Below are 72089 nucleotides of genomic sequence, written 5' to 3' on the forward strand. Positions count from 1 at the left end.
TCTGATCACTGTCCACCTCGGCTGTCATTGCCAGTCCACGTTGCTCATTGGTGTTCTGGCTTTCTCTCTTCCCCTTTTCTCCTCCCCGCCCCACCAACAGGTTCATCCTCCCCTCAGTGGCCAGAGGAAGCCCAGAGGGTGGTCAGGTCCTGCCACTCCTCTGCTCAAAACTCTCCTATGGCTCCCTCTCCAGGCAAAAGCCAAAATTCTCACCACAACTAGTGGCAGATTTACAGCAAGACTGGCAAAGCTTAAGTGTCTGGGCCTCTCACTTGCACAAGCCCCTTCCAAGGCCCTGAATTGATTTATCTACCTTGAGGCTGTCCCCCTGGACTGTATAAGCTTCAAGTCCCCCCAAACCGGGATTTATCACTCACAGTGGCCTACAAGGCCCCAACCAATTGGGCTCCTGTGCTTCTCTGACCTCATCTCTCACGCCTTACCCGCTTGTTCATTTACCCTAGCCACACTTGCCTCTTGACCATTCCTTAACCTTACTGGGCAAGCTCACATCCAAGGGACTTTACACGTGCTGTTTCCTCTGCCTGGAAGGTCCTTCCCCTCAATATCGGCAAAGCCCACTCCCCGACCTCCTTAAGGGCTTTATTCAAATATCTCCTCCTCAGTGAAGCCTTTGTTGAACACCCTATTTAAAATGGCACCCCATCCCACCTCATTCCCTTTTCTCCTTTGCTGCCTTTTCTCTAATCACTAATCATGACCCAGCAGGCTGAGACTTGTACTTACACTGTCTTTCCCAACCACCGCCTCCCCTACTGGATTGCAAGCTCCATGAAAGCTGGAATTTTGGTCTAACTGGTACTTGCTGTACTCTCAGTGCTAGAAACATGTTTGGCACATAGTAGGTGCTCACTGTTGAATGAAGGGATGAATAAATGTAACAAAAGCTTCCTATACCTGCCAGTGCTGCAGAGCCATATGCAGGACCCAGGAGGGGCCCACGGTTCCTTCCCAAACTCCTGGAGCCCTTTCTAGGGGTGAGGATCAGTTGTGCAAAAGGATCGAATGCCTCGAAGGCGATGATTTTGTCACTGGGCCCTGCAGCTGGGAACTTGGGAACCCATTTGCCTTCCTCTCCCTGGGCCTTGGTAGGGCTTTATGTGGAAGGGTTAGAGGGGTCTCCCTTATGAAGACCCTTCTCCCCCAACCCTATTGGACATAGCCAGGGTCCATCTAGACCTGGGAGACATTTGCTGGGTGTTTAGGGGCCTGCGAGACACACCAATCTGACCTTAAGTGCCCAGGCCTGGCCCTTTGGAACCCCAGTATCCATGATCACATCTACTCACTTACCTCAGGTATCTCCCAGCCAAAAATGCCAGCTGCCCGAGATTCTACCACTATTGCTCCCTTCCTTGAGAATAAGCATTACTTTCCCTGGGATTCTCTTTAAAATGTCCTCTCTGCATGTACATATCTATACATATACACATGCACATGTGCATGCACACACACACACACACACACACCTCACAACTGCCTTTTGTCCGACCTAGCCCAGAAGCCAAGGACACTTATCTTATAAAGCAGCTCCAAGCCAGGGCATCCTCTGGATGACTGATGACGTTTTCTGTTTCTCCATCAGCCACAGGCCTTGCAGTTCCTAGGCCAACCTCACAGCAACAATCAAGTTTCTCCTCCACAGGCAAGGCTGGTGTCTCTGCATTCTTCCTGCTCCCCTTGCCCATAGCAGGAGGGGGAGAGATGCCCAGAAGCGTTTCTGTCCTGGCATTTCTGGAGGGGAATGTGTGGGCCTGGGCTGGGAACCAGGAGAGCTAGGTCCTGCTGGTCACCCCTTCTTGTGTGTGGGCCTTTGGGTAATTTACTCCACCTCTCTGGTCTTCCAGAGCAAAATTGGAAACCTTCCCACTCTGCCTTCTCTGAAAGCTGGGGGATCAGAGAACACAAGCAGAGGGCTTTCCAAAGTTGAGAGCCTCGTTCTCTGTCTGGAGAGCTTTGAAGGAGCAGGAGGAAGAGGGGAAGGGAGGCATTATGAAGAAGCCACAGGAGGTGGGGTTCTGTGTCAGGTTCTGTCAGGAGGCACTCACAAAGTGAGGGAGGCCCTCTATCTGGGCCTGTTGGTCTTTCCTGGAGAATGGACTCCTTTTGATGTTCCCGAGGAAGTACATTTCAGTTAGGGAAAGAGAAACTTGCTGAGATCTGGGCTGGAGTGGTAGGGAGCTTCTTGTCAGTGGAGGTATGTTAGCATCTACTGCTCAGGTGTTGGATATCTTAGGGATGGAGCAAAGTGGCGATGGGTAGGATTTAGCCAAGAGATTCCCCAAGCTTTCAAACCTCCCCTTTGAGGGGAGCCAATGTTCCAGTGGCCAGAGCCTGGCTAAAGACGGTAACAACCCTGGCCCTGTGGTATCTTCTTGTCTTTGGCCCAAAAACCCTCTTTGCCACATGATTCCTCTTCTAGATCAAGGAGACCTAAATGGTGCAGAGGGTTGCAGGATGACCACCTTCCTCCTCCCAGAGGGCCAAATGATTCTGAGCTTTCTGCCTACTTAAATCTAAAAGGGCCTGTCAGAGACAAGGTCCCTTACAGAGGGGGTCCACTGAGGATGGTCTGTCAGATGAGCATGTAAGTCAGATGAGAGTCCGACTGCCTGGATGCCTGGTTGTTGTTTAATGCCTCTTAGCCTCTGTTTCCTTATCTGTAAAAGGGTAGTGCTAGGAACAGTGCCTTCCCCATAGGGCTGTGGTGAGCAGAAAACAAAACGATACCTGGAAAGCACTTAGCACTGTGCCTGGCACTCCATAATCGCTGTCAGCTATTCGCGTTCATTTGTTCACTCATTCATTCATTCACACACAATCTGCATTCCTCCCTGAGCTAGGCGCTGTGGGGTACACACAGACCCTGTCCTTGAGTTGGTAACAGGCTGGGGAAACAGGACAGTGTAATTGCTGCTGTGATGGGCATGCACAGTGGGCTCTGTGTGCAGAGGAAAGATCTCATTGAACTGGGGTCAGAAAAGGCTTTCCTGGAAGAAGGGTGGGGTCTAATGGGAATCTTAAACAAGGAGGCAGTATCCAGTGTGAAGAGAGAGTAGAGAGAAGGAAAGGCACTCAGGGAAGAAGAACAGCATGAGCAGAGGCTCAGAGGCCTACAGAGCCCCACTGTGGCGATGGCGGGGGGTAGGGTGGGGGGTCTACATTCTGGGCTGGAGTGTGGAGATGAGGCATAATGAAGGGCATGCCTCAGTGTTTCAGCATCTGTAGAATGGGGTCAACCACAGTACTGAAGTTACAGGGCCATTATGAAGACTCAGTTCACACAGGGACAGTGTATAGCATGTGGAGAGAGGTCACTGTCAGCTGTGAAAATCACGTGCAGATGTGTGTGGCAAGAAGAATCTTCTGATGTCATGCACTGTAGAGGTGACACTGGCACTGGGGAGGCCTGTCTGTGGGACTGTGGACTCCAGTACCCCCAGCCCTTCTCTCAGGGATCCCACTGCAGCCAGAGGACATGACCTTAAGCTCCAGGCACCTCATCTCAGCAACCTGTCCCTACTTGGCCCTGGAGCCACCAACGTCAAGGTGGCAGCTGCTGCTCTCCTGGGCCAACGGGGAGGTTAGTGAGTGGAAGGAAAGCTGGTCCCAGGGGAGCAGGGAGGGCAGAGGAAGAAGGTGGCTTCCATACCAGTCTCTTCCCCGGGTGGCTCAGTGTCTGGGCCAGTACTGACTTAGTGCTAAGGTCATTCAGCAAAAGCCATTTCTCTCCCATCTCATCTTTCTTCCTTTCCTCCAATCTCTCCCTATTCTCCACGTTTTGATTCTTCTTTGCGTCCACATCTCATTTTATTGAAGCCACTCATAGGGGTTAGGCACCCACAGGAGAGTTGTTACTACTACTGACTCTCCTGCTAGCCACCTGACTCTGCTCCTGGGAGTCTCCACCCTTCCTCTTCAGATTAAAGCAGGGACCCAAGTGCAAATGCCTACAGGTTTCCACAGGTGACATTAACAAACTAAGCAGGTGGCCTGTGGCAGGTCTGTTTCAACTCTCACTGGCTGTTGCCCTGTGGTGGACGGGCTCAGGGTTACCAGAGCTCCTGATTTTTCAAGAGCAGCTGGACTGCTGGAACTTTGTGTGGGTAAGAGGATGCTGAAAGGGATTATCCCACTGCCTGAGAATGGTGGTTGAAGACAAGGATGTGTCTAATGAGATGCTACCTGCTGGGACCAGACCTCCACACTCTTCCCCCTGCCCATCTGTGGTCTGTGTGGCCTTGGGAAAGTCACTCAACAGCTGTGGACCTGCTTCTTTCATCTATCAATAGGGAAGATAGATCCTACTAAACTCAGAAGGCTGAGGTGAGTAGCACATGAAGCCAGATGACAGAACCCTGCACAGAGCCCGAGCCCATTGCTGTGGCCTAGGGAAGCCTCTTAGGAGCTCCCCCTCACATAAGGACTTCTTGGGCCTGTTTCCTCCTCTGTGGAATGGAGGCTGTGCAGGTGGTTTCAGATGCTCCTCCTAATCAGGTGCTCTGGGCACTGGGGCTGCAGGTGGAAGTACTCAGAAGCATGAGGCACACTGTGCAAACAGGACTGACTGAGGAGCCTTAAGACCATCACTTCTTTCTCACACAAGTCCTGATGTGGTTTCCCAGCTTCTGGAATGGGTTTTGCCCAGGGACCCATGCACCTTGCCTAGAGAGGGTATGAGGTCTGGGTACAGCAGTTCTACTGAAAAGAACAATGATCTGGGTTCCAGTCATGATTCTGCCACCCCTAGGGGTTATGTTCAGCATCTCAACTAATGCCACTAGCTGTGTTTACCTTTGGGTTTTCAGGGATACTACAAGTGATGATGATAAGCCTAGCACACTGTGTGTGCACCAGATAAATGCTTGTTTCCTGCACTGGGGGACATTCCAAGTTTCCTCTCCTCTTTTCCTTAAGTCCCACCCTTATCTACCCATACGACTTCAGTGACAATTGCAGCAAGCAACCATCGAGTCCCAACTATCTGTTAATAAGACACATTTGGTTGGATCTTGCAAGAATCCTGCAGGTAGGGGTGACGCTCATTTTGCAGATGAGGAAGGCCACACAATGACCAAGGGAGGGCTGTGAGTCACCCATGCTTGACTGAGTCTGAGACTCCTGCTTGACCTTCAGCAAATTACTGGATCTTTCCAATCCTTCCTTTTCTGATCTAGGAAATGGGGATAATACCTCATTTTGGTTATGATTTGAAGATATAATGTATGATATAAAGGTGCTGCATTTTTAAAGATACATGAAACACATTTGAGCGACCCATGGGGACAAAGGAATGTAGTGGATACTGAGGGTAAAATCAGGGAAAATGCCAAATCAGAGTTCTTGCATACATTAATCATAATGTGCCGTTAACCAAGAGGACTGACTGGCTCAATTCTTTGTACTTGATAATCATGTAAAGAACAAAACACATAGTACATGTGAGCTATCCACACATCAAGTATACACAAATCTCATGGAAAACTTGTTAAAATGCAGATTCTCATTCAACGTCTGGGGTGGGGCTTGAGATTCTGCATTTGTAACAAGTTCTCAGGTAATACTGCTGCTGCTGGTGGTGGTCTGAGTAACGAGGATGTAGGTCTTCCCCTCCCTTCTCAGTTCTCAAACTTGCATAATCATATGAATCACAAGAGGAACTTGTAAAAAATGGACTTGAAGGCTCTTCCCTTGAGACCTGGATTGGGGCCCAGCATGTACTAATGTGTACTTAGAGCAAGCATCTCAGGATATGGTTAGGCTCAGGCATGCAAGACTGTGGTACCCATTTATATCATGGTCCATGGCGTAGACAACACAGAAGATTGGCTTACCAGACCTCTGTCCCAGTGCACCTGCCTGGAAAGGTGGAAAGGGGGAATAAAGATATTTTCCCAAGATCCCATGCCAGTATCATTTGAGAGGCCATGTAGGTTCCAACAACCAGATGCATTCAATTGAGCCTTGAACTTGGATGAGCTAGCTGAGTGGTGTCCAGATGGCAGTGTGAAGGACATCCACTTTTTGGTGCAGACATAGGCAGCCGCTGTGTGGCTCTGGAGTGCCTAATCCCAAGAGCGTAGCAATGGTGATGTGATCCTGCTGCTCTCTGGACCCTAACCTTTTTGGTTATAAAAGGCAAATTTCTGTTTACTGCAGCTGAACCCCAGGACTAATGCGTCAGCAGCACCCTCTCACTACCTTGTCCCTCTGAACCCACTGTGACTCTCACAACACTCACCTTAGGTGGCTCATCTGGAATGCAGCTGTTCAAATGACCATCCAGTGTCCTCTATTGCACTGCACCATCACCTCATGTTCCACTAAGCAGGGGCTGGGCCTTCCACTTTGCACCTCCCACGGGCACTGCCACTCATGCGGTGTTCAAACCTCCTGTCATTGTTGCTAGGTGTGTCCTCAGTCAGCTAGGCCTTGCCACCCCTCACTGCCCACCATTCTGCCTGCCATCCTTGCCTTTTGACCCACCTTCCAGGACAGATTCAGGGCCAAGCATGGCTGAAGTGACTCAGGGTGTGCCTTGTGGTATCCCAAAGGCAATAAAGAGCTGGGGACTTGGATGTCTGCCTTTGAATATCTTTTTTGGTGCAAAAAGTCAATGGTGGGTTTACACGGATATAAGTTTTATGATAGAGACAGCTGGGGATATACATGTGGGGAATCTTCCCTCGCCATGGTGTCTTATTGGAAATGTACAGAAGTAGACAAATTTAGGTGAAAAAGAATAGGAACTGCTCCATAGATTCTAATTTTCCTCCTGTGAAGAGAGGCATAGATCATTAATAAAATGTTATTAGCGACAGTAGAAAGGCCACAGGAGAAGCTGAGTTCCAAAGAGTGAAGCTGTGTGGAACTTGCTATTTTCTAACTACATATAAACAACTACTGACCATCCAGCAAACGAACACCATGTCCAATGTGAGCACAATACATTCTTGGAGTTTTGGTCTCAAGAGACTCATGACTTCACAATGAAGGTTGACAGATGCTCATGACTGAGTAGATGAATGCAGTAAAAAACATAGCTAACTCAAAAAATTGGGGAAGAGACAAGCCAAGGTGAAGTAGGGGCTGCTGGTACATCATCGAAGTGGTTCGAATTGGTCTATTGTACTTCAGCACCAAAAGACGATTCAGAACCAGATCGTTATTCTACTTGTAATTCACTGGATAAACAAAGAAATTTCAAACCAAACCAAAGTGATGATGTGAATCTCATTAGATCTGAAAAGGTCACAGGAACTTCCCCAGAGACAGAACCTGCTCTGTATCACATCCTGCCTAGAACCATCCCCAAAAGTCAAACCAACTCCTCTGCAGCTCACCAGCCATCTTCATCCCAAGGTGGTGATTATCAAAGCCATAGACTGCTCCCCAAGGGGGGCTGACTCTGGTCTCTGCCTTGTAGGTCAAAATTCTCCTTTTTTAAAAAATGGAAGAGAAAAGCACGATGAGGTACCACTTCATACTAACTAGGATGGCCATAAGCATGAAGAATAACAAGTGTTGGTAAGGATGTAGAGACACTGGAACCCTCATAAATTACCAGTGGAAATGTAAAAAGGTACAGCTGCCGTGGAAAACAGCCTGGCAATTTCTCACAAAGTAGAATATAGAGCTACCATGTGAACCACCAGTTCCACTCCTTGGTATATACCCAAATGAACTGAAAACATCTGAAACTCCAACAACTGAAAACTCAAAAACTGGTACACAAATCTTCTTAGCAGCATTATGCATAATCGTCTTTTTGTAGAAACAACCCAACTGTCCATCAACTGACAGAAGGATAAGGAAAACATGATACATCCATGCCATGGACACATGCCACAGCATGAATGAATCTTGAAAACATCACATGAAATTAAAGAAGCCAGACACAAAAGGCCACATATTGAGTGATTCCATTTATAAGAACTGTCCAGAAAAAAAAAAGTCTTTAGAGATAGATGTTAGTGGTTGCCCGGGGCTGAGGGCAAGGGAATGGGAGTCATGCTAATGAGTTTGTGGTTTGTTTTTGAGGTGGTGAAAATGTTCAGGAATTAGAAATGGTGATGGATGTACAACACTGTGAACATACTAAACCCTCTGAATTGTATACTTTAAAAGGGTGAACCTTATGGGTATGTGAATTATATCTCAATAAAGCTGTTATTAAAAAAAAGGAGGAACAGGTCACTTAGTGCTGATGTTTATTGTTAGGGCTCCAATCTTTTGGGTTCTACAAAATATACACCTGAACATTCCACTTTGCTGCTTGATGATTACTCATGACTGGAAGGAGGGAAGTGGCCCAGGCCAAAATAAGCACCATCAGCTTGACCAGGAAGTTCCTAAAGGCTCCATTCACTTCCTCCCATAGAACGCCTAAGACAATGACTGCGTTTCTCAGTGTCCTTGATGCAAGGAAACTCACACAAAAAAATGGCTGATTCTGCAGGTGAATCACAATTTTCTGTTTTCAGAAAACAGAATTTTGTATATGACTATCGTTTTGACCTTTGCTACTAAAAAATCTAAGTGGCAAATTTATTGTTTAAATTTTATCTTTTCCTCACATCAAGGACCTAAAAGTTATCTACCTTCCCTGCTTCTGTCCGATGGTCTCTAGTCTGATGTTCCTTTAAATACTTCTTTTCATAATAAAGGATATTTTTATGAGCAAACTGCTCTAAGTCCTTTTGGTTGCAAGTATGGTCCAATTTCAAAACAAAAACTAACATTCCTCCCATTTGTCAGCTCTCAAAGAAGGTTATAAGTAATGATTGAATCTGCACCTCCACTTGATCTCTCGGTCTTTCTCCAAAGCACAGATGTTCTAAAGGTTTCAAGATGGTTGGCTTCCCTGTCTCTGGGATCTTTTACTAAATCACTGCTTGCCATGAGGACTGACAGAAATACCCAGGGAGCTGCTCATGCTAGCCTCCCACCCAGGCCCAGTTTCCACCTGAGACTGACCTTGGGCCTAGGCATCAGTTTAGTTTTCGTCTACCTGTTCTCAGGCTAAGCAGAAAGGCAATCTTAGGCTACAGAAAACAGCCTAGCAGATACCTCAGAAAAGGTACAGTAGCCTGCTTACCTACAGGTAAGTAATAGGTCCTAATTTAGGGAAAGGAATCCAAGGAGCTGAGAAGTGAAAGGACCTACATATGGTTGAAATGCTAGCTGCAGAGTGGAAGTGACTACCACCTTGATCTTGTGCCTCTTAGCCTGGTGCTCTATCGTGCTCTTTCCATTCCAGAACAGGGCTCATCACTGCCCTCGTCTGTCAGGCCTCAGGCTGAAAAGGATCCAGAGAACACAAAAGGTCAGGTGGGCCGGATCACAAGGCACAGGGCTCCCTGCTCCTCCCGAAGTTCAACACCACACTCAGATGTAGCCCATGCTCCTGTGCTCTGTCTGGCCCTCGTGGGGTCCAAAAAACACAGAGTTAGGCAAGAACTATATAAGGTTCAAGGCAGCTCTGTCTGGGCCCCGCAGGGTCCAAAAACCAGAGTTAGGCAAGAACTATAAAGGTTCAAGGCAAGTACCACCTTGAACCGTCATTCTTTGCCTCTGCCCCAGTTTCTAGGGTTACCAAACAGAATGAGACATCAAAATGCTTTAGAGCAGGAAAGCCACCTCCAATTTCATAGGCTTGGCACAAGGCCCAAGAGAAGGGACTTGCTTAGGGTCATTCACTAAGTTAGTGGCAAAAATAAGATTAGCCTTCAGGTCTGTTCTGTTTATTCCTCAACTTTTTGACTACTGCTGCCCATGCACAGATGGACCTACAAAACTGGCCCAGACAGGAATAGCTGGAGGATTTTGCCTCATCAGAATGATTCAGTCTTTCCACAATGTTCCTGCCCTTGTGAAAGTCATTCTTGTGGCCTATGGGATTTCCAGTCACTCATTTCCATCCATGCAGCCAGATGGGGACCCATCTTAGTGATGTCAGGAGCAATGGCAATTAATGAAAAGAAGGCGCCTGAATTAAGCAAGAATGGGCACAGGGTAGGAAAAAGCATCATTCAGCCCTACAGAAACTCAGACTCTAAAGTCTCATAAATGCAAGGAGCTATGCGTTAATGTAAAAAGAAAAGTGGGAAACCAGCAACATGAACTCTGTATTGACATTTGGTTCTTAATAATAACATCCAAAATGCGTTCTGTTCTTATAGCGCTGCAACTGGGACTGCATCTGGTCAAGGATATATGTCGCTGGAGGTTGCCGGAGTCTCCCTTGGGAAGTGGGGAGGAGCTGGTGGTGAAAGGGGAGGAGCTGGTGGTGAAAGACACACACTGATTTCTCTTTGGGACCTATCTGCAGCCAGGTGGAGAGGTGCAGCAGGTGCCTTGGCTCTGATAAGGGGTGGGGAGGCTATCCCAGCTGGCTTGCAAACACATGGGCAGAATCCCTTGCCCCAAGCCCACAAGAACACAGTTGCTGATGGGAACAGCAGTGGCAGCTCCAGGAGAGTGGAGGGAAGCCTGGGATGTTACATTCTTGAGGCCTTCACAGGTACATGTCATCGAAGCCCGGCGGGGGGAGATGGTCTGGGTTAGGTCTGGAATGGAAAGAGGGGCTGATGAGTTGGAGTGATGGAGAGACCAGGGTGCAGACATGAACCTGCACTGAGGGAGGCTGCCCTTCAAAACGATGTTGTAATGTGAGGAATTTAAAAACATGCACTCAAGAGCCAGACAGCCTGGGTTATAATCCTGACTCCCTTACTTGGTATAAGTTACCTAATCCTTCAGGGTCTCATTTTCTGCATCTATAAAATGTAGATAGCACCATCTACCCAAGACTACTGAAGAAAGGATCCACTGGGTTTCTGACATACGAACTTTCAAGAATTGTTAGTTCCTCCTCCTACTTCGAGTTCTCCCCAGAGGGGAGCTAGGGGAAGAGAGGCACTGAGGGATAGGGAGCTCCTAGAAGGCTCCAGGGAGGCATCATGCAGAGCCCTGGAGGAGGCTCCACTCTCCTGGAAGCAACAGGTGGAGGCAGTAGTAACTCTGTGCCTGGGGCTAGAAACCTCTGTTGCTGCCACACTAAGCCAAGCTGCCATCAAGTCCTACTTCTCAGCATACCTGAGTGACTACCTACCCAGATGGGCTGGTGCCAATGGGTCCAAAGGGGTCAAAGCGAGCTCCTGGGGGCACAGCGCCTGGAGGAAGCCGATTCGGGAGGCCTGACGATGGGTCAATAAGCGCTCTTGGGAAGCCAGATCTCAGGGGATCCACGATCATGCCACCTCTCTGACGCCTGAGGCAAGAAGAAAAGTTGGGTAAGTAGGTGTGGCAAGGACTGTCCTTGGAGAAAAGGCGAGGGAGGTGAGAATGGACCAAGAATGGCAGGGATATCTACTCTGGATGGCCCAAGCAGACATGTGGATGGCTGCCTGAGAGCCAGCAGGAAGTGGGCAAAGGCAAGAACACAAAGCCTACACAAAGAGCAGACCTCACAGCTGAGTGAGTGCTTTCGGCTCTGCAAAGGTTGGTTCTTCTGCACAGTGCTTTTGGTTCTGTAGGGCTCCTCAAAATTGAGATCTCTGCTATATCCAAGAGGGACAACTTGATCGAGAGGGACAACTTGATCAAGACCAAGAGCCAGAACTTGCCAAGGTCAACTACAGTGCCCTCACAAGGTTCTGCAGGGTGAAACTTTAGGTTTAAGGACTCATAATAGCATTGAGATAATTCGTGATGTTGGTTTTTTTTGCTCTCTTTTCTTTAAGGGCCTCAGGGCAATTTCTCATTGCCTGTGGGTTGCCTAAGTCTGGCTCCTGAAAGCATCTGTCCCTCATGGAGCTCCACGGACCTGACCTCATGTGCTCAAACTAGGATGAATGAGCTGATGGTTCCCCAAATTTTGAAGTCACTGCTTAAGCTGCACTGCAGACCTAAGTGATCTCCCCACTGTCTAAAAATGAGATGCTGAAGTTGGGGTCACTTTGCAGCAGAGCTTAAAATCTAGTCTGAATCATTTAGAGAAGAGAGTGGATAGCTGAGGCTGTAGTAACTTTGTTGGATGCATGATAAGAACCATCCAGAGTCTAATGGGGCTCAGAAACTCCCTTTATCAAGTGGGGTAACCTCTGAATAGCCCTGAGCTGCCCTAAGGCCCACCATGTGCTCTTCACTATATATCTGACAAACTAGGGTGGGCAGGGGGCAGGGAAATGGAAGAAGAGCTGCCTGCTGGGCTTGCTCAGCTCCCTGCCAACACTCCGCGCTCTCCTGCATTGCACTAGGTGTGGAGGAGCAGTGTATGTGGCAGTGCTTTCTCAGCCACTCAGCAACTGCCTCCTCCTCCCCGAAGAAGGAGACTGACCGAAAACTCTAAATTTAGAAGATGAGCTGGGGCTGAAAAGCCACAAGAGCAAGTTGTGTTGCTGCCACCTCCCCAGCAGTACTCACCCAAAAGGGTCTAAGTCTTCTCCTCCGACAGCAAATGGGCCCAGGGGATCACACCTGAAACAAACAAGAGACAATTATTTCAAGTCCCAGAGCAGCCAGGCACCTGATGCATGTGGGATCACAAACACTCCCAGGCATGGGGGACAGGGGAAACACCTGCATGAGACCATAACACAAGGGATATTTCAGGATGGTCCTTGGCTCAGACGAACATTGATAATCTTACAATGGCGATTATGTGAGAAGAGTGAAACACAGACCTAAAAACATGGATTAAAACAAACAAACAAACAAAAACCATGGATTAAAATATTAAATGTTAATATTAATTGGTAACCTTTTATTGGTAACCTCCAGATAAATTTTATTCACATCTTTCTCCATTTTCTTAACTTTATATAATGAACCAAGAAGTTTTACATCAGAAAAATATTATTCTTAAACCCAAAAACCAAAATCCCAAAGCTAAGATTTAAAAGCTTCAAAGGCAGATGTATGGAGTCATACACAGCTAGAACAGTGTTTCTCAACCTTTTTGTCAGTAGCCCCTGTATACAATTTTAGTACTATAGATGTACTGTGTATCTGTTTATACACTGTGCCTGCAGGAGGGCCACAAATGATTGTAATCTCCAGGACTGCCCCGGACCCCAATAACCGATTTCTGCCTTCATGGAGAATGCATGAGCTAGAAAGCAGAAAAATGACTGCATGCTTTCTGAAGAGTAATTCTGTATTATCTCTGTAACATATATAGATATACACAAAAAAATACATAATCCTTCAAAAGTCTTATATGTCTTTTTTTTTTAATGGCAGCACTTTTATTTTTTCTTACACAATGATGCACTGCTGGGGCCTAATGTTCTGACATAACAGTAGAAAACCAAAATTTGTTGTAATCTCTTAAAGACTGAAGAATTGCATACCAAAAAACCTTACATAAATGAAAAGGATGAATAAATTTACAGGTGTAAATGCAAACCGCTTCCAACTCAAGGCAAGTAACAGCCCACGGTGTTCTGGCAGGAAAACATCAGCTAAGAAAGGAAACTGGGACCTATAGGCAAGACAGACATGACAACTGGTTCAGGAGCTCTTGCCAGCCACTAGAGAAATTCCAGAACACTCAGCCCTGACACATTAATACCCTGCACCAGTGGGAGACTGCTGGCCACACAGACCCACCAACTCTTGGACTTGTCTTCCACAAGCATGTCCTCACCTCAGCCATGAAGTGACTGAATCACATGTACTAAGGGTGGAAATCAAAGATACATACAAAGTATTAAACAAATACCAAGATAATAGTTAATTTGAATACAAGGTCAAAGTCAGCAACAAGTTCTATTATGCAGTGCTGTTATCAGACACAAGCTTCAAGGACAAATTTTTTTCCAAAGGCTTATTCCAGTTTGGTGAGGCTAGGATGAGGTATACAATCTGAATTAACCTATGCAGCAAATTCTACACATCTGCTTGTAGTCCATTTAGAAGCATTTGCAATGGACATGGAGGGGCCCAACTTGTCATACTCCTGCTTGCTAATCCACATCTGCTGGAAGGTGGACAGTGAGGCCAGGATGGAGCTACCAATCCACACTGAGTACTTGCGCTCGGTAGGGGCAATGATCTTGATCTTCCTTGTGCTAGGCGCCAGGACAGTGATTTCCTTCTGCATCCTGTCAGGGATGCCTGGGTGATTCCATGCCCAGAAAGGAGGGCTGGAACAATGCCTCCAGACACTGAAACTGCACATTGCTGATGGCGATCACCTGGCTGTCAGGCAGCTTGTAGCTTTTCTTCAGGGAGGAGGATGACGTGACGGTGGCCATCTCCTGCTCAAAGTCCAGGGTGAAGTGGCACTGCTTCTCCTTGATGTCACACATGACCTCCCGCTCGGCTGTGGTAGTGAAGCTGTAGCCATACTCTGTGAGAATCTTCATGAGGCAGTCAGTTAGGTCCTGGCCAGTCAGGTCCAGACACAGAATGGCATGGGGTGAGCACAGCCCTCATAGATGGGCACTGTGTGGGTGACCCCGTCTCCAGAGTCCATGACAATGCCAGTGGTGCGCCCAGAGGCACAGAAGGACAGTATGGCCTGGGCTGCCACATACATGTCCAGGGTGTTGAAGGTCTCAAATATGATCTGAGTCATCTTCTCTCTGTTGGCCTTGGGGTTCAGGGAGCCCTCAGTCAGCAGCACTGGGTGCTCCTCCAGGAATACATGGAGCTCGTTGTAGAAGGAGTGGTGCCAGATCTTCTCTATGTCTTCCCAGTTGGTGACGACGCTGTGCTTGATGGGGTACTCAGTGTCAGGATGCTGTGCTTGCTCTGGGCCTTGTTGCCCATGTAGAAGTCTTTCTAGTCCATGCCCACCATCATGCCCTGGTGTTGGGGGCACTTGACAGTGAAGGGAAACACGGTTCGAGGGGCGTCGTCCCCAGCAAAACCAGCTTTGCACATGCTGGAGCCATTATCAGTGATGTCTTCTTCCATTGTGATCAGTGGAGGAACTGGGCAGCAGAGCGGCGGGAAGACATGGCACACAGACTGGCAGTAGTGAGTGAGACCCTCATATATATCTCTATATTCTTTGATCTGATAATTTCATGTCTAAGTATTCATTTAAATAAAGAATACAGAATTTAAATTTAAATATACTCACAAAGACATTAATCAAGGAAACTGGAATCAGCCTAAATGGAGACCAGTTAGGAACATCATGGCAGATCCCTAAATGTAGCCATGAAAACAATAAAAACAATGTTCTTAGAATGTTTTAAAAATGATGTGGAAAAACATTCATGCTCTAGTATTAAGCATCGAGGGGAAAGGGGGTTATCTAGCCTAGGGAAATCAACTGTGAAAAATGTGTACAGGTGTATATGCAGGCTGGTGGTGGTATGTATGTTAAAATTAGAAGAAGCGTACTAGGCCAGGCACAGTGGCTCATACCTGTAATCGCAGCACTTTGGGAGGCTGAGGCGGGCGGATCATGAGGTCAGAAGTTCGAGACCAGCCTGATCAACGTGGTGAAACCCCGTCTCTACTAAAAATACAAAAAATTTAGCTGGGTGTGGTGGTGCACGCCTGTAATCCCAGCTACTCAGGAGGCTGAGGCAGGAGAATAGCTTGAACCCAGGAGGCCACTGCATTCCAGTCTGGGCAACAAGAGTGAAACTTTGTCTCAAAAAAAGAAAGAAAGAAGTATACTGAGAGTGTAAACAGTGACAGTTACTTCTGGGTGGTGAGATCTTTATACTTTCCTGTTTTTTTCTGCACAGGACATGGATATGGATATAATACAACAAAAATATTTAGTATTTTGAAAGATGCACTTTGGAATCTTCACAGAGCCTTGGCAAGCAGTACAAACCTGACAGTTCTGGGGCACTGGCAGGTTCCTGCCAGACCTTGGGAAAGCCTTATAAATAGCAGCTAATCTAAGTTTACAGGTAAGAAGCCATTAATTAGAGATCTGGGAAAAAATCCAAAAGTAGGTTCTCCTCCAGTCAGTTCCATCCAATGGGCTGGAACTGTAGAATACTGTGATTTAAATGGACAAGGCCAGGTTTCCTAGGGAAGGAATTTTTCCTGACCTAGATTACTGCTCCCAAGCCACAGTTGATGGAGCTAGTAGTCAAAGTTTCTGGTGGCCTCCAACATCCTGCCTAATTGGAGGCAGACCAGGTGGTGCCAGAGGGAAGTGAGCATCTTACCTGACTCCATGAAGTGCCCCACCACACAGAGTGGCAAACATAGGGGGCTTCTAGTGGATGTTAAAATGCTTGGGAATAGAGTCTTGATTACTCTGAAATATGCAACAATCTCTATTTTTCTCTCCGGATCACAGAATTGGGGGAGCAGAGAAGAAACAGAACAACGAAGGCCAAAAAGGCAGTGGCAGGCTGGGAACAGTGGCTCATGCCTTTAATCCCAGCACTTTGGGAGGCCGAGGTGGGCAAATCACTCGAGGCCAAGAGTTCAAGACCAGCCTGGCCAACATGGCAAAACCATGTCTCTACTAAAAATCCAAAAAAAAAAAAAAAGGCCAAGTGCAGTGGCTCACACCTGTAATCTAAGCACTTTGGGAGGCTGAGGTGGGAGGACTGCTTGAGTTCAGGAGTTCAAGACTAGCCTGAGCAACACAGTGAGACCCTATCTCTATCATTAAGGAAGAATATAAAAATTTTCTAAAAAAGCAGTTGCAAGGCTCGCCCAGTAATTTGTATACTAGAAATTATAACAACATATTCAGTAGGCTCATATTCAACACAGACTCACTGCAACACATGAACACTTCTGTGACCTCATTATGTATGCACTTAGAACCCATTTATTTATTTATTTTTCTTCTTTTCTTTTTTTGAGACTGAGTCTCACTCTGTTGCCCAGGCTGGAGTACAGCGGCGCAATCTCGGTTCACTGCAACCTCCACCTCCCAGGTTCAAGCAATTCTCCTGCCTCAACCTCCTGCGTAGCTAGGATTACAGGCATGTGCCACCATGCCTGGCTAATTTTTGTATGAACCCATTTAGAATAAACAGCATGGGGGAGGGGGGGTCCATTTTTCTCTAGATAGCCCTCTCTTGGCTGACTCTCAGTCTTGGATATGCTAAATGAAGCTCTGGGGATTTTAAAAATCATTTTTGTACATGGCCTCTGAACTCAAGCTCCTACTACTTCAAATGGTGATCAACTGAAGGAAATGATCCACTCTAATCTTGCAGGAAAAACTGCATGGCTGAGCCCACTGGGTAGTATGTCGCTACTGCAAAAGCAACCTCTTTAAGGGATTGGAAGGTGATCCTGAACACTCATGATTTCCTCCTTATGTGCTTCTCTTTTATATAAAAGCCACACACCTCGTTGGGCACACAAATCCAGCTGACACCCTTCTAATAGCTGAGGTGGTCTGGGACCTGGAAAGGCCTCAGGACTGGGAGTCAGAGATGTGCACTGGACTTTTGGTTGGGGATTTTCTAGCTGGCTGCCAGGAGTCTGCCATAAAACTTCTGCACTTCAGTCTTTAAGATATAAAATCTAGGTAGTAACACCCACAGGGCCTGCCATGATGGTAAAATGTAGCATTGCATGTGAACAGATTTGTTAAAGGAAAGACCTGGAAGAATGAAATAACAGCGGCCACTACTATTTATTGAGAGCTTGCTTTGTGTCAGATGCTGTGCTAAATTTAGTTTTTAAAAGATTAAGATCCAGTAGCAAAATTTTTACTTCCTGTTCCTGTAACATTGTGTTCTGCTGGTCTAGAGGTCTCAGTTCCAGAGGGAGGAACGCTGCCACCAGGAAACACAGCAATACTTCCATTAAACTGGAAGTTAAGATTGCCAGCTGACACTTTGGGCTCCTCCTACCTTTAAGTCAACAGGCTAAGAAGAGAGTTACAACGTTGGCTGGAGTGACTGACCTAAACTATTAAGATGAAATCAGTCTACTGCTCCACAATGGAGGTAAGGAAGAGTACACATGGAATACAGGAGATCCATTAGGGAGTCTCTTAGTATTACCATACCCAGTGATTAATATCAATGGGAAACTACAACAGCCCAATCCAGGCAGGACTACAAATGGCCCAGACCCTTCAGGAATGAAGGTTTGGGTCACTCAATCAGGAAAAAAAAACACAACCTGCAGAGGTGCTTACTGAAGGCAAAGGGAATACAGAATGGGTAGTAGAAGAAGATAGTCATCAATACCAGCTACAACCATGTGACCAGCTGCAGAAACAAGGACTGTAATTGTCATGAGTGTTTTCTCCTTCCTTTGTTAAAAACAAGTTTGTGCATGTATACACTTGTATTAAGAAAATATCTTCACTCTTATTATTGTCTTCATTTAAAGATTATGTATGATCTCAGGAGATGTGTATGGGTTCAAGTTGACAAGGGGTAGACTTGTGATGGTTAATACTGAGTGTCAACTTGATTGGATTGAAGGATACAAAGTATTGATCCTGGGTGTATCTGAAAGAGTGTTGCCAAAAAGAGATGAGCATTTGAGTCAGTGGGCTAGGGAATGAAGGTTCCCTAGCCCCCTTAATTTGGTGGGCACAACCTAATCAGCTGCCAGCAAATATAAAGCAGGCAGAAAAACATGAAAAGGAGATGATGGGCCTAGCTTCCCAGCCTACATCTTTCTCCCGTGCTGGATGCTTCCTGCCCTTGAGCATTAGACTCTAAGTTCTTTAGTTTTGAGAGTCGGACTGGCTATCCTTGCTCTTCAGCTTGCCGACAGCCTATTGTGGGACCCTGTGATTGTGTAATGGCCCAGACCCTTCGGAATGAAGGTTTGGGTCACTCCAACAGGAAAAAAAAAAACACAACCTGCTGAGGTGCTTACTGAAGGCTTACATATATATATGTTATATACACATATGTGTATATATATTTATACGTATTTGTTTATATATATGTATTTGTTTATATATACATATATATGTATAAACAAATAGGAATATATATATCTCTTATTAGTTCCTGTACCTCTAAGAAAACCCTGATTAATAAAACTACAAAACATATTTTAAAGAACTGTTCATTATATTTACCCACATATTTACCATTTCTACCACTCTTCTTTTATACCTGATGTTTGAGGTTTCCATCTGCTATCATTTTCATTCTGGCTGAAGAACTTCCTTTTGCAATTCCTTTTGAGAAGATCTGTTGACTCTAAATTCTCTTAGTTTCTTTTCACTAAGAATATCTTAATATCCTTTAGAAATGAAGGTGAAATATTCACTGGATATAGAATTCTGGGTTGACAATTATTTTTTTCTTCATACTTTGGGAATGCTGTTCTTCTGTCTGGCCTCCATGATTCCTGATGAGAAATTCATAATCATTCAAATTCTTGTTCCTTTATAAGTAATGAGTTGTTCTTCTCTGCTTTCAAGACTTTTAAAAAAATCTTTAGTTTTCAGCAGTTTGATTATATGTTTGGATATGTACTTCTTTAAGTTTATCCTATTTAGGGTCTGCGAAGCTTTTTGAATCTGTAGGTTTATGCCTGTTGCCAAATCTGAGAAGTTTTCAGCCATTACTTTCTTTAAAGAGTTCTGTACTGCACTTTCTCCTCTCCTAGGACTCCAGTGTCCCCAAAGTTAGACCTTTGATAATTGCCCCACAGGTTCCGTAGACATTATGTTTAAATCTTTTTTCTCTCTGTTGTTCAAACAGAATAATTTGTTTACCTATCTTCAAGTTCACTGACCCCTCAGTCAAATCCATTCTATTACTGATTTATCCAGTGAGATTTAAATTTTCTTATGGTATTTTTCAGTACTAAAATTTCCATTTGGTTCTTAAGGTCTTCTGTTTATTAGCTGACATGTCTATCATTTCAATCATTTCAAGACTGTTTGCCCTCACTTCTTGGAGCATTTTTATAATAGCCACTTTAAAGTCTGGCAGATAATTCCAACAGCTGTGTCATCTTAATACTGACATCTGTTGATTGTCTTTTTGTGAGCTGAAATTTTCTTGGTTCTTTTATGCCCAGTAATTTTGGACTTTATCCTAGATACTTTGAACATTTTGTTATGAGGCTTTAGAATAATCTTGATATTTTAGCAGGCAATCAATCCAGTTAAGTTCGGGCTCCAAGTTTTTCTTTCAATGTCAGTTCTGTTTTTACAGGCTTTACAATGCTACTAAGGTCTCTACCATGCATGTGCTATCTGGTTGTCAGTCTGGGACCTGAACAGTGAGCTCTCCTGTAGTTATGTTCTAGAAGTCTTTGATGTGCTATTTAGAATCAGATCCACTTACATAAGCTACAGGTAAGGCCATAACAACTTTATGGGGTGCTTTCTCAGCTCTTCCCTCTCTGCAGTCCACTCAGAACTTTCCATTTCCCTGGGCGGCTCCTTTTTGGGTCCTCTGATCAGAAAGCTGGGGCTTTATTTACCTTCTCTGTCATGTAGTTCCTACGACTGTGCCTGTGTCCAGAATCAAGTGGAGGGAGGACAAAGGGAAGAAAAAAGCAACAGTGGTTTGTCTCATACTCCTGAGATGACAGGTCCTCTTGTTGGAAAGGAAGGTTCTTCCTTAGTTTTAGGTGTGTGCAGACTGCTGCAGGCTGGGATATAAATGAATGGAGAAAAGGAAAAAGAAACATGGGAGATTTTTCCCACTCTCTCTGAGCATTAGTAGAACCTTTCCCCACTCCTTTAGCCAGAAGTGCAGGCCTTTCCTGGAACATTCTCTGCCCATGCCAATGTTCATTTCCTTACTTTGGGTGTGCTTGAATTTGGACTGGAAGATATTTGAGGGGAACAATGGTGAATTCACTGCCCATTTAGTGGTACTTCAAACTCTGCTATTCTCCAATCTGTTTTCTCAATGAGGACTTTTCATATTCTCAAACAGCTTCACTCTATGCATTCTGTAAGGTTGCACTGAATGGGAAACTCAGGATGGCATGTGCTTACTCTAGAACCAGAACCTTCTTAACCGGTACAGAATGCCAATATGGCTGCCTTCACAGCTGCTAATTTGTACCTGTGGTTGACCTCTGGGTGTGAACACTGCACACCAGGCTGCTTTAGGAGTGCCCGCTGTGGTTTCATAGAGCACCTAGTATCAACAACCTAAATATTTTCAGATCCTAATCCCTAATTCCACAGCATTATTTGAACTACCTAGTATGTGCACATGAGTCAAGTGGGGGATCTTACTAAAATGTAGATCCCCCACTTGACTCACGTGCATTCAGAAGACTAGGAGTGGGACCTCAGATTCTGCATTTTTCACAAGCTCCCAGGTAAGTTGACATTGCTGGTTTGGGGCTATACTATTTCCCAGTCACAGTACAAATTCAGCCATGGAATTTTGGTGTCTGAGTTTATTAACTTTGTCTAGCCAAGTGTGGAAACTTAGAATTGGGGAAATGAAGATGCTGATAACAGCAAAGAAGTGTATGTATACGTATACAAAAGTAGCACTGGTCACAGTGCCCTGAGCAAACAGGGCAATAAACCTTTCCTTTTCCTTACCCTGAAGGATATCCTGTGAGATCAAAGGTGAACCAGGGACTAAGAAAGGTTGGAAAATACTATATTTAGGCTAAGTGATCAATGGTTTTTAGAAGAAAGAAAAAGAGAAAGAAAAATATACATAAATTATGTTAGAAATTCTAAAGCATTCAGAAAAGAAAAATGTCACCCATAATCTGACTCTACCACAATGATTACTTATGGACTATTTTCATGTCTTCTTTCATAAGCATGTTTTAATATGATTATAACAGTATTATATCATTTTGGATCCCACCACTTTCCTCCAAATAAGTGCTGTATTTCCTAAGTTGTCTTTGCCATTAACATTTTTAATAGCCAAGTAATACATACTCAAGTGAAGCAAATTTTAAAAATTTACTTAATTTTCTATTGCAAGCATTGATGATGTTTCTGGGGTGTGCATATGTAACTATAAATAATACTGTACTTAATAACTTTCATGCACATGTTTTTTTTTCTATGTTAGAAAACACAGATATCCTCTGTCACCCCACTACTATATGATGGGAACAAGGAACTTGTTTCTTTGGTCAACTGATTGAAAGGAGCTGTGCTTAGAAGCCTCAACTGCACCTGACTGAGATGATTAGATATTGGTCCTTCAAGCTAATGAGATTTAGATAAGATTGTGGACTGAGTTGATCCAGTAATGGGTTAAGACTATCGGAAACCTCAGGGAGAGGAAGATGTATTTCACATTTGAGAAGCCAGAGAACAGACTGTGGTAGGTGGAATTTGATCCCCTCTTAAGACTCCATAACGCCTAATCCCCAGTACCTAAGAATGTAATGAGAAAGCAATCCTGTGATTGTTTTGTTATATGGTGCAGTTGACCTCAAAAGAGGAGATTATCTTGATGGGCTAATCTAATGAACAGGAACCCTTAAAAGCACAGAACATGGATTGTGGCAGAAGAATGACAAGAAGAGACTCAATACAGCACTGTTGGCTTTGAAGAGGAAGCAGCCATATGAGAAGAAATGCAGAAAGTCTTATGGAGATGAGGGAGAAGGATAGGGACCTTAGTCTTATAACCACAAGGAAGTGAATTCTGCCAATGACCTGAATGAGCCAAGGAATTCCATACTCTTGACCTAGAGAATTATGAGATAATAAATGGGTGCAGTTTTAAGCCACTAAGTTTGTGGCGATTTATGATGCACATATATGCTGCAAACACTTTTTCCACTTTACTTGCCTTATAATTTGGGTTCAGTTAGCTTACAGATGTTATGAAGACAATGTTTTTCTGAGTAATTTAGAAGAATAATGAGACTGACTCCAGCACTGGTAAGGATAGGGAAATGACATTGAAATATAGTAAGAATGTCAATTAACACAACTGTTTAGAAGGGCAACTGAGCAATATATACCAAAATCTCTATAAACAGGCTTGATCCTTAATGTAGTAATTCTACAGGAATCTATTCTAAGGGAAACATTCAGAGATGTGTTCCAAGTTGCATAAAAAGTATGTCCACTGAAGCATTAGTTATGGTAGCCCCAAATTAGAAACCACAGTCTAAAAAAAGAACTTGCATCGTCCTTGATTTTTCTTTCCTTCATTAAGCCAACCCATCAGCAAGTCCTGTCAGGTATTCTTCCAAATATACCCCAGAGCCACCTGCCTTATCTACCACCATCTACCATCTACCACCATTATTTCTTGCCTGGCTGCCTGTGTCAGCTCCTTTTCTGGGTCTATTTCTACTCTTGTCCCTCTATAATCCATCTCTACAAAGGAGCCAGAAGGTTATTTTGTTTTTGTTTTTTTTATGTAAACAATATGAAGTCCCTCCCTTGTTAAAACTGCCTAGTGGCTTCCCATTCTTCTGATCTTGGCCCCATGGGTTAAATGCACTGGCTTGTGCTTACCCCACGGTGTCACCTCCTATGTCTCTGCTCCACTGCTCTACTGTGTTCCAACCATGCTTTCTCTTTGTTCTTGGAGTAATCCAAGCCAAGCTCCTTTCTTCTGAAACAACTACCAATACATGTGTCAAAAGTTGGAAATAGTAAGGGCTGAATCCTGCTCCAATGCTCATGAGATGTATTGCTTTGGGCAAGTCAAGTTCTTGGTGCCTCAGTTTTCTTTTCCATAAAATGGGGATACCAGGAGCATCTACCTCATTCTTTTATGAGGATCAAAAGAGATTATTTTACATATACTTTACACTTAAGGTAACTGCTCAGCACACAGTAAATGTTCAATAAATATTAACCATGTAACACGTCCACTGTCAGAATATGACTGTATTCTTCAAAGAAAAAAAAAATCCATGGTTAACAGAGTCCCAACCATGGAACTTTTCAAAATATTCTGACAGCTCCCATCACCCCATGGATCAAATCCAGCTTCTTAGCACATATGGCCTTGTGATTTGGCCCTCACATTCATCTTTTTTCCTTTCACATGCTGACAAGAGTGAAACAAAAACTCCCCCACTTCTACAAGATGATTTCATAGCTCCATTGGTACCCATCATTCCCTCTGCCATAAAAGTCAGTTACCCTCAATACCACAGAGTTTTTATTGGTCTTTTAAAATTTAGCTTATCAGGCATCATCTCTATGAAGCCGTTTCTTCTACCCTTCAGATTAATCATCCTTCACTGTGCTTCAGCAGATCTCAGACATACTTCTACCGTTGTTTTAAAAAGATTTATGATCTGGAATGAAAAGGGCAATTAGCCCCGATCAACTGTGAGCTTTTTAAAGGCAACATCCACACATGACATATTCCCAGTAAGTAGCACATGATGGACACTTAGAATGATTTGGGGATAAGACTCAGTCCAAATTCTGGCCTCAACATTTCACAGCTGGGTGACCCAGGGAAAGTTATAAAATCTCCAAGCCCTAGCTTTCTTTTGTGTAAAATAACAGACAATAGTATTTATTTCACAGGGTTGTTATATATATTAAATGAGAATGCTTACAAAAGTGTAGTGCCTGTACATTATAAAGAGTTCAATAAGTAGAATTCAATAATTTACTATTATAACACAACTTTTGCTTCTTACTGTTGTGATGAAGTTACTTACTGTATATGAACTTTAGCTTCCTTACCTGCAAAATGGGGATAGCCCTTACAAATCTCATGGAATTGTTGAGGGGACTAAAAAGAGCACATGGATGAAATTCCCAGCATTTGTCTGGAATCATTGGCACTTAATAAACAGTAGCTATAAAAATGTTATTGAACTTTGCTATCCATAGGAGAAAACCAAAGGGATCAATATTATGTGACCCCCAAGGGGAAAAGAATGAGGGCAAATTTTAAGAATAGAGAATAACAGTTTCACAAGTAATGAAAGATGAAAATTAAATTTTTAAAGTAACATAGGAAGAGGACATTCTTTTCAAAATATGGTGCTGGACCAACTGGATATCAATATGGAAAAATATAAATCTCATACCACACATAAAAATGGATTATTGATCTAAATATAAAAGGTAAACCATTAAAGCTTCTGGCAGAAAATATATGAGGATTTCTCCATGACTTTGGCATAGAGCAAAGACTCTTAAACAAAAATCAAAAGAGCCCCAAACATAAAGGGAAAGCATCGATAAGCTAGATTACATACAAATTAAGAATGTTAAAAACACCATTAACAAGGTAAAAAGGCAAGTTACAAAGAGGAGGAAGACATTTTTAATACATATATTTAATGAAGGACTTAAATTCAGAATATATAAGCAATGCCAACAAGTCATAAAAAGACAACCCAATAGAAAAATGAACAAGAGTTTGATACCTCTTCACAAAGATGAAGTCCAAATGGCTAGTAAACTTCAAGAAAAAAAAAACTTTAAAATGTGATTCATAAACTCCTGTACCATGACGTCAAAACTATTTCATCTCAGAAGCTATTTGCTTTTTTCACTGTGTTGACATTTATACTGCCAGTGCAAAGGCAATAGTGGGTGGAACTGCTGATGCCATAGTATGACTCAAAGCAGCAGCACTAACCTGGCACTCACTCCATCCTCCCTTACCACCCACCCACCCACGTCCAGCTTCACTTTAGAATGTGTTTGATGAAGACATATAGATTATCAAGTTTGTAAAATTTCAATCTTTGAATACTTTTTTTTTTTCTGAGACAGAGTTCTAGCTCTGTTCCCTAAGCTGGGGAGTGCAGTGGCGCAATCTCAGCTCACTGCAACCTCCTGGGTTCAAGCGATTCTCCTGCCTCAGCCTCCAGAGTAGCTGGGATTACAGGCACCCACCATATGCCTAGCTAATTTTTTGTATTTTTGGTAGAGATAGGGTTTCACTGTGTTGGCCAGGTTGGTCTCAAACTCTTGACTTTGTGATCCGCCCGCCTTGGCCTCCCAAAGTACTGGGATGACAGGCATGAGCCACTGTGCCTGGCCAAATATGTCTTTTTAATATTCTGCGTGACGTGGGAAATGGACATAAAATATTTCTTTTTTGTGTGTTTTTGAGACAGGGTCTCACTCTGTCGCCCAGACTGGAGTGTGGTGTGATCATAGCTTACCGCAACCTCCACCTCCTGGGCTCAAGCAATCCTCCCACCTCAGCCTCTCAAGTAGTTGGGACTCCAGGCTCAGGCCACCATGACCAGCTAATTTTTAGAGACAGAGGTTCACCATGTTGCCCAGGCTGGTCTGAAACTTTAGGCTAAAGCAATTCACTTGCCTCGGCCTCCCAAAGTGCTGGAATTACAGGCATGGGCCACCACACTTAGCCTTGTATACAGCGCTTCTACTGCACACAGAAGCACAGTAATTGTCATAATAAAAAGTACTTGTGCAATTGTTCAAGTTGCTAGCTGAAGCCGTCATTTTTTTCAAAGAAATTTTTTTTTTTTTTTTACTTGAAAGAATGACAAACCATGCTTATTCAGACTTGGCTACATAGCAGACATTTTCTCCAAAAGGATGTAAGACCATTACTTCAAGGAAAACAATGAATGGTATTTACTGCCAATGAGAAAATTCAAGTTTTCAAGCAAAAATTAGCAATGATATTGTATAATAAAATGCGTCAACTTTGAGCAGATCTGCATACCTCAGTGAATCAATATTTTCCAAATGACCAAAATATACAGTATTCTATAATAGTTTCATACACAGGTAAAAGCTCCATTCAAAGGGCATGATAGACCAGTGGATTTTAATGTAACAGATATATAAAAAGTTCACTTATATGGATTCAGATTCCATATTACAACTAATCCTTACAAAAACTACTACTTGTCAAGTTGGTTTAAGAGTAAAGCATATCTACAACTATTTGAAAAGGTTATTAAACTAGTCTTCTTTTTTCCAACAACTGATATGTGAAAGGCTTCAATGAAAACAACACATCCCCTACAGACCGAATGCAGAAGCAGAAATGAGAGTCTAGTTGTCTTCAATTAAGCTAGACATTAAAGAGATTTGCAAAAATGTAAAACAATGTTACTCTTCTCACTAAATTCTTTGTTTTGAAAAGATATTTTCATAGAAATTTGTTATTTATATTAACGTATAATGGGCTTATTTTTAAATGAATAAACAGATGTATATTTTGAAATTTTAATTTGTAACTTCTAATGCAGTAAATATTGACACATATAACCCACATAAGAGCTCTCTGGGGTCCTCAATAATTTTTGAGAATGCTACGGTGTTCCTGAGAACATAAAGTTTGAGGTCCTCCAACATAAGTAATATAACTCAAGGAAGTAAAATTTAAAAAACCTAATAAACAGGGATGTTCACAGCTGTACTATTTACAATGAAAAATTAGAAATGCTTGATATACCCCATAGAAGTTATATAAACCATAGCACACTAGCAAATTAAATATCAGATACTAAAAGAGTTATGTTTAGCACTTTAGTAAATGGATTATGAAATTTAAAAAGAAAATGCAAAATGAAAACTATTTGGAACATTAAAAAATATGTAAAGATACAGATTGGTTGGGATTAAAAATGAATTCAGAATGACATAAATAAGAGCTCTATATCTAAAGATTTATTTTTAGATAAGCTGGTTAAGCACAGAAAAAATTGTTTTTTCAAAACAGGGAGCAGATTTGACTATCAGAGGACAGACGAAGCAAAAGGAAACAGGCTAGACTTATAATGACAATAAAAAGTTAGGCTGGATAAAAAAACTTTCCCTTACAGATGGGTTGTTTTCATTAATTCTTTCCTAGACATCTCAGGAGTAAGGAAAGACCTGCCCACCTCCAATCTTCCACTAAAACAGAATGTCCTCTCTAGCTATACTCCTAGCCTAGAAGCACCCAGTATCATCACAGCAGACCCAGAATCCTTTGACAAGCTGCAGCCATACATCACTACACACTTAGGGAAACAAGTCTCTTTATGCTCTAAGGCAGACAATCCCAACTTTAATTTGTATTTGGAAATTTCCAGGTATGAGATAGACAAAACAGGAGTGAGACACAGGACTGTGCCCTATGGGAAGGAGCAGAGGCTGCCATTTCTGCTTAGAGTACCAGCCAAGGGTGTTCAGTGATGGCTGCTCACCGATGAGGTAACTAACACTCTGCAGCAGCCAGAGAGGCCAGCTGCTGTGCTGCTTTTTGCCTCCTTCCTGCGCTACAGCTTCATCCCCAAACTGGGCATTTCAGGAGGAAAGGAAAAAAAGGTGGAAGTGTGAGTGCCTGACTGCTGAGCAACACGGTGGTGATGGGAGCTGAGGCCCACATCACTTTTTGGAAATTTTCTACCCTGATAAGGAGTATCGTATCCTTTCCCTTACCCTAAGTGGGGAAGCTTGACCTGGGCTCAGCAACCCACTTAATGACACCCTCCCGGCTCTGGCTACACTGCCTGTCCTTCCAGGGCTCTGCACAGGACAGGCCTTCAGGCTAAGATGCCCTTTCCACCCTACTCTCTGCCTGACTAACATCTCTTCCTTATTCTTTAGGAGCCTGCTTAGTGGTCCTAAAGAATACCTTCCTGGGGGAAGCCTTCAGGTATGGCTCAGGTTCCTTTTCATATATGTTCCTCACCCACTGCTCATCCCTGACTAGATGAGGTGGGCGAGCAGTAGGGTAGAAGGCCTCACTGGCCCTCAGGGCTAGATCCACTGTCCCCTGACACAGTGAGCTCAATAAATACCATGGACTTAAGAACCTAAGTGGCTCTTCAGCATCTAAATTTTAAAAACTTTTTAGTTTTTAAATAATTAAAGATTCACAGGGGCCTGGGCATGGTGGCTCATGCCTGTAATCCCAGCCTTTTGGGAGGCTGAGGCAGGCAATCACTTGAGGGCAGGAGTTCGAGACCAGCCTAGCCAACCAATATGGTGAAACCCCATCTCTACTAAAAATACAAAAATGAGCCGGGTATGGTGGCAGGCATCTGTAATCCCAGCTACTTGGGAGGCTGAGGCAGAAGAGTCACTTGAACCTGGGAGGCGGAGGCTGCAGTGAGCCAAGATTGCACCACCGTACTCCAACCTGGGTGACAGAGGGAGATTCTGTTTCAAAAAAAAAAAAAAAAAAATTCACAGGGGTTGGAAATTGGAAAATGGTACAAGAAGTTCTAATACACTTCACTCAGTTTTCTCTAATAGTTAAACCACCACAAAGATCTCTCTCATGCTACTCCCCTTAATAACCACACCTACAGCCCTGCCCTCATCTGCAACCCCTGGCAACCACTAATCTGTTTAGCATCTTTATAATTGTGTCATTTTAAAAATGTTATGTAAGTAGAATCACCTAATATGTAACCTTTTGGGTTTGGCTCAGCATAATGCTTTCACTCAGCATAATGACTTTGATTAACCAAATTGCTGTGTTTCAACAGTTCATTCCTTTATACTGCCACGTAGTATTCCACAGTATAGATATGCCACAGTTCCTTTAACCATTCATCACAGAGGAGGGACATCCGGATTATATCCAGCTTTTGACTATTACAAATAAAACTCCTCAACATCTGTGTATAGGTTTTCCCATGGGTACAATTTTCATTTTTCTGAGATAAATGTCCAGGAGTGATTCCTGGATCTAACTATTAAGTACATGTTTAATTTTTTAAGAAACTGCCAAATGATTTTATACAGTAGCTGTAAAACTTTACATGCCCTTCAGCAGTGTACATGATCCAGTTTTTCTGCGCTGTCTCTAGAATTTAGTACCATCACTATTTTTAATTTTAGCTATTCTAATAAGTACGAAGCATCCCACTGTGGCTTCATTTGCATTTCCCCTAGCTTAACGGCTAGCAACGCTGAGAATCTTTTCACTGCTTATTTGCCACCTATACATTCTTCTCAGTGTATTACCTCTTCATATCATTTTTCCATTTTCTTTCCTTTTTTTTTTTTTTTTGAGACAGAGTCTCACTCTGTTGCCCAGGCGGGAATGTAATGGTGCATTCCTCCTGCCTCAGCCCCCTGAGTAGCTGAGACTACTGGCATGCACCACCACACCCAGCAAATTTTTGAATTTTGGTAGAGACAGAGTTTCAACATGTTGGCCAGGGTGATCTCAAACTCCTGGCCTCAGGTGATCCACCCACCTCGGCCTCCCAAAGTTCTGGGATTACAGGCATGAGGCACCATGCCTGGCCTGCATTTTTCCATTTTCTAACTGGATTGTTTCTTAAGCTGTTGATTTTGAAATTTCTCTATCTAGATATGAATCCTTTGTTGAATATGTGGTTTTCGAGCATTTCCTCCCAACCTATAGGTTATGCTTCTATCCTCTTAACAGCTTCTTTCACAGAGACAAAGTTTTAAATTTTGATGAAGCTCAATTTATCTTTTTTTTTTTGAGACGGAGTTTCGCTCTTGTTACCCAGGCTGGAGTGCAATGGCGTGATCTCGGCTCACTGCAACGTCCGCCTCCTGGGTTCAGGCAATTCTCCTGCCTCAGCCTCTCGAGTAGCTGGGACTACAGGCACGCACCACTATGCCCAGCTAATTTTTTGTATCTTTAGTAGAGGCGGGGTTTCACCATGTTGACCAGGATGGTCTCGATCTCTTGACCTCGTGATCCACCCGCCTCGGACTCCCAAAGTGCTGGGATTACAGGCGAATTTATCTTTTTTTAATATTGTGCTATAAGTGCTGTATCTAAGAACTCTTCACCAAGCCCTAGATACCGAAGATTTCCTCTTGCGTTTTCTTCTAGGAGTGTCATAGTATTATGTGTTACATTGAAATCAGTGATCCAACTTGAGGTCATTTTTATATAAGGTTTAGGTCAAGGCTCATATTTTTGCTTGTGACTATCCAATTGCTCTAGCACCACCTGCTGAAAAGATGTGCCTTCCTCCATTGACTTGGTTTTGCACCCTTGTCAGAAGCTGGCTGGTCTTACTTCTGTGGGTTTATTTCTGGGTTCACTATTCTGTTCTGTTGATCTATATGTCTGTCCCTCTGCCAATTCCACCATCTTGATTAGCTATACAATAAGCCTTAATATTAGGTAGAATGACTCCTTTTATTTTATTCTTTTAAAAAATTGTTATAGCTATTCTAGATTCTTTGCCTTTCCATATAAATACTAGAATCATCTGCTGTATCTGTAGAAATTCTTGGTGGGATTTTGGTAGAACTGAATTAAAACAATATATCAATTTTTGGAGTATCTAACATCTTTATTATGCTGAGTCCATGAATATGTTATGTCTCTCCATTTATTTAGAACTTCTTTGAGTTCTTTCATCGGCATTTTGCAGTTTTCAGTATAAAAGTTTTAAACAAGTTTTGTTAAAATTATACCTGAGTATTTATTTATTTTTTTTTTTTGAGGAGTCTTGCTCTGTCTCCTATTTTAGTTTTTCTTTCTTTCTTTTCTTTTTCTCTTTCTTTCCTTCCTTTTCTTTTCCTTCCCTCCCTCCCTTCTTTCTTTCTTTCTCTCTCTCTCTTTTTTCTTTCTTTCTTCTTTTTTGAGAAAGAGTCTTGTTCTGTCTCCCAGACTGACACGCAATGGCACGATCTTGGCTCACTACAACCTCTGCCTCCCAGGTTCAAGTGATTCTCCTGCCTCAACCTCCTGAGTAGCTGGGATTACAGGTGTGTGCCACCACACCTAGGGAAGAATAGCATTAGGAGAAATACCTAATGCAGATGACAGGACGATGGATGCAGCAAACCACCACCATGCCACGTGTATACCTATGTAATAAACCTGCACGATCCACACATGTATCCCAGAACTTAAAGTATAATAAATAAATTTTTATAAAATAAAATAAATATCACCCATAATTCTAGAAAAAAATTTTCTCTATTTTCAGTAGAGACAGGGTTTCACCATGCTGGTTGGCCAGGCTGGTCTCAAACTCCTGATCTCAGATTATTCCACCCTCTTCAGACTCCCAAAGTGCTGGGATTACAGGCGTGAGCCGCCATACCCAGCCTACCTGAGTAGTTTTTGAACCACTTATAAATAGTACTGTATTTTAAATTTAGTTCCACGTGTTAACTGCTAGTATATAGAAATACAATTAACTTTTGTATGTTAGTCTGGTATCCAGCAACCTTGTTAAACTTATTTAATATTATTTTTTTTGGTAGATTCCTTGGGATTTTCTATGTAGATCATTATGTCATCTGCATATATAAACTGGTTTATTTCTTCCTTCCTTATCTGTATGCTAATTCTTTTGCTTGTTTTAATGTGCGGGCTAAAACTTCTAGTATTATGCTGAATAAGAGTGGTCATAGTGGTTATCCTTGCCTTGTTCCTTAAGGGGAAGGCATTCAGTAGCTAATTTTAAATAAATCAGTTTTACTGGTATGATCATGACCCCTTAAAATATTGTTTAGGTACTAACAAACTACTCTCTAGCTAAAGGCAAAATATTTAAAACAGTAACAAAAGAAGACCCCGTCATGAGCAATTATTATTGATTCTCTTGGACTATGGTTTGATCTCAGGGAAATCATTTCTATCATCATATATTCATGTCTCCAATTAAGCCAAGGCTAGGACTTTTGTAAAATACTCATTTTTTACAGCTTTATTGAGATATATTTCACTTAAAGAATTCAACCAGCTAACATGTATAATACAGTGATTTTTAAATGTTCACAGAATGTGCAAATGTGCTAATTTTAGAACATTTTCTTCACCCCAAAAAGAAACCTTGTACCCATTAGCAGTCTCTCCTCATTCCTGCTTTCTCATCCTCCACCTCTACTCCTGGCCACCACAATCTGCTTTCTATCTCCATAAGGTTGCCTATTCTGGACATTTCACATAAATCAATCATACAATATATAGTCTTTTGTGACTGGCTTCTTTCACTTAACATGAGGTTTTCAAGGCTCATCCATGTTGTAACATGTATAAGTACTTCATTTTTATTCCTGTAATATACATATTCAGTTGTAAGCATATATGATATTTGCTGTTCATCAACTGATAGACATTTAGGTTGTTTCTACTTTTTGAGTATTACATATAATGCTATTTCTTGGTTTGGATTTCCATTTCCCTGATGACCAATGATGTTGCACATCTTTTCATGTGCTTATGGACTATCTGTACATCTTCCTTGGAGAAGTATCTATTCAAATCCTTTGAACATTTTAAAATTGGGTTTTCTTTTTTATTGTTCAGTTGTAAGAGCCCTTTATATATTCTGGATACAAGCTTCTTGTCAGATATATGATTTGCAAATATTCTCTCCCATTCTGTGGGTTGTCTTTTCATTTTCTTGATACTATCCTTCGATGTACAAAATATTTTAATTTTGACAAAGTTCAATTTGTCTATTTTTTCTCGCTGCTTGTGCTTTTAGTGTTGTCTAAGAAACCACAGTCTGACCCAATGTCAGGGAATAAGATTACCCAAGGTAGACTTATTCCTAGGTCTAGAAGTTTCATAGTTCAAGCTGTTACACTCAGGTGCTTGATTCATTTTGAGTTAATTGAGGAAGGGACCCAACTTCATTCTTTTGCATGTGGATATCCAGTTTTCCTGGCACCATTTGAAAAGACTATGGTTTCTCTACTAAATAGTCTTGGCACCCTTGCTGAAATCAATTTCCTACGAATATATGGGTTAATTTCTAGACTCTCAATTCTATTCCCTTTCTCTGTATGTTTATCCTAATGCCAGTACCATACTGTCCTGATGATTGAAGCTTTGTAGTAAGTTTTGAAATTGGGATTTGAAAGTCTTCCAACTTTGTTTTTCTCTGAGATTTGTTTTAGCCATTCTGGTTCCCTTGCATGAATTTTAGGATCAGCTTGCCAATTTCTGGGGGGAAAATTCCAAAACCTGCTGGGATTTTCATTGGATCGCACTGAATACATAGACCAAGTTGGAGAGTATGATTAATATTAATTCTTTCTAGCCATGAGCACACAATGTCTTTCCTTTATTTAAATATTTTAATTTCTTTTGACAATCTTTTATAGTTTTCAGTATACAAATCTTATACAATTTTTTCATAAATCTTTCACAGTGCACAAATCTTTTACAATTCTTCTTTTGTTAAATTTATTAACTATTACTTTTTTGGGGGTTATTATAAATGGAATCATTTCATTAATTTAATTTTTAGATCGTTCATTGCTAATGTATAGAAATACAATTGATTTTTATCAGTTTTATATCCTGCCACATTGTTGAACTTGCTTAGTTCTGTTTTTTAGAGGATTCCTTAGGATTTTCTATATACAAGATCTCACATCATCAATAAATAGAGATATTTTTACTTCTTACTTTCTAATCTGGATACCTCTCATTTCTTTTTCTTGAGTGATTGCCCTGGCTAGAATATCAAATACAATGTTATATAAATGTGCCAAAAGCAAAAGCAAACATGCTTGCCTTGTTCCTGATCTTAAGAGGAAAGCACTCCATCTTTCTCCATTAAGGAGAATGTTAGCTGTGAGCTTTTTGCAGATGCTCTTTATTGGCTTGAGAAACTTCCCTTCTATTGTTGTTGTTTTTTTTGTTTTGTTGTTGTTGTTTTGTTTGTGTTTTTTGAAACAGAGTATCAATCTGTTGTCCAGGCTGGAGTGCAGTGGTATGATTTCGGCTCACTGCAACCTCCACCTCCCAAGTTCAAACAATTCTCCTGCCTCTGCCTACCGAGTAGCTGGGATTACAGGCATCTGCAATCAGGCCCAGATAATTTTTATAATTTTAGTAGAGACAGGGTCTCACCACGTTGGCCAGGCTGATCTTGAACTCCCAACCTCAAATGATCCACCTGCCTCAGCCTCCCAAAGTGCTGGGATTGATTACAGGGGTAAGCCACCATGTCCCAGCCCCTTTTATGTTGAATGCCATTTTTTTTTTTTTTTTGAGATAGGGTCTTACTTTGTTGCCCAGGCTGGAGTGCAATGATGTGGTGACAGCTCACTGCAGTCTCGACCTCCCAGGTTGAAGTGATCCTCTCACCTACACCCCCTAAGTAGCTGAGACTACAGGTATATGCCATCATGTCTGGCTTTTTAAATTTTTTGTAAAGACAGGATTTCACTATATTGCCCAGGCTAGCTGAATGCTTCTGTCATGAAAGGGCGTCAGATTTTGTCAAATGCTGTATTTCTCTATTGAGATGAACATGTAGTTTTTATCCTTTGTTCTTTTTTTTTTTTTTTTGAGATGGAGTCTCACTCTGTTGCTCAGGTTGGAATGCAGTGGCACCACTCAGCTCATTGAAACCTCCAACTTCTGGGCTCAAGCAAATCCTGTGCCTCAGCCTCCCAAGTAGCTGGGATTAAAGATGCCCACCACCACACCTGGCTAATTTTTGTATTTTTTATAGAGACAGGGTTTCATAACGTTGGCCAGGCTGATCTCGAACTCCTGACCTCAGGCGATCCACCTGCCTCAGGCTCCCAAAATGCTGAGATTACAGGCGTGAGCCATCGCACCTGGCCTCCTTTGTTCTATTGACACGGTGTATTACACTGATTTATTTTCAGATATTAAATCAATCATTCCTAGAATCAATTTCACTTGGTCATGGTATATAATCCTTTGTACACATTGCTGGATTTAGTTTGTTAGTATTTTGTTATGGGTTTTGATATCTGTATTCATAAGGGATACTGGTTTGTAGTTTTCTTGTGATGTCTTTGGTATTGGTATCAGGAAAATACTAGCCTCACAGAAGAAGCTGGGAAGTATTCCCTCCTCTTCTATTTTTTGGAAGACTTTGTGAAGAACTGGTATTAATAAAAAATCCTTATTAAGGACATTTTTTAGCATATCAAAAACAGTAAAAATGGTATCATGAGTTGCTGTGTGTATTCCTGCCTAACTTCAATAATTATCAATAGTCTACCATTCTTATTTTACTTACATTTCACCTCCCTAACACTTTACTCTTTTGGGGGGGCTGAAATTATTTTAAAGTAAATACCACACATATCATTTCACCTTTAAATACTTCAGTGTATCTCTCTAACACATAAAGACTTCTTTTTTTAACATAAGCAGAATTATTTCACCTAACAAAATTAGCAGTAATTCCTAATGTTATCTAATACCTAGTCCATGCTCAAATGTTTAAAATGTCTAATACCTAGTCCCCAAATGTTTAAAAAATATTTTTTAAAAATTAGTTTGAATCAAAATCCAAACAAGGTCCAATACTGCATTTCAGTTGGCATGACTGTTTTCATAATAGCCTCTTTCTCCCTTTTCTCCCCATGCGATTAATTTATTTGGTGAGAAAACAAGGTTAATTTATCCTGTAAAATTTTTCCATATTCCAATTTTGGCTGCTGTATCCTCATGTGTCTGTTTAATTCATTCTTCCGTTCTTCACACTTTTAGACTGGGAGTTAGATCTAGATTGAGGTTGCTGTGAACTTACTACTGCATAATATTAGAAAACAGTGTCTGACTATCCTACTTTTAGCATTAAAATTAATCAATGGGTTCAGATGCTACTGGCCAGATCCACCTGTTATAAAATCCCATATCAACCTTTACTTAAGACTTTTATCAACCATTTACAATTTGTGACTAGGTACATTATTTCAGCAGAAGTTGCAACATAGTGATTTTCTAATTCTTTCAGTTCTTCCAAGGCTAGGATTTTCACTTTCACAATTCTATACTCTAGGTCTGTGATGCCCAAATAGGCTGACACAGCCTCCAGGTGCCATAGTACAAGCCCTGTGGACATTTTTGCTTGTCATAGTAGTTGGAGGGCCTTATTGGCATTTACAGGCAGAGACCAAAGATGTTGGATGTTCTATAATTCATGATAGAGTTTCGCAAAATGAAGAATGACCTGCATCCCACACAATTTTCAAACGTCTTGTTAGATATTCATGGATGTGTAAAGCCTAAATAAATTACCTGAATATAAGGCCATTTTATATATGAACACAAAGTATTTTTTTTCCCTACTACTTTAAAACAAGTACATTTTTCCAGGAATGTTACTATGGTTTACCTGAAGAAATAATATACAATCACTATTTTGTTTGCAATTCTCCTAATAGCTGTTTACCATTTCAAAAAAGTCATGTTAGTAATAGCAACAGAGTTTTGTGGTATTTGAGTTGTTGACATAATACATCTTTATACAACAGCTTTTGTCATTGTTGAATTCAAGATAATTCCACATACAGGTGTAAACATCTATGTTCTCCCATTTACTCAGTCACCTACACCTGGAATACACATCATCATCTTATTACTCTCTTTTTCTAATTATGTTATAGTTAGGACTTTATGCTGATTTCCCCTGAAATGTACATGAGGTAAGTTAGATTACCTATGAATTCCACTTCAATATAGTAAAGGATATTTCACAGAATATTTGTTTTGAAATGGGCATTGGGTCTAACAAAACTGAGAATTGCTATTTACTTCAGGTCTAAAATTTTTTCCCAACTTGGCTTCTGACCAGGGCTGCTTATTAAATCTTTCCATCATAGAAAGGTGGTTAGAGCACATCTGGTTACATCACAGCCAGAGCACTGTGCAGAAGTGAGGACACCTAGACTACAGCCCTGGCTCTGCCTATTTATTAGTGGCTGGTGACCTTAGGCAGGTCATCTGATCTCTATTCCTTTGATAAAATACGATAGATCAGACAAGCCATTTCCAACCTTTTCAATCACTTTTTATTATTCTCCATTCTCTCCACAAGACTCAATATTTTTGGTAAAGATTTTGACAAAGAGATATGCCAATCATTAATTGTAAAAATTAAACTGATTTCCAATTTTTAGCTAACTAAAGGCATGTAATTGCAAACCAGAGTAAAATAATGATGGTAGTCTACATGTATTAAGTGCTTATTTATGTCCCTCACAGTAAACTCTGTCCCTTATCCCTACCAACAGTATGGTATCACAGTATGGGCTCCAAATTGGTTAAGTGCTATCTCAGCTAGAGACTAGGGTCCCCTGGTCCTTGTCTCCTTCCTCAGAGCAGAAGTCTCCAGTCGTAATGGTGCCATCCTAGTCTGCAAAAACCTTGGATGTGACTCACTCACACCCCATGCTACTTTGGAAAACTTCTTAAGTTGATAGAGAGGTTGGAGGACTGAAATGAAATGAGCAAGACATTGGGACTGCATTTCCTCTGGGCTAGTACCTCTGCATCTTTGCCTTTTCTCAAAAAGACTGGCCCAGGGCCCTATCTAGACAAAGAGCTCTGGAATGAATTAGCTGTGAATTACCTGGGCAGTGACCCTAGACTACTGCACATCAGCCCCAGAGGCACTGTTCCTTAGGTAGACTCAGGGGCTCTGTGTGCCCTCTAGAAAGGAGTCAGGCAGCCTTAAGATGTTGGGTAATTAGGGTGACTAGTAGCAGTGCAAGAACTAATACTCCACTTATGTCTCTGCTTTCTAACTCCATGCACCCCAAGACATTGATCATTTTGTTGAAAACACACATGGGCCAGGGATGGGGTCAAGTGGCAGATAGGGATAGCTGGTTGGAATCCCTCTGCAGAAGCATAGGCTTCCCGCTGGGTGCTCTGTACTTACCAGGGAGGCTGCCGGCTGGTGTGTGGGTGGTGTGGAGGAATCCGGAGTGGGTCCACCTCTCTGGCGGTAGCAGGGGGGAACTCTCGGTGGGGACTGCTTACACTAGCCTTCTCCCACTGCTCATGGATAGGTGTGATGATTCCAGATACAATACGAGACCGAAGCTCCTCACTGTTCTTGTAGGTCCTGCAAGAAGCAGATGAAGAGTCAACTGCTTGCTGTTGGCTGGCAACCCTGGAAGTGGTATTCTGCCTGCAACGACGGCGGCGGCCACCCTGATAGCTCCTGGTGTTGCGCTTGGCCTGTTTACAAGTCGGAGAACAGGCTGCCCGGCGGACCCGGGTGAGGGGGGCAACAGCCCCACGCTGTCTCTGAGATTTGGGCCTAAGCTTCTTAGGCATCTGAGTTGCCCCTCCTCATTTACCACCCCATTAGAAAGAGGTGAGGGTGTAGGGGCACAGGGCCTGAACTGGCTACTCCTCTGTCCTCACCTGCCTCACCCCTCCCTCAGCTTCATTGTGTGTTCATCACGTGTCATCGGAAGGGTCATGGAAGGCAAAGCCTCCATGGGGAGGATGAACCAAGTTCCTGGGCCAGGCAGGCAGAGCTCTGGGGGTTCAAGGTCCAGTTATGTCACTAACTCAGGGGTCCTCGGAAGGCTGCGCCCTAACACCTGTCCCATCCTGCCTGGGCCTCTTTTTCTCTGCCTGTAAGAGACAAGTGACGTGAGCCACAGCTGAGATGTGGAGGCAGGCTGAGGTAATAGAGTGGGCAGGACTCCAGGCTTCCTAAAACACTGGTATTTTTAAATGAACCACATCCTGGCCCATAAAGCAAAGCTCACAAATGTAAAATCACGGAAATCATACAGTACGTTCTCCAACCATATGGTGGAATCACAACAGAAATCAAAACAAAAAGTTAACTCTCTAAATACATGGAAATTAAGCAACATACTTCTAGATAATCCTTGGATCGAAGTCCTAAAAAAGAAACATATAGCACTGAATTAAAATGAAAATAAAAACATATGAAAATATGTAGGATACAACTAAATCACTGCTGAGAGGAAACCTCATAGTATTAAATGCTTACATCAAAAAAGAGGAAGGAACTCAAATCAATAACCAAAATTCTGACCTCAAGAACCTAGAAAAAGAAGAGCAAATTAAACCCAAAGCAAGCAGAAGTAATAAAGGTAAGAACTGAAGTCAATAAAATAGAAAATAAAAACAATAGAAAAAATTAATGAAATAAAAGGTCAATTCTTCAAAAAAATGAATAAAATTGACCAACTTCTAGTAAGACTGACAAACATAAAAGGAGAGAAGACACAAGTCACCAGTAACAAGAATGAAACAGGAGATATTACAATAGATCTGTATCTGTGGCCACTGAAAGGACAACAGAATAATAAGAACAACTTAATCCAACAACTCAGAATAGACCAATTCTTAAAAATTATAAACTACAACTCAGCCAAAATGAAACAGATAATCTGAATAGTTTCATTAAAGAAACTGAATTACATTAACACTAAAAAAAAAAATCTCTAGGCTCAAATATTTCAGTGGAGAATTCTACCAAACATTTAAAGAAGAATTAACATCAATTTTACAGTCACTTCTAGAAAATATATGAGGAGGGAATACTTTCCAATTCATTTCATGAAACCAGTATTACTCTGGTATCCAAACCAGGCAAAGACCACACCAAAAAAAATAAAAAATAAAAATACAAACTATATCCTAGAACTTACACACAAAAAAAATCTTCAATAAAATATTAGCAAATTGAATTTAAAAATGTATAAAAAGAATTATACACCATGACCAAGTATGATTTATTCTAGGCATACAAAGCTGGTTAATAGTCACAAATCAATCAATATTATCTACCATATCAATAAGCTATGGAAGAAAAATCATATGGTCATATCAATTGATATAGAAAAAAGCATTTGACAAAATCCCACATGATAAATCCATTTGAGATTTAAAACTCTCCACAAATTAAGAATAAAGGGGAACTTCTTTAACCTGATAAAGAAAAACCTACCCCTAACAATATACTTTATGGTAAAAGTCTGAATACTTTACCCCTAAGATTGGGAACAAGGGAATAATGTTCTTTCTCGTTACTCTTATTTAACATAATATTGGACATTGTGACTACTGCAATAAGGCAAGAAAAAGAATAGGTATACATATTAGCAAGTAAGTAATAAGACTGTCCCTATTTGCAAATGACATGATAGTCTGCCCTGAAATTCCCAAGGAATCTACCAAAAAAAAAAAAAAAAATTCTAGAACACCTTGAATTCAGCAAGGTGACAAGATACAAGTTCAACACAGGAATATCAACTGCATTTCTATATACTAACAATGCACATTTGAAAACCAAAACGAAGGACAGAATGCCACTTATAATCATCTCTCTTTCTGCTTTAAACAAATAACAAAATATGTACAGGATCTGTATGTTGAAAATTATAAATGACACTGATGGAAATCAAACATAAATATTAATAAATGGAGAGAGAAGATATACCATGTTCATAGCAAGAATGTCAATTCTCCTCAAACTAATCTATAGGTTTAATGCAACTCCTATCAAAATCCTAGCAAAATTTTTCATGAATATAGACAAGTTTACTCTAAAGTTTATATGAAAAGGCACAGAACCTAGCATAGCTAAAACTATTTTGATGAAGAAAAAGTGGGAGGAATTATTCTACTCAATATTAAGGCCTACAATAATCAATACTGGTAGATTAATATTGACAAAGGAAGAGATACAGAGATCAATGGAAAAAAATAGAGAATCCAGAGATAGAACCACAGATGTACAGACAACTGATTTTTGACAAAGTTTCAAAAGTAATTCAATGAAGGAATAGCAAATGATGCTGGAGCAATTGGACATCCATGGGTAAAAAATGAGTCTTGACCTAAATCCTACACAGATCATATTCCTACTAAGAACATAGAACCTTGGGGAGCCTGCTGCTTGCCTGCCCAAGCTGGGTAAATCCAACTCCTTTTCCTTTTAATCAGATCAGAGGGAGACCTCTGATCTCCCTAGGCATGTGTAAAATTCAGGCCTGATTAAAAAACCACTATGTCCTGAAGGAGAAGTTCTCACACAATTTCTAAGCCTTGGCAGAACCACCACCATTTTGGTTGTGGAAAAGACGGCCTATCATCTCATCTGACAAAGAAAGGGTTCAGCAGAATGGAACACAATAGGTGTATATTTCTTAGCAAATCAGTTTGCTCACTGAGGAGCACAAATTCCTAGAAGAGGCAAGACATGCCACGATGACCTAACAAAGAGGGATACATGGAGGAAGCTACGGCTGAAAGGCACAGGAGGGAGAGAGGGCCTCTGATCAAGAGGCAGAGCCATACCTCAGCTTTCACTGCCTCAGTTTCATGGAGATGATTCCTGATCAGATTTTTTTCTCCTTTGTGTATTTTACTAAGAGCTGGATTATGTGCTGACATCTCATTTCACTCTCAGAAAAACACTGAGGTAGTACTATTGTGTCCCTCATTTCATAGTAATCAAAAAACAAAACAAAACACACATCCTCTCCCTCACACACAAATCTCTCAAACAAATGTACTTAAAAAACAAATAGAGACAGGATCACATTTATCTCTCAGTATTGCTGAGCAGACTGAATGCTCTAATGAGCATGAATGGCCAATATAATTCCTAGATTCTTCCATGGGTTTTGTCAATTTCTCTCCCAATGGAACTCCAGAGTGAAGAAGTCAAGAGACAACACTCCAAATGTTCCTCCCTTACCCACTAAGAGGGGCCAGGGTGTCAGGGTATGTGCAATACCCAGAGGAGCAGCATTCTGCTGGCCAGGCCTGACTCATTTCCCCCTTTCCTCCCTTTGTCTTCTGTATGCAAAAGAGACCCAAGACCTGCCCTCAAGGAGATCACGGGCAAGGAGAGAAGACCAACTCTAAGAAGGTCATCATAAAATATCCAGATTGATTAAATGCTTAAAAAATGATGTTTTGAGCCAGAGCAACACAGCAAGACCTCATCTATACAAAAAATAAAAACCTGTCTGGGCATGGTGGCACATGCCTGTAGATCCAAGTATTTGGGAGGCTCAGTTGGGAGATCACTTGAGCCCAGCAGGCGGAGGCTGCAATGAGCTGATTGTGCCACTATACTCCAGCCTGCCTGGGCAACAGAGGGAAATCTGTCTCCAAAGAAAATAGTAAAATGTTTTGAAGCTTCAAGCATGGGGGCCAGAGGAAGCTTCTCTGAGGAATTGACATTCAAATTGGTAACCAAAAGATAAACAGGAGTTGGCTACGTGAGATCAGGGAGGCCACTCTGGGCAGAGGAAGAAGGTCTGAAGAGGGCAGAAGAATGAGGGGAAGGCAGTACTAGGTGAGATTGAAGGGGTGAGTGCTAGGCTTTCAGGCCTCATCAAGGATTGTGTTCTTTATCCTAGGAGCAGTGAACATTCCCTGAAGACTTTTAACTGTGATAAAATATGTATAAAATTTACCATCTTAACCATTTTTAAGTGTTCAGTAGTGTTAAGTACATTAACACTGTTATGCAATCACCTACTATCCATCTCCAGATCTCTTTTCATTTTGCAAAACAAATTCTGTACCCATTAATCACTAACTCCCCTCCCCATTCCCCTCTTGCCCCAGTATCTGGCAACCACCATCTACTTTCTGTCTCTATACATCTGACTAATCTAAGTACCTCTTATAAAATCATACAGAATTTGTCCTTTTGGGAATGGCTTATTTCATTTAGCATAACGTTCTCGAGGTTTGTCCATGTTGTAGCATGGGCCAGAATTTCCTTCCTTTTAAAAGCTGAATATTTTGCTGTATTTACATACCACATTTTGTTTATCCATTCATCTGTCAATGGACAGCTAGATTGCTTTCACCTTTTAGCTATTGTGAATAATGCATCTATGAACACAGGTATACAAATATCTCTTGAAGATCTACTTTGAGTTCTTCTGGGGATATTCCTGGAAGTGGACATGCAGTATTATTCAGTAATTTAATTTTTTGATGAATTGTTATATTGTTTTCCATAGTGGCTGCACCATTTTACATTCCCAGTGTGCATAAGGGTTCCAATTTCTCCACATTCTTGCCAATGCTTGTTTATTTTCTGGTTATTTTGATAGTACCCATTCTAATGGGTGTGAAGTGGTATCACTGAAGGGTTTAAAGCCAGAGTTGTAACTATGATCTGATCTATGTTTTAAAAAGATTGGTCCGACTACTATGTGGGAAAAGCACTGGAGAGTGGCAAGCAGGAGGGGAATATGTAAAAGATCTCCTAACATAGAAGTTGCATGGAAGAGGGGAGGAGAAAAGAGGAGTGGCCAGAATATGGAGGCTGGTGGTTTCAAAGTCTGTGAGGACTGGAATAGGTTCAAAGTGGGTAGTGCTGATTAGATGCTATTATATGCAACAGGGTTTCTGGGTAGTTCTGAGGTTCGGTTAAGGTTTGATAACTGTGCATTTATAGTGATGTCAAGCTTACTCTAAAACCCTGAGGATGGCTGGGTGTGGTGGCTCATGCCAACACTTTGGCAGGATCACCTGAGTGGGTAGATCACTTGAGGTCAGGAGTTCGAGACCAGCCTGGCCAATAGCAAAACCTCGTCTCTATTAGAAATGCAAAAACTAGCCAGGTGTGGTGGTGCATGCTTGTAATCTCAGCTACTCAGGAAGCTGAGGCACGAGAATCACTTGAATCGCCACACTGCACTCCAGCCTGGGTGACAGAGCTAGACTCTGTCTCAAAAAAATGAAATAAAAAATAAAACCCTGAGGAGGTCAATGAAGATGGGGGGAAAGTTGCTAAAATGGAATAAAGCAGACACAAATCAGCTTAACTACATATAAAACAGGTAATTTCATTATACTGATTTAAAAAACAATCACTAATCTAAGTACCTTTGGAAGACAATCTTTAGTGGAACATAGTTCCATCCGCCTACATCTTTAGTGGAACATAGTTAAAAGACAAAAAGAACTAGAAAGAAATCATTTGGAACTTTACTTAGTAGATTTGTTCTTGGTAGGGACTAATGTAGCAGTTCAGAAAATATTTGTGTGTATTCTAGGATCAAGTAAATGAGTAAATACATTGATGCTGCTGGGAATCAGGGTTCTTACCACAGGAGAAGGGAGATATAAGTATGGAATAAGAGAAAAAGAATCCTGTAGTGTTATATTAAAAACGGAGGTGGCAGTTTAAACTCACAAGGTAAAGAAAAATGTTTCCTATCTCTATCTGCTGAAAAGGGCTAGGATCATACTACTGCATGCCAAATATATGATACTCTAGAAAAGGCAAAACTGTAGAGACAGTAAAAAGATCAGGCATTGCCAGGAGTTAGGGAAAAGGGAGTGGTGAATAGGAGGAGCACAGATTTTTAGGGTAGTCTAATTTATAATGGTGGATACACACTCTCATACATTTGTCAAAACCCACAGACTGCATAACACCAAGCTTAAGCCCTAATGTAGATGACAGACTCTGGTTGATAATGATGTGCCAATCTACACTCATCAGTTGTAATAAATGTATCATTATGGTATGGGATATTGACACAGGGAAGCTGTTGGTATATGGGAGCACGAGGTAATATGGGAATGCTCTGCACTTTCTGCTCAATTTTGCTTGTACCTGAAATGGACCTAAAGAAAATAATCCTTATTTTTTTAAATTATTTTTTAGTTTTGAGATGGAGTCTTGCTCTGTCACCAGGCTGGAGTCCAGTGGAGTGACGTCAGCTCACTGCAACCTCTGCCTCCCGAGTTCAAGTGATTCCCCTGCCTCAGCCTCCTGAGTAGTTAGAACTACAGGTGCAAGCCACCATACCTGGCTAATTTTCTGTATTTTAGTAGAGACAGGGTTTCACTATGTTGGCCAGGATGGTCTTGATCTGACCTCATGAGCTGCCTGCTTTGGCCTCCCAATGTTCATTTTTTTTAAAAAAAAAAAGTTGGAGATTGGGGTTGGGGACCTGATGAGGCATACTTCCTCCCAGGAGCTGCTCTGACTGAACTAGCTGGCCTGGGTCCGTCTCTACTCTGCAGTTACCATAGCACTTGTAGACTCTTGATTCCATCATTTTTATTTCATGTGGCATTTCCTATCTGAGTCTCCTCTTCAAATACATTAAAAACAAAAAAGAAAATTAAGAAGTTGTGCCTAGAAGTAAAAGGTTCTTCCGTTCACCTTCCTTAATTTTCTGGGCACATCCACCCTATTCCTTATATCTTGCCATTGGTTCTTTCTTCTTTTTCCCAGGGAAGAGACATCATTTAGAAGTAAGTACCTGTGGAAGTCACCTAGGTGTTCTGCATCGATATAATCATCCAACTTCAGGGTCAAGTCTGTCACTTGCTGTGAGCCACATTCCTAGATGAGTAAAAATAGAAAATGAGAGACTAGACTATTTCTAGGCTAAGAGTCAGGGCGGGGTGGAGGGAAAGTAACAATTAATGTCTTCAACCTAAAGAAATATTCACATATGTCCACAGAGACATATATAAGGACTGTTTATATCAAATACCTTCCTAAGGCTTGGAGACATCTCTGATTTAGGAATATTGCCTTTCCAAGGCAGAGGCTACTTCTCAGGCTGTTTTGCAAAAGGGCTCAGGCATGGCAATCGAGGTGTCGAACTGATGCATCAACTTTGAGTTGCAGGTGAGCAACATGGAGAAGCAGACCCAGCAAGGGGCAGATATCTTGCTAATGAGGACTGCAGCAGAGACCAGGGGGTCACATCAGCAGCTTAAGAGAAGAGTGCACCAGGGCAGACAGAATCAGCCAGTATCCAATACTTGACAGTGATGGTGGCAGCAGTGGTTTCTGTGGCACGACTTGGGACACTGCTTCTGGAAATCCAGCCTTAAACCTGTTTTAATGAGCTATCTTGGTTCTTTTTGTTTTGTTTTGTTTTGAGACAGAGGCTCGCTCTATCACCCAGGATGGAGTTCAGTGGTGCAATCTCAGTTCACATCAACCTCTGCCTCCTGGATTCAAGAGATTCTCCTACCTCAGCCTCCCAAGTAGCTGGGATTACAGGCACCCACCACCATACCTGGCTAATTTTTTTGGTGTTTTTAGTAGAGGCGGGGTTTCACCATGTTGGCCAGGCTGGTCTCCAGTGATCCACCTGCCTTGGCCTCCCAAAGTGTTGGGATTACAGGCATGAGCCACTGTACCTGGGTGATCCTGGTTCTTGTAATAAACCCTTTTTGCTTAAACTAACCCAAGAGGTTTTTGTTGTTTGAAACCAAGAACCCTATCTGACACAAGATCTAAATGTTCATCAAAAGGGAAAGGAATAAAGAAATTACGGTGCTATGGGATACTGCATAGTAGTTAAAACAAATAAGGTGTATCTATATGTAGTTCCATGTCAAGACCTCCAAAACATCGAGTGAAAAAAAGCAAAGTGCAGCATAATACACAGAGCGGGATACTTTTACATGGTCACACACAAACCACTAAGACAAAAGTTAACAAAAAGAAAGTCACTACCCTCGTGGTACTTACAGCCCCATGCGGAATAAAAGCAAAGCACAAATAAGTACACAACCACAAGCTGCAGTGAGTTTCAGGCAGGAAAATAAAATGATGGAGTAAAGAGGCATAATTTATATATTTTTTGCAGTAGGAGTGGGCAGTCAGGACTGAACTTCTTGAGGAAGTGAAAAATGAAAGAGAATTGTCCAGGTTGAAGGAACGGTGGAGGGCTGTGTGAGGGAGCAGGTGGTAGAGGGGAAGAGCCTTCCAGCACTGGAAATGTGAAGTGCAAGGGCTCCAAGGCAGCAAAGAACTCAACTTATTTAAGGAACTGAAGTAGCCCAATAGGGTTACCTAAGTTTTTTCCTTCCATCTTGTCACTGAATAGATTTACCTTATTTAACCATTCCCCTGTTGACAGAAAGCCCCTCCTTCTTAATACCAGGTGGCAAACACCTTTGTGCACAAAGCTTTTCTATACTTAGGGTTCTCACCTTAAGATAAAGTTCCAGAAGTGGGATCACCGGGTAAAGGCTACATGAACATTGAAGCTCTCAATCTGTACCATTAAATGGGTTTCAAAACAGCCATTCCTATTTCCATCTCATCAGCACTCACGTGTCTCAGAGACTCACCAGCACATTGAGGATCATGCTGCTCTCCACAGTGACAGCTTTCACAAGGAGCTTCCTGGACCCATCCTTAGACTCATACCGGAGAACATACAGGTCCTTGTTGTTGTTCCACCCAGCTGGCAGCAGTTCTGACTTCTTATCATTGGGACCTGGCTGAGAAGACACCACAGTTGGGAGGAGAACGATCAAGACCTCAAAACACAGAGCTATAAAGAACCTCATAAGATAAGCTAATTTTACCTTCTTGCTTCACAGATGAAAATGTGGAGGTCAAGAGAAATGACTTGCCCAAGATCCTACAGCAAGTGACAGGCCTAGGGTCTAGGTGTCTTGGTTCCTGGTCTACTGTTCTCTCCCTCATATCGAGCTACCTTTCTGACATAGCACTGGAACCTGTCAAGAATCTGTAGCATTGGTTTAATAATTATCTCTTCCCCATCTCTCTGCTAAGAATAAAACCAGTTATCTCAAGGAACACTGCGAAGTGCTAAGTAGTATTTTTCAAAGTTTGGACCTTAGGCTAACTGCAATAGGATCACCAAAGTGTTGCCTAAAAACACAGATCCTAATACACCCCAACTGACAGCAGTCACGTACAAAAATTATAAATAATTTCATAACACACAAAATATAGTACATGTACAAGATAACAAAGAATTATAAAATGTCACTACCACCAGCTTAAGAAATAGAACATCAGCAATACTGCTAAAGCCTTGGGTAGTATACTCCAATAAATCTCCCTCCTTCCCCTTCAAGGGTAACCACCACCCTTGAAAACTTTCTTTACTTTTCCTTAGAGTTATATTACTATACATGCAACCATAAAAATACATTATTTCAAATGTTTTTGAATTTAAAATAAACAGCATCACTTCTGTCATTTGCATTTTTTATTCAGTATTGTTTTTGGAAATTTATCCATGTCAATGCATTTAACTACAGCTGATTCACATTCACCACTACACAGCATTCTGTATGACTATGCTGCAATTTATACATCTACTTGTTGATGGTGATTTGGAGTATTTCCAGTTTATTTGTTTTGCTATTATAAACAATGCTGCTATGAACATTCTTGTACACATCTGGTACACATGTGGATAAATTTCTATAGAGTATGCACGGAGGAAAAGCTTTTAATTTATAAGATAAAGTCAAATTGTTTTCTAAAGAGTTACTAATTTATACTCCCACTAACAATGTATGAACTCCTGTTGCTCCGTGTAGTTGGCAACATTGCTATTGTTGCTTGCCAACCTAGTAGGGGTAAAATGCTTGCCATTTTCATGCTTGTCAGCCTGTGGGTGTGAAATGCATCTTTTATTGTGAGTTGTGATGTTTTCCTTTCTTTTCTTTTTAAAAAATCCTAAGACTTTCCTTTCGCACTAAAGTTTGAGAAATAGTTCTCAAATTATTTCTACAGGAAAAATAATATAGTGATTTCTAGGTGGGGAAGATTTCTTAAACAAGATCCATAAAAGAAAAAAAAAATGCTGCCTTTGAGATTGTTCATAATTTAAAGCTTCTGTTCAACAGAGACACTACGAAGTTAACAGGCAGCCATAGGCTAAGAAGAGATATTTGCCATGACAGTAAAGAAAATAAATTAATAACCTTTACATAAAGGGAATGCCTGGAAAATGAACAATAACAATTGGAACTCCAAAAAGTGGCAAAAGATGTGAACAAGAAAAAGAGCAGCTAACAGTGTCTAAAGAGTTACTCAATTTTACTAGCAATCAGAGGAGCAGAACTGAAATAATGAGATACTAAGTTATACAATTCAGACTGTTATTACCCAGTTTTCTATTTTTTGCCAGATATCTGTGTAGGTGTGGGGAGAATGGGAACCTCCAGTCCCTCTTGGTGGGCATTTAAACTTGTGCAGCCCCTTTGGGGAGCAATCTGGAAGTTTTTAGTGCAATTAGGTGAGCCAATATCCTATGATCCAAAATCCTTGCTCCCGGAAGAAACCCTGTGCACAGGGTACATAACAAAGGATCTTCATTACAGTCTTGGCTAGGGTAGTCAAAGTGAAGATAAAATGCAAAATCTGCTTACAGTGGAATACTATACAGCAGTCAGAAGGAACAAACCAGATTTAATCGTGGTATTATATATAAAATAAGAAATATGATTTAAGAAAAGTTCCCCCAAAATGAGGTTTATACTCCAGTACCATTTATGTAAAAATTTTAAAAAGCACAAGAAAAATGCTATAATCTTTGTTCATGGATGTATATTTGTAATGCTCACCACGGGGCACGTGGACTGGGAATACCTATAGTTGTGAGAATACAGCAGGAGGGAGTGGGACCGGAGATGAAGAAAATGGAAAAGACAAAGGTCTAGCAAAGCAAAACTTCACATACCCAGGACAAGGGGAGACCACACATTGAGAACTGCTGGCCTCTCCTCTTTGGTCACCTCTGATGCTCAGAAATCCTTAGGGGAAAGAGATCCCAAATAAAATTCAGGATGTCGCAACCGACATGGTTTAAAACCTGGCTGGATGACAATGAAATTCACAGGCCTGAAGCACAGAAACGAAAGTGAGGAAAAACCAAAGTGAAACTAATCAAACCATTCTTCTGAGAAAGAGAAACTATCCCCTCACCCCAAACTGGGTAAATTTTCTGAATATGTTTAGTGTTTAGTGTTGCAGATTTGTTTACTTTGGAAGCCAGGAATTTGATGACAGCCTCATCTTTGCTCTGTCAAAGGCCTTTAAATTTATATTATCCTCCATGTACAGTATTCAATCCACCAGAGTTCTCTCTTGGAATATAAACAATTTGGTCTGCTCACCACCCCATGACCTTTGGCTTTCAGAGTAACAGAGAGTCCCTGAAGTCAAGTGAGGCTTACGTCTCTAACTGCAGTGGAACTGATGTTCCCCAGTAAACATAGGACAGACCCTGGTGATATCAGGCCAAACATGGCATGCAACTTCCCTGTGAACCCTGACATCAAATATCAAGAGTCCCAGAAAGCCACAGCTGGAAAGCAGCCTAAGTACACAGTCATGTGGTTTAACTTCCTCTGATGGAAGAAAATTGAAGGCCTGAGGCCAAGCATGGTGGCTCACGCCTGTAATCCCAGTACTTTGGGAGGCTGAGGCAGGCAGATCACTTGAGATCAGAAGTTCAAGACCAACCTGGCCAACATGGTGAAACCCTGTCTCTACTAAAAATACAAAAGAAATTAGCTGGGCCTGGTGGCGGGCACCTGTAATCCCAGCTACTGGGGAGGCTGAGGCAGGAGAATCACTCGAACCCAGGAGGCGAAGGTTGCAGTGAGCCAAGATCTCACCACTGTACTCTAGCCTGAGTGACAGTGAGACTCCATCTCAAAAAAAAGAAAAGAAAAGTCTAAGGCCTGAAAGGGGCTGAGAGCTGCCCAAGGTCTCAGCAAGTCAGATGCAGGGCTGTGCCTGGAATTCAGAGCTCCTGGTTGCCTAGGCTATGGCTAGAGAAGACTTTTCCCAGCCAGGTCCACAAGACTGGCCCTACGAGAATTGTCTTCTTAGGGAAAATCCTGGCACTGGAAATATTCTTTAATGGCCATGAGTTTGCCCCAATACCTCTCAGATAAAACACACCCAGATAAACTTAAACAGATAATTTTGGGCATTTGCTCTCTTTCATAACAATCCTTAGATTTCCCACAACGGAAAACAAAATTCTCTAACTTATGTTGATGACCACCTAAGTTATCCCTTACCTATCCTGTTGCCACCTAAATCACCTGACAAAGCTGTAAAGCTCTTACGAGGAGTGGTGCTAACTTCAAGAAAGAAATCCAAATTCAAATATTGGATTTTTGTTGAAGTCAGTGGCTGCATTGCTCTTCTAATGAAGTTTTATGTACACAATTCCCCTATAACGGAGGAGGCAAAACCTAAGAGAAAGTAGGCAATCTAGCTTTCCATTTAACTGTCAACTTGTATAGTCAAGTATACACTCTTGGGACCTTCCTTTCCCTCTTACCACCCACAGAAGGGTGGGAACAGGAGGTGGCTGGAGAGGCAACACAAATATCCTCTGAGCTTGGAAAACACGATTGAGGCTGCTGAGTCGGCTGGCCCCAGGTGAAAAATTAAACTTCCTTTTAAATAAACTAACAGGAAAGATGCCTCTCTAGCTTCCACTCTGCATGAAAGTAGACTCAGCAGAAGTGACAGGAGGACAAGTGCAACCTGAGCCCCAATGGCAAGCAAGGAGAAAAGGCAGAGAGAAGCAAAAATACACCACACTCTAGTTTGCAATCCAAACACCCATTCCTTTGGGGGTATGCAAGATTTAGTGCTGGGATAGATAAGGAAAGGCGGCAATGCCTTACAAAAACCCCATTCCCCAGGCTCCTGGGCCTCCTGAAAGAAGTCTGAAGCCAGCATCTTTCTCTGGCCTGCAGAAGCTCAACAAATAGCACCATGAACAGAGAAAAATTAGGTGGACCTTTGGGAATTGGTCAAGGACCTTTGTTTTTTAAAAAAACAGTATTAAAATGAGATCATATTCTTCCTGTACATTTCATCTGAAAATGTTGAAGTCTTGAGTGTATGGCAAGGGGATACGGCAAGCCTTGAGTGTATGGCAAACCAGCTAGAAGAAAGTATTGACTTATGTGAACTGATGTCCCTAAACTGTCAAAGTGACTCAGACAGGATGAGTGAGGGTAAGAATGGTGGGGGCAGATCCACAGTGATTGACATTTATTTGTGGAATGGCAAGAAGAGAAGGGCATCACGCACACCCTCTCAGTCTCAGAACCGAAACCAGTTCTGAGACTGTCAGAATCCTGTCCACCTCTGCTTGGAAAGACAAGGAACCTGTTTTGAGAACCAGAACTGGTTCCTTGTCTTTCCAAGCAGAGGTGGACAGGGTTCTGACAGTGTTGCAGAGTAGAAGTAGCTAGCTAGGCGTATGTAAGGGGCATGAGGTACATTATAGGGACCAGAGTGCAGAGCAGAGCTGTTCCATCTGAAGGGCAGGGCAAAGGGCAGGGGGAGCTAAGGGCCAATGGAGGAGCTCCCAGGTCAAAATCAAATCTTACTCCTCTTCTCAGCCCCGCTGTTCCCTGCACCATCCACATACCAGCTTATTTGAAGAATGTAGGAAAAGTTGAAATAAAATGACTGGGGCAAGTGAAGAGCTGCTAAAGATTAAAAAGCTGGAGTGAGGCAAGTGGGGAGACAAGATTTCTGCTAGGGGAACTATGCATTGAAAGGGGGCTGCTGTCTCTACCTGGTCCCAAGGTCTGAAATGCTGAAAGGTAAAGTATGTGGAATGAAGAGAAGCACAGAGAAAGGCCAGGGACAAATGCATTTGGGAAGATGAAATGGTTCCTGCTTCCAGGTGTGTGTGTGTGAAAGGCTGGCTGTTCTTTTCCATCCTCATCTCCAGCCTTAGAGCCCGTTTGAGAGATGAAGTATGTGAGTGTGGAGGTGGGAACGGGGATCCTGAGTGTGTACCTGGGGTCCCAGTGAGATACTTGAGGTCTGGGGAAAAAAACAGCCAGAAATCCCTTACAGTTCTTATGCTCTGATTCTTGCTGAAGGGGGTAAAGTGTGAGAGGGGTATCGTGGTCTTGGTCTTTAGTTCTAAGAGACAGAGGAATAGGGACAGCAGTGAGGGATGGGGGAAAGGGGATACCTGCCTGAGTGCTCAGAATGCACAAAGCAAGTTTGAAGAGAGGTCCCTTAATCTATGTCAGGAGAGGAGAATTAAGACTCTGTCTATTTGAGAAGCTAAAAAAATGATGAGAGGAGAACTGAAGCAGTCAAAAAGGAGAGGAAGGGCAAAATCTCATTGCAAGGTGCAATAGGTGGGGATGTCTGTTTCCCATGGCTGGTTTTGGTTCTGAGACTGAGAGGATAGTGGCAGTGAGGAGCAGGCATGGAGGCAGGCCCTGGTCTCCCAGGAAGCAGATGTCTAGGATGATGTGGATGTGGGGGATGAGGGTCACAGGGAAGAGACAGGAAAGACAGAAGAATGCTAGAGCAAAGAATTAGTGAGTTGGTTGGGCCCAGCAGCCCTGGAACTCTGTGGGAACAACAATGTCCCCAGTTGTAAGAGGTAGAGGCTGGGGATGGGAGTGCAGAAGGGGCTGGCCCTGTGGGGATAGCTATGGGGACAGCTATGGGGAGAAAATCTTATATGACCCTCACACCCAGGGTATATGTGTATACGACCCTGGGGGTGATTGTTTCCCAGAGCTTGAGTTGGGGATGGCAGTAGCAAGTGGACTACGCTGGGCCCTTCAGTAAAGGGTGAAGGGTGTGTGAGCGCTCTGGGCCCATACTAAGGGGCCCTGCCCTGGGGTTGAATAGGTCAAAATTCACTCCTGTGCTTGGATCCAGATGTTTGCTGGAGCCTCATACCAGTGTGGTATGAGGGCGGTACTGAGTCAGTCCCCTCACCCCGAGGCTGGGTGGTAAGGAGTTCAGAGGGGATCAGGTGGGTGAGGAGTGCTCTAAGGAGGTATACCCCTATCTCGATTATTTTCCATTCTATGGAACGCTTGGTACACACAGTCCTGGCCTGAGAGGTTGCGAGGCTGCGAGTTTCTGCCCTTGAATTTACAAACTATGTTGTGCCAGCTGTGCTGTGAGGGACTCTGGGCTGGGATGAGGCAGTTGAGCACCTCCGACCCGTAGGTTTTACCAACGTTGTCATAAGCCCCAGGCCCCGCACTGAGGTAGGCGGGGAAATCGAGCGCTCTGGACCAGGCCTCCGGTCCTCTGAGTTTAGGCAGAAGACGGTTCCCTCCTCCACCCTGGCCGGCACTGTGGCGTACCTGGTCACCGATACCCAAGCCGTAGTAGCCGTGTGTCACCACTTCCCAATGCAAGAAGCAGATGAGCGCGTCCTGCTTGCAGGTGATGGCCGGCGCAGCAGTTTCGTACAGTACCTCCAGGCCCGCCATGATCGCCCGCGACTTCGGCGTCTGTAGGAAAGAAGCGGGCAGGGGTGGTGCAGTGAGCCGACTCGGCGGCCGTGGTAACTATAACTCGGCTCCTCTCTTGGGCTGGTTCTAGGAGTATCTACACCTGAGACCAAAATGGAGCCGCCCGGGGGCGGGGCGGGGCGGGGCCGCCGGAAGTAGCCCCAAGAACGGGCCCGTCTGCGTGAGGCGCGCCGGGCTGGCAACGCGAGCGCGTCGCTGAAAGGTTCCGCCAGGGAGCGCGCGCGGGGCGTGGCGCCTCAAACGGGGAACCGATAGGCACTGCAACTGATAGGCGCTGCGGGCACATCGTTTTCCAAGAGGCCACCTTGCTGTGAGCCAGACTTCCCATCCGCAAAATGGGGTAAGCTAGGCCCGGGAAGGGGCTGGGAAATATGGCCAAAATACATTCTTAATAATCGTTAACACGTACGCAGTGCTTGCTACCGGACACATTATTCTAAATGCTTTACTTGTATTCATGTGTTTAATCTACACAGCCCAACTCTATGCAGTTGATATCAACGATTAATGTGCCTTATTGCACAGATGAGGAAACTGAGGCACAGAGGGTTAATTTGACCAAGATGACATAGCCAACAGTGAATGGCTGAGATGGTTATGGGAACCTAGCAGTCTGGCTTCTAAGATAACATTTATTAAGTGTTTATTGTGTGCTACATCCTGTACCAAAACCTTTACATCACCTTCTCTTTTTTGTTTTTTTTATCATCCAGCCCAAAATGTCAAATAGCAACTTGTCAACAACTCTGTGAAGTAGGTACCATTATTATTATTATTATTATTATTATTTGAGACAGAGTCTCGCTCTGTCACCAGGCTGGAGTGGAGTGGTGCAATTTCGGCTCACTGCAACCTCTGCCTCCTGGGTTCAAGCGATTCTCCTGCCTCAGCTTCCCGAGTAGCTGGGACTACAAGTGCACATGACCACGCCCAGCTAAGTTTTTGTATTTTTAGTAGAGACGGGGTTTCACCATGTTAGTCAGGATAGTCTCCATCTCCTAACCTAATCCACCCGCCTGGGCTCCCAAAGTGCTGGAATTACAGGCAAGAGCCACCGGGCCCAGCCAGTGTGTACCATTATTATCCCCATTTTGCAGATGACAAAACGGCCCTGAGTTGAAGCCACTTCTCCAAGGAGACACAACTGCTGCCTGAGAGCAGAAGCTCCTGACCCACTACCAAATTTCAATTATTTATTTGCCTACCCCCTTTATGATTTTTACCACCCATTACTTCTTCAACGGATTTCATGAAATCCACTTACTGCTTTTACCCAAATGTTAGAAATAAGTTTTTGGTGTTGCAAAAGAAATAGCACTTGAACATAAATTTTCTTAGCAGGTCAAATTTACTTCTATAGAAGGGTGCTTCTGGATGGAGCAATGGCGAGAGCACAGTGGGCAAGTGAGGGGAAGGGGGTCTTATCCCTGACACAGCTAGTCCCTACTGCTGTGTCTTTCCCTTGTTGGCTAGGGTTGGACTGCACAATCTAAGCTAATTCTGATTGGCTATTTTAAAGAGAGCAGGAGTATGATCCGGAGTGGTGGGGTGAGTTGTTTCCCCTGGGAAGGACGGTTACAGAGCAGGTGACTAAGGATGACTAAGGCAGAGCAGATGATAGAAGCTAGGAGGGGGTCGTTTACTGAAACCAGGAGCAAGGAGACGTAAAGAATGAGGAAGTTAAACTTTAAAATGGAGAGCAAAGAACAGGGAGACCGAACATACTGACATATTGGTTATTTGAAGAGGAATTTACTGTATCCTACACAAATTTAGTTTCCCCATCCCAGTTACTAAGCTGGTTCAAGCTTCTGCCATCTTTCACTTGGATTCCCGGCATCAGCCTTGGAACTGCTCCATTCTGTTTCTGTCTCCCTCTAGTCTGTACTGTACTCCACAACCAGAGAGATTCCGTTAGAAAACAAGTCAGATCAGCTGGGCACAGTGGCTCACGCCTGTAATCCCAGCACTTTGGGAGGCCAAGGCAGGCGGACCACTTGAGGTCATGTGTTTGAGAACAGCCTGGCCAACATGATGAAATCCCGTCTCTACTAAAAATACAAAAATTAGCCGGTCATGGTGGTGAAAGCCTGTAGTCCCAGCTACTCAGGAGGCTGAAGCTGGAGAATCACTCGAACTCAGGAGGTAGAGGTTGCAGTGAGCCAAGATTGCACCACTGCACCCCAGCCTGGGTGACAGAGCAGGACTGTCTCAAAAAAGAAAAAAGAGTAGATTAAGGAACAAAAGGCATACCAGTAAAAGTAAACAGTATGTGCAAAGGCATGGTGGAATGCAGCTAGCTCTGTACGATCAGAGGATCAATGTTGCCTCCTGAGTGAGGCTTCCCTCATCTCTTTTGCCCATGATTAATCGCTCTTTCCTTGGTGTGCTTGGCATCAGTGGAGTGCCAAGGGGTGGGCGTGGGACAGTGAGAGCTATCAGCCTCAGTCAGGCGGAGAATTTTATCATTGAAGTTGATTGAAATTGCTGGTTCATGATGATAGTAAAAAGTGGACTGGCTTTTGGTCTGTTTTATTACTGCTTTTAAGTTTTTTACAAGAAATGTACCCACTCCTTGTCTGCACCAGGGAAGACAGCTCCCTCACCCCCACCCCTTGGTTCAACACTGCTTTGCATACAATTGGTTGTAGCTGGCATCTCACAGAATGCTGGTTCCCTCTTCTACATCATCATCTCTGTCTTAGCATGCGTTCCCTCAGAAGCCCATGGTGAGACAGCAATTTGAGTAGTTTATTTGGGAGCTGATTCCAGGCAATAGCAGTGGGGCAGTGAAGGAGTAGGGAAGTTAGACAGGAAGGAAAGGCAGTTAATAGAGGGAGTGCGATGAAGCCAGTTACCTCTATGGGCAACTGGACCGCACTCCTGCCTGGGAACTCTGGGGGGCAATGTGGGGTATGTCTCAGAACTGCTCCATTTGAGGGCATCTGCCACATGCTGAGAGCTGCTTCTGGGGTCCTGAAAAGCCCTCAGGCAGAGAGTTGAATCATTTAGAGGAAGCAGTCTTTGTGCTTAGAGGTGGCTGCTAAAGGGTTATGAGGGTGTCATAGTGCTGTCTGCTATGTCCTTGCACACCCGTGACCAAGGGTGAGCCACGCCTTAGAAAGTCTGTAACCCAGAAGCCAGCATGGAATAGGCACTGGCATCAGTGTGTTTAAAGAATGAGGTGAGGGCTGGGCGCAGTGGCTCTTGCCTATAATCCCATATCTTTGGGAGGCTGAAGCAGGTGGATCATGAGGTCAGAAGTTCAAGACCAGCCTGGCCAAGAAGGTGAAACCCCGCCTCTACTAAAAATACAAAAAAAATTAGCCAGGCGAGGTGGTGTGCACCTGTAATCCAAGCTACTCAGGAGGCTGAGGCAGGAGAATCGCTTGAACCCGGGAGGCATAGGTTGCAGTGAGCCAAGATCATGCCACTGCACTCCAGCCTGGGTGACAGAGTGAGACTCCGTCTCAAAAAAAAAAAAAAAAAATGAGGTGAGCTCTATCTCCTACACTAGGCTGTGAATCCCCTGAAAGCCAGGACTATGTTCCACCTGCCCTGAACCCCAGGGTCCTCCAGGGATGGGAACAAATGGGAGGACCTCCTGGGGCTGGAACGTGTATGTGTGCGTGTGTTTCCCTTGATCCATTCAGCACTTTCTGTGGACTTACCTACATCAGTGAGAGTCCCATTCTGCCCTGTCAGGCCTAGGGAAGCAAGTGGCGGGTGCCTCCCTGGCTGGGCCCCCACTACCTAGGAAGAACAGAACCCATGCCAGAGGTGAGGGCCCAGGATGATGGAAAGAACTTGGCTGGTGGCTGCAGCCACCAGTTCCTGGTTACCAAGTGACAGCAATCTGCGTATTCCAAGTTCCCTGACTCCTTGGAAACCATGAAGAACTGAACCAAGGGGCAGTGCCTAGATGGGCACTGAGGTGAAATCATTCACCACTGTAATTCTTCTTTGGCCTGGCATCAGCCCAACCATATTACTTCCTCCAGGAAGCCCTCCAGGATTAATATTGTTCTTTGCTTCCACCAAGTGACTAATACCCAAGACTTCCCAACTTCCCATTCCCCTTGCTGGTGGGGTATCCAACGTATTTGATACCCATAGCAGGTATCTCTTTTTTAAAAAAATTATAATTTTTATGTAACTCTATTAGTTTTTTAAAGTTTTTTTATTGTGTTAAAATACACATAGCATAAAATTGATCATCTTAATCGTTTTAGGTATACAGTTTAGTGATGTTGACCATACTGTTTTCCACGGAGACTGCACCATTTTATGTTCCTACCAATAGTGCACATGTGTTTTAATTTTTCCACCTTCACGGCAACACTTGTTATCTGTTTTTTTTTTTTTTTTTTTTTTTTTTTTAAATAGAGAATAGAGATGGGGTTTCGCCATGTTGCCAAGGCTGGTCTTAACTCCTGAGCTCAAGCAATCTACCCATCTCAACCTCCCAAAGTGCTGATATTACAGGCATGAGCTACCATGCCCAGCCAGTGGTGTCTTATTATAATTTTAATTTGCATTTCCCTAGTGGTTAGGGATGCTGAGCATCTTCTGATATACTTATTGGCCGTTTGTATGACTTAGGAGAATGTTTGTTCGAGTCCTTTGCCCATTTTTAAAGTGGATTGTTTGTTTTTTGTTGTTCAATTTTAGGTGTTCTCTATATATTCTGGATATTATTCCCTTATCAGTTATACAATTTGTAAATATTTTCCCCCTTTCTGTGAATTGCCTTTTATTCTGTTGATAGGGTCTATTGAGGCACAAAAGCTTTTAATCTTCATAAAGTCCAATTTGCCTGTGTTTTCTTTTGTTGCCTGTGCCTTTGATGTCATATCCAAGAAATCACTGCCAAATCCAATGTTGTGAAGAGTTTGCGCTACATTTTCTTCCAAGAGTTTTATATTTTTAGGTCTCACATTCAGGTCTTTGATTCATCTTGAGTTAATTTTTATGTGTGGTGTGAGGGAGAGGTCCAGCTTCATTCTTTTTATATGAATATCCACTTTTCTCAGCATCATTGTTTGAAAAAGCTGTTCTTTCCCTGTTGAATGGTCTTGGGATCCCTGTGAAAAATCATTTGACCATATATGTGAAGGTTCATTTCTGGGCTTTCTATTCTGTTCTATTGGTCTATATGTCTGTCTTTATGCCAGTACCATGATGTTTTGATTATGTAGCTTTGTAGTAAGTTTTGAAATCCGGAAGTATGAAGCCTTCAATGGAGCAGATAACTTTTTAACACCTTCTTTGTCATCTATAAAATTATTTTTAGCAATAACCACATGATAATCAGTCAAAATTATTATTTCCCTGATTCATTCTTCTTGTATGAAAAAATATACATGTGTATATTTTTTGAGACAGTCTTCCTCCATCACCCAGACTGGAGTATAGTTGCATGATTTCGACTCACTGCAACCTCCGTCTCCTGCATTCAAGTGATTCTCCTGCCTCAGCCTCCCGAGTAACTGGGATTACAGGCATGCACCATCAGTCCCAGCAGGATTTTTGTATTTTTAGTAGAGATGGGGTTTTACCATGTTGGCCAGGCTGGTCTTGAACTCCTGGCCTCAAGTGATTCACTTGCCTTGGCCTCCCAAAGTGTTGGGATTATAGGCATGAGCCACTATGCCTGGCCAAAAATATAATTTATAGATTGTACAACTCTCCCTTTTTAGTGTATAATTCTGAGTTTTGACAAATGCACATAGTTCTGTAACCAACATATTCTCTAGGTATTTCCAGAAAGGAGTTTTAAAAATTCATCTTTATTGAGGTATAATTTACATACAATAAAATCACCCATTTTTGTTGTATACTTCATGAGTTTTTAACAAATGTATAGATCAGTGTAACCACCATGATCAAGATATAGCACGTTTACGTGATTCCAAACAATTTCCTCATGTGCCTTAGAAGTTAAATTCTCCAGCCTCTAGCTGAGGTATGTTAGTCCGTTTTGCATTGCTATAAGGGAATACCTGGGACTGGGTAATTTGTAAAGAAAGGCTCTGCAGGCTGTCTAGGATGGCAAGAGTATTTGCTTCGCTTCTGGTGAGGCCTAGGAAGCTTTCAATTATGGTGGAAGGCAAAAGGGAAGCATGCATGCCATATGGAGAGAGAGATGGGGAGAGAGCAAGGAAGAGGTGCCAGGATCCTTTAAATAACCAGCTCTCACGTGAACTAATAGAGTGAGAACTCACTCATTACCATGGGGAGGACGCCAAGCCATTCATGAGGGATCCACCCCCATGACCCAAACACCCCCCACTAGAACCACTTCCAGCATTGGAGGTCACATTTCAGCAGGAGATTTGGAGGGGACAAAACATCCAAACCGTGTCACCAGGCTACCACTGATCTGTGTTTTTTGAATCTATATTTTTTGTGTCTAATTTTGCCTCTTAAAATTTCATATAGATGAAATGTATATGTTGCCCCAGGAAGCAGATGCCAAGATGGAGTTAGCAGTATTAGAGGTTTACTGGGGAAAAGTCTCACAAAAGAAAAAGGGGAGTGGGAACAGGAGTATGTGGGGAGAACCTTCAGGCCTTTCTGCAGATTTGGCAGCTACAAAAGAGAAGGAAGGAATAAGTATTAGAGAGTAAGTCTCGGCCAGCTCAACACGGAACTCCAGCACCAAGAAATCTCATGGAGAGTTCCCTGTTGCACTGAAATGGCCACGTCTTAGTGCTTACTCTGTGCTCGGTGGGCTGCCCGCGAAGAGCATGGCTTCAGCATTGTCCCAGTGGTCCTACAGCTGGAGGCTGTCAGCAAACTGCACTCCTCACAGCTGCTTGGCAATTATTTTCTTGAAGAAGGATTGGCAACCCTCCACAGCTGACACTTCAAATATGTACCCCTTCATGCCTGGCTTTTTTCACTCATCATTGTGTCCAAGCTTCCTCCATGTTGTGTGTATCAGCCCCTTCCTTTTTATTAATAGTCTATTGTATGGATGTGCCAGTTTGTCCAGTCCCTTATTGATGGGCATTTGGGTTGTTTCCAGCTTGGAATGCTGATGAGTAATGCTGCTATATACACATACATGTACAGGTCTTGATTTGGCCTTATGATTTCACTGGTGTTGGATAAAGTCCTAGGAGTAGAATTGCTGAATCTTATGGTAGAGTATATGTTTATAGGAAACTGCCAAATGGATTCCCAAAGTGGCTGTAGTACCATTTTCCACGCCTGCCAAGGAAAAATGTGGTGCTTACTGAACCAGTGGATGGGTTGGAACGTAAAGATTAGGGAAAGCTGCCACCAGCTTTCAGAAAGTCTGAACATTGTAAGAGCTTCAGGAAACCACCAGCAGTGATCACAGCTGCCTCCATCCTGGAACAGTGTGTGTGTATGTAGGGTGGCGGGGCACCCTGGAGAGACTGCTGCCAAACTGAGCCCTGAAACTCCAGATTCTGCCACTGCTGTTGAAGAAGCAGTAACGTGCCCCTGCTTCTGCCTCCCAGCGGCTGGATCTCACTCGGAACCCTGCCGGCAAGTCATTTTGAAAAATGCGGCTGTTAGGCTTCAGACCCCTGAAATACTAGGGAAAGGCATAAAATGTGTGTGTGTTGGGGGTGGGGGGGGTTGGTACTGAGGCTTTGACAGACAAATTGCCCAAGGTATCTTACCTCCTTTAATTCCCAGAACAACACTTTAAGGTAGAAACTATTATGCTCTTCGTTTTAAAAATGAGAAAAGTAAGGGAGAAGTTGTGCAGTTGTCCTAAGCAGCAGGGCAGCAGGGTCAGGATTGGAGCCAGGTGGTCTGCCTGCTTGCTCCTCACCACAGTGCCAAGCCTCTGACATCATCAGTAAGCGCTTGCGGGATCTTGAGCTCTTAGTTTCAAGATCTACACAGGAAAAGGTGAGAGTCATGACTGAGGACCATTTTTCAGACCTCAGGGGCAGAAAAGGCTGGGAATAGAAAAAAGGGTCAAGGGACCAGGCTGGGAACAGAGAAATGGCCTAGGCATGGGAAACTCCAACCACAGGGACACATGAAGAGTCCCTGCAGAGACAAGGTAAGCCACAAGAGGGCACCCGGGCCCACCTAAATGCCGGCAGAGGGCAGCAACGCAGGGAGAGGCACATTCTCCTCCATCCTGACTTCATTCCACCAGGAGGTTCAGGGGAGCCATAGACCAGAGGCCCCCAGCAAGCTCTGTCCACACTGCAGTCAGCCTTCACACATTGAAATACCTGATTTTAGCTCTGGGCATCATTGCCCTCAGGGAGAGACGGTCCTCAAAGAAACCAAGTCCTTGGAGGCACAAAGGGTCGGTTTCTGAGGCCGCTCTCTTTCCTGTACCTCCTGCTTCTCCAGTAGACATCTTCGTCTCCATTCTTTCACAGACTTGGGCCTGACCCTCGCCCCTGCCCCCACGCCACCCATGTCCAGCTCCTGCCCCAAAGTTCCATCAGGCACTTGCCCACCTTGGTCAGGCAGGTGGGAGGGGTGACCAGCCTCACTTTGAAAGGCTAGAAGCTCTGCCTGATGCTCCCCAAACCAGAACATCAGCTCCACGAGCACAGGGATTTGTGTCTGTTTGGTTCACTGCTATATCCCTGGCACCTAGAACAGAGCTTGGCATACATAGTAGGTGCCCAATAAATATGTGATGAGCAAATGAGTACATTAGCAGGTGCATAGTGTAGAAAAGTGTCTAGGTCGTGGAGTCAGGCAACCTGGGTTTACATCTCGGTCTCTTTGCTTAATCACTGTGCAACTTTGGGGAAATGGCTTATCAAATTGTCAAATAGGGGTTATAGGTGTCTTCCCAAGGGTTTTTGGGAGGATTTCTGGACATGATGTCAACAAAGTGCCTCTCACAGTACCTGGCTCATGATAAGGGCTCCGAAGAGGTGGCTCATTATTTGAGTTAATGAGGACTTGGAAAGCAGCACCTATTTGTTGAGGATTTACTATGCGTCTGGCACTTGGCACCTGTTATCGAATTCAATTTTCTAAACAACTTTTAAATAAGGTTAAGTAGCTCAGAGAAATTAAGCAACGTTTCCAGGGTCACACAGCTGAGAAGAATAAACTTGGGTTTAAGTCCAAGTCTTGAAGTCAGCAGCATGCAAGTTCACAAGAGACTTCCTGGGCTAAAATCCCGGCTTTTTCACTTACAAGCAGTATGACCCTGGGCAGTTTTCTTAGGTGGAGAGCTAGGAAGGGACAGAAATTGGCCACCACCTAGGTCTGGACTGTTCTTTAGGATTTGGAGGAGTCAAAGACACCACCAACGGTACTAATGGTACTGCTGCAGTCTCGCTCCCTGGAGATGGTGCAACCTGCTAAGACCCCCAGAACCTGCTGTTTAACCACAGCATCACCTGACCTCCAGCAAGCCCCAGACTGCTTCCAAATGTATTCTTTGTACTCTACCTGGAACTGAGTTCACAATCTGATCAAGCAGTCAGGACACACACACACACACACACACACACACAGTGCGCTTGGCTCTCCCGTGTAGACTTGGGCAAGTTGCTTTGCCTCTTTGAGCCTGATTTTGCTCATTTGTAAGCTGAGGGGTGATAAGCAGCACCGTGTATGAGGATTATCTACAAAATAGAAGGGCACTGGAGGTGAGCAAGGAGGAATGGGAGGGCTGGTTTCCAGGACAGCTTCAGTGAGAATCAGGCGTTGATTTCTAAGGCTCTGTTAAAAGATGATTTTCAGAAAAAGGTTAAAATCATGACTCTCATACAGCTACAAAAATGAACCCATACTAAAGATTTTACTTGTTAAACAATGAGGGGGCAAGAGAGTTGTTATAACTCATTCAAAATAAAAGTACAAATACATATAGAGTAAAAGAAACAGACAGATGTTACAACTGGGTCAAAGAACAAGTCAAAAAGGCACAAATTTATATGGAATAAAGGAATTGAATTATAATTGGAGGCAGAGCTAATTTTTCCAAAAAGGGGATGGAAGTCAATTCTATCTGACAAGGCAAAGTTTGTATGTCTATCAGTTGTCTGCAGTTTACAAAGTGCAAAATATTAAGCTCAGAGACAATGAATAGAGCTAGAATCACACATTCCCCAGAAGGGTGTGCTGTAGTTTTCTCTATAGTCCTTTTTGGCCCAGAGATTCCAGGCTTCTTATCCAGCACTTCTCAACTTTTCTGGGGTTTCACTTTCTTCATCTGTAAAATAGAGGGACTAATTGTAAGATGGCCTGGTTGCGTGAAAATGAAATGAGCTGGTAGAGTAGAGTAGTTCACAGACAGTGAAGCCTTGTCCCTAATCAAAGCTTTTAACAGTCTCTCTTACACTGGATTGTGAGGAGGATGAAATGGGCAACACACACAAACAACCTAGACCCATGTTCTCACTCAGTGTGTGTTGACGACTTGTAAGAATAGTTCTGACCACTTTGAAAGTCAGCACAAACTGGGTTAAAACCCAGGTCTGTCTGATCTCGCAAGCTGTGTTATTTTGTTAACATGAGATTTTGTTGAACACCTCCTCCCCTGGTGGAGCCTCAGTCTGCCTCTCTCTCCAGGAGTGCTGGGTCAACCGAACTCCTGAGTGACATCATCTCCTAATCCCTCCACTGTGTGAGGCATTTCACAGCTGCCAAGCTGTCCAGGCCAGAGCAACTCTGGGAATGGCCTGGCAGGCACGTGGCATGGATGTGGTAGGTTAGGGTGACTGGCTGGCAGGGATGAGGCAGGGATAATGTCCAGCCTCCAACCCATTCAGAACTGTCATAGTTTCCATCTTGCTCACATGGCCTGGTGGAAAAAGGCTGGCCTCAGCTGGACTTCAGCAAGAGAAAAGGAAAAGATGTTTCCCAACTCCTGGGTCAGGTCTCGAGTTGGCGAAGATGGGAAGGACAGGGCAGAGTCCAGCTTCTTCTGAATCTGTATCTTCCCCCTGCCTTGTCTGTGGCCCAGCTGTCCTCCTGCCCACAGCTGTCATCTTAGACCATCCCTGTGCCAATTGCAGAAGCAAGACAACTTGTCCTGCTTTGGGTCTGGGCCTCTGATGCACCCAGCTCCATGCCAAGACCTTTGGTGGGGTCAGAGGAGGTTCATCTGTCAAGCCTTCATTGAAGGCTGTAATTCATAGGAATGCTTAGTTTGAAAAGGAAGAAAAACAAACTGGTTTGGGCAAAAAAGCAGTTTATTGTCCTAAGGGGGAAACCAAAGTGGGGAGAAGAAAGGGAAGTTATAAGTGAGGCATTTTAACCAGGGAGTCCAGGGAAGGCCTCACTGAGAAGGGGTGTTTGAGCAAAGACCTGAAGAGGTGACGGAGTGAGCCCTCTGATGTCCCAGGCAGACGGAACAGCAAGTACAAAGGCCCTGAGGTGGGAGTGTGCCTGGCATGTGTCCAGAGCCGAGGGAGGGAGGTGAGTGATAGGAGATGAGGTCATAGGGGTAACTTGGAAGCCTGATATTAGTAGGGCCTTACAAGGTCAAAGAAAAGACTTGGAAAAAAAATATTTTTAACATGTCCTTTATTCAATGGACTGAAAGCAGAGTCAGGTTCCTGCAGGCTTTGGTGGGAGGGGAATTAAGATAGGTAGTAGAGGTGAGAGGAGTGGAGAATGGAGGAAAGACTTCCCCGTCTCAGCCTGGCCTTCCTTGGTGTTGAGTGGCACTGCCTAAGAACCAGAGTGAGAATTAGTGCTCTGGGCTCCACAGCACAAGTGAAAGGACCCCGTTTCCAGTGAAAGCCCTGGCAGGCAAAAGTCTCCTCTGGCGTCACCTGAAGCACCCAAGTGACTCGGCTGGCAGAGCAGTTTGTGATGGCTGCTGCTGCCACTAAGGAAGAACCCAAGGAGGACAGGGTACTCTTTGTGGCAGCAGTGCCCAGGCCTGGCCCCCATCCAAGGGTCATAATTTGATGTCTGGTGGGCAGTTCTCACTCTGGGGAAGCCCAAACTCTTGGAGAGAATAAAAGATATCAGTCAATGACTTCATTTTGCATATGGGGAAATTGAGGCAGGAGAGAGTAGTGTACTGAGGCTCACATAATTGGACAATGGAAAAGCTGGGACTTGAATTCAGACTTCCTGACTCCCAAAGCCAGTGCTCCTTTCCCACTTCTAGGGAGACAAAAGATCCCAGAGAGCATTCCGGGCCTAGAGTTAAACTCTGTGTTTGAATTCTTGCTCTGCCACTTGTTGGCTGTGTGACCTGGGGAAAATCACTTCACCTCTCTGTGCCTCAGATTCCTCATCTGTAAAATAGACATAATAATTAAAAAAAAAAAATCAATCCCTGCCTCATAGAGTTGTGGTGAATATTACATAAGGCAATATTTGGCCTTAGAACAGAAGTGACATCAGTGAAAATGGTGGAGGAAGACTTTGGAAAATTATTTTCTCCATAAAAGAAGTAAGAAAACTGGAAAAAAAAAGATCAGAATCAACTTTTTCAGAATCTTGAAATTAATCAAAGGCTTGCAGCAATTGAGGGAGCATTTACTCATGAAAAAAAGGCTAAATCTTGATAAGAACAGTCACCTCTGTGATGTTCTTACTTGCCCTATTCTCATCCCCCTCTTTTCAGCTCTGTGGTAGCCTTGGAAACCAGTAGCCCACATTTATGGTGAAAACTATCAAACTGGTAGCCACCAGAGGGGACAGAGTAGGGTTGAAGCTCCTTCAAAGCCACATTCCTTGGGATTGTCCTTTTTGGCCCATCTGGTGATTCCCTGCAAGACCCTACTTGCAAGACTGTCTCTATTTTAGCTGACTCAGAGCTTACCCAATGCAAAAAGTCTTTTTCTTCCCTTTTCACTGGTGGTTTTGTCAAAAACATTTAGAGGGAGTTATTTAACTTTGTGATTTCTTTGGTTGTAAATGACATTTGGGGCAAGCAATAGGCTAACCAAAAAGCTTTAAAGGAAAAGCTGGAGAATAAGATGTCCCGTAGAGACTTTGAAAAGCTCTGACATTTTTCTGGGAATCTAGAAGGCCATGAGCATGTGTGGGTTTGTGTATGTGCCAAGGGCTGTGCATGTGCACAGGAAAGACTTGAGAAGGCCCTAAGCTGTCACCTCTGGTTGACCTTGAGACTCTGTACAAGCAGAACGTAAAGGCTAAGGCAGAGTTATCAATTGCCTAGCTGAGTTTTGAATATGCTTCAACATACAGACAGACCTTCAACAAAAACTGGAAGACATATTAGTTGCAGGCATTTAAGTAAATTTCTGCCCAATATTTCAATATCATACAGACAAAAGGATCCAGCCTTTAGAGAAGCAGCTCAGAAAAGTCACTTAAAAAAATCAAACACCACAACATCAACATGTGGGGAGGGGCTAGAATATAATATCCAGCGCATCCATAATATATTATGTAAAATATTCAGGTTTAAACAACAAAAATGAGACATGAAAAGAAGTAAGAAACTATGGCTGGGTACAGTGGTTCATGGCCATGTGGCCAGATACAGTTGTAATTCTAGCATGTTGGGAGGCTGTGGAGGGAAGTTTCTTTGAGGCCAGGAGTTCAAGACCAGCCTGAGCCACATAGTAACACCCCATCTCTAAAAATAATTTAAAAAATTAGCCTTTGGTGGTGTGCACCTGTAGTCCTAGCTACTTGGGAAGCCGAGGCAGGAGGACTGCTTGAGTCCAGGAGTTTAAGGCTGCAGTGAGCTATGATCATATCACTGCATTCCAGTGTGGGTACAGAGTGAGACTCTGTCTCAAAAAAAAAAGAAGAAGAAGGAGAGGAAGGAGAAAGAGGAGGAAGAAGAGGAGGAGAATAAGGAGAAAGAGAAGGAGAAGGAGAAACTGATCCCTATACAAAAGAAAAAGGTATCAATAAAAATTGTCCCTCAGGAAGCCCAGACTTTGAACTTACCAGACAAAGACTTTAAATAATCTATTTTAAATACATGCTAAAGGAAATCATGTATAAAGAACTAAAGAAAAGTAGAATGATGTCTCACCAAATAGATAATAATAAAGAGATTAAAATTATATTTACAAAAGGACCAAATGGAAATTTTGGAGTTGGAAATCGTAATAACTAAGATAAAAAATTCACTAGAGGGGCATAACAGCAAACTGGAGCAGGCAACAAGAAAATCAGCAAACCTTCCCAGCTACTCAGGAGGCTGAGGCAGGAGAATTGCCTGAACCCGAGAGGCTGAGGTTGCGGTGAGCCGAGATTGCGCCATTGCACTCCTCCAGCCTGGGTAACAAGAGCAAAACTCCGTCTCAAAAAAAAAAAAAAAAAAGAAAATCAGCAAACTTGAAGTTGGATCCATTGAAATTATTCAGTCCGAAGGACACAAAGAAAAATGAATGAAGAAAAATAAACAGAGCCTCAAAGACCTGTGGAATATCATCATCATCAAGCATAAAGCCATATGCATAACAGGAGTTCCAGAAGCAAAGTAGAGAAAGATTTAGAATATTTGAAGAAATAATTTGATGGAAAAGCATTAATCTACACACCTAAGCAGTGTAACAAACTCTAAGATAAACTCAGAGACCTAGACATAGAAATATCATAATCAAACTATTGAAAGTGAAAAGATTTGTGTAGACATTTTTCCAAGGAAGATACACAAATGGGCAATATACACATGAAAAGATGATCAACATTATTAGTCTTTAAGGAAATGCAAATCAAAATTACAATGAGATACCACTTTTCATCCACCAAGATGGTATAATAAAAAAGAAGGACAATAACATGCTGATGAGAATGTGGAGAAACTGGAACTCTCGTATGTCGCTGGAAGAAATGTAAAATGCATCCCTATTGGAAAATGATTTGGTAGTTCCTCAAAGAATTAAACCTAGAGTTACCACATAACCTGTGAATTCCAATCATAGGTATATACTCGAGAGAAATGAAAATACATATTCACACAAAAACTTGTACATGTGTGTCCGTAGCAGCATTACTCATATTAACCAAAAGGTGGAAACTAAGTGTCCATCAACTCATAAATAGATAAGAAAATGTGATACAGCCATGCAATGGAATATTATTTCGGCATCAAAAAGAATGAAATACTGATACAGTACTTTGTTAACTTTGTTTTAACAATGTTACAACATGTATGAACCTTGAAAACGCTATGCTAAGTGAAAGAAGCCAGACTGAAAAGGCCACATATTGTTGTGGACTCTTCTGGACTCTTCATATGAGTCCAGAATAGGCAAATCCTTAGAAACATAAGGTAGATTAGTGGTTGCTGGGGCTTATGGGATGGGGAATTGGAAGTGACTGCTAATGGGTATGAGATTTATTTCTTTATTTTTTTAATATACCTTTTAAAGAGCAGTTTTCAATTCACAGCAAAATTGAGTGGCAGGTACTGAGATTTCTCACATACCCTTACTCTCCATATATGCATGGCCTCTTCCACTATCAAAATCCCACACCAGAGTGGTACATTTGCTGCAATCATTGACACATCATTATCACCTAAAGGCCATAGTTTACATTAGGGTTCACTCTGGTGGGAGGTTTCCTTTTAGGGTGACACAAATATTCTGGGAATAGATAGTGGCAATTGTTGTACAAACCACTTAATTGGATGCTTTTAAAAGGGTGAATTTTTACAGTATGTGAATTATCTCAATTTTAAAAAAGTTTTAGAACATTTTTAATGAGCTTTTATTGTTTTTTAACTTTTAAAATAAGGCTTAGGGGAATGGGAGAATAAATTAACTCTAATTTGTCCTATATCAACCTCCACTTGTTAAAGAAGAAAAAGCAGGGAAGAAAGAAGCAGAATAAAAATGATTCTCAAGTATGTGTGGCTCTTTTAGTTTACAAACCATTCTCAAATCTTTTTCTAAAGAGACTGCCCTACCCACCACAAGGCAGTTATGACCCTTAATCATTACTGTGATTATTTATTCATTCCGTCATTATTTTGTCTATTTTCCTTTTCAGAACATTAGCAGATACTTTGTCCAATTCATCTGACCTCTTTGGCACACAGTAGGTGCATCTATTGGTTATGTAAATGGATGAATGAATGAATGAACACCCCCATTATCTCACTTGAACTTCAAACCTACATTGGAAGGTTATATTGGTGTATTGCCTCCAGAATTAGAGAAATGAGGCTCAGTGAAGACAGATGATGGGCTCTAGGCACTCTTGATCTGTGCAGGGGTAGGGACGTGTTAAGCCCATCTACCTCTGTCATCTGGGGTGCTTCCTCTGGCCAAGGCTGTTTCTCTTCTCAAACTGATTGAGTGTAGGACTACTCTTGCCAAGCTCCCAGCTCCTCCAGCAATCTCCAAGGAGTTAATCTTGACAGTGTGACTTATCAGGGCTTGTGATCATCCTGTTTCAGAGATAATTGGGTCACACTTCTTCATTACTGATCCCATATTTAATGTTTTTATCTCTAAAATGGGTATAATCTATGTTCATGTTTGTTCAATTTGCAGTGACATCAGCTTTTTCTGATTGGACCTACAAATGTAATGCAATCTTGATCCAATCCCAGGAAATGTGTATTTCTTTCTTTCTTTGAAAAAAAAAAAAAAGTCAATCTTATTCTAAAATTTACATAACCCAGAGCCAAAGTAGCCAAATAAAATCTTGAAGAAGAAATTAGGAGCTTTTACTCTAGCAGAGATGTGGATTACAAAATCAGTAATTAAGATAAGGTAGTGTTGGCACAAAGAGACCAGTGGAATGCACAGAATCTAGAAACAGTCCTACCCGTATGTGATGATTTAGGACAAACATGAGCACGTAGCACAGTAAGGAAAAGGCAGACTTCTCAATAAATGGTAGTAGGGCAATAGGATTTCCATTTGGGAAAAAAAATAAATTCTTGATTCCTCTTAGGAGCTGAATGTTTTTGTCTATTTTACACCTCACCCGACCCACTGCCAAATTCATATGTTGAAGCACTAACCCCAAGTGTGATGGTATTTAGAGATGAGATTTGGGGAGGTAATGAGGTTTAGATTAGATCATGAGAGTGAGGTACTCCTGATGGGGTTAGTGCCCTTTTAAGAAGAGGAAGACAGAGAGATCTGTATCTCTCCATGCCCTCACACAGAGGAAAGACCACATAAGCGCAGCAAGAATGTGGCCATCTGCAAATTTGTAGGGGGACCCTCGCCAGAAACTGAATGTTTTGATCTTGGACTTCTCAGCCTCCAGATCTGTGAGAAACAAATGTCTGTTGTTCAAGGCACTCATTGTATGATATTTCAATATAGCAGCCTAAGCTACGACAATTCCGTATCTCACACCATTAAATTAATTAATTAATTAATTAATTAATTCCAGGTGATTTGTGAATCTAAATGTAAAATTCAAAACAATAGGTAAATATATTCATGTCCTCGGGTTAGGCAAAGATTCCTTAAACAGTTCAGAGAAACACTAATCATAAAGGAAGACTGATAAACTGAACTTTATTGAAATTAGGAATGTCTGTTCATCCAAAGACATTATCAAGAAAGAGAAAGGTAAGCTACAGAGTAAGAGAACACATTTGCTCTATAAACAGCCAACAAA

General features: G+C 42.7%; 1 protein-coding gene across 1 annotated transcript; it reads right to left on the bottom strand.

Moving 5' to 3' along the window:
• Positions 1-8214: 8214 nt before the first annotated feature.
• Positions 8215-54690, bottom strand: PSMF1 (proteasome inhibitor subunit 1). Its single transcript, XM_064382297.1, has 7 exons — positions 54417-54690; positions 47616-47768; positions 45782-45864; positions 38422-38607; positions 12448-12501; positions 11135-11293; positions 8215-10589 (listed from the first exon to the last, which is right to left on the bottom strand). Exons 1-7 carry the CDS (start codon positions 54543-54545, stop codon positions 10538-10540), a joined length of 816 nt encoding a protein of 271 aa, XP_064238367.1. The 5' UTR covers positions 54546-54690; the 3' UTR covers positions 8215-10537.
• Between the last annotated feature and the right edge of the window lie 17399 nt (positions 54691-72089).

Source organism: Aotus nancymaae, unplaced genomic scaffold (genome assembly GCF_030222135.1).
Source record: "Aotus nancymaae isolate 86718 unplaced genomic scaffold, 86718_ANA_hifiasm-v0.15.2.pri h1tg000029l, whole genome shotgun sequence".
Classification (NCBI taxonomy): domain Eukaryota; kingdom Metazoa; phylum Chordata; class Mammalia; order Primates; family Aotidae; genus Aotus; species Aotus nancymaae.

What these genes read in the sequence shown, in the direction of transcription:
- PSMF1 (XM_064382297.1), bottom strand. Translation starts at nt 54,545, where the DNA reads ATGGCGGGCCTGGAGGTACTGTACGAAACTGCTGCGCCGGCCATCACC. An exon ending in GCTTGGGTATCGGTGACCAG is followed by an intron (nt 47,769 to 54,416) that starts GTACGCCACAGT and finishes GTGTCTTCTCAG; the next exon opens with CCAGGTCCCAATGATAAGAA. An exon ending in CACCTAGGTGACTTCCACAG is followed by an intron (nt 38,608 to 45,781) that starts GTACTTACTTCT and finishes TGCTTCTTGCAG; the next exon opens with GACCTACAAGAACAGTGAGG.